We start from the raw sequence: 67,278 nt of genomic DNA, 5'->3' as shown, positions 1-67,278 counted from the left end.
ATTCCTAATAAGTGAATTAGTGCACTTGGATGGGTCACTCAGGTGGGTGCACCCACCTGTCCTACCCACCTGAGGGCCAAAGCTCGGGATTTTGACCGGGTTCGGACCTCGGCGCGAACCCCACCCCAAGCATATGATGTAGCATACGTATATACCTTAAAATACGGATATAATACCTGTTTTATCCGTACATAGCCTTATGGTAGGTGCACGTACATGGTTTGGGCACTCCCGTCTCTTCTGGCACTGGCTCGGACTTGTCGGGCCAGCCGGTGTTTAAGGTCACCCGTGCCATCATAGCCCATAAGGAACCTGCTCTAATTTCCTCTGGCTCGGTTCCTGCATGGTTAAACCGGTTCAACCGCTTAATCAGACCGGGTTTAAAAAAGTAGGGTATTACACACGTAGTCCATACTCAACTGTGATATGTATGCTAGATTAGGTAAACAGTCTTAGGTTTTACTTTGTGGCCAAGGTCTCGCTAGTATCGTGTACCCGGGACTGTATTTGAAGATAAATGCACTTTATGGCCGAGGTCTTACCGGTATCGTGTAATTCATACTAACTGTATCACTATGAAGGTATGTAGCATATATGTGGTTAGGTATCATTTCCTATGCTACAAACCCTTGACAACAGGGGTTAAGGTGTTGGATAACCCATTGTGGTATGTTCGATGTGCTTTTCCGAAATGCCATACCCGCGGTATGATGCAATTGTTTCCAGAGGTGGGAACCTATCCGAAGTGATTGATGATGTACCAGTGTCGTGACTGCCACGAGGGATTTATCAGGGGTTTTCTAGGTTACCCACGGATGCATACAAGGATCGACAAGCTTCTAACCATAGCTACGGTTTGTATCCTTGCATAGTCGATGGTGGTTCCGAGACTAATGATACAGCCTAATGCACCATAGTAGCATTTACCAGACTTAGTTTGTATTGTTAGGTGGATAATAAATTAATGAACTGCATCATGAGCATCATGGACTATGTGTAATTTCCACAATCATGCATTATAAATTATTATTGCTATTGTCTTTCTTGGATGTTCTCGACCCCACCCCTCACTGAGCGAGTTGGAAAGCTCACCTCACGTATACACCCCTTTTTAGATGATGATGCAGGTACTATGGTGCCAATGGTGGGTGACCCAGTATCTTCTGGGTCAGATTATGGTGTGAGCGACTGGTGGATGCCAGAAGCAAAGGAGCATGATCAAGACTGTGCTTGCGACCACTATACTTACGCCGCACCATGAGATTGTACATCATACCTTGGTACTTTTGGATATAACTGTGGATTGTATATTTTGTTGAGGTTATATTATATGCCATGGATGAATGTAATAGAATAACTCGGTTAGTACTACTATATTATCATTAGATGTTTCCCCATTTTATTTATGATTCCGCTACTATACTTTGATTCTGCTGTTTATGTTGGTTTGTGATGTGAGATTGTGAAAATGTTAAGGTACTACTATCAGAGATCTTGATAGATTTGTAAGATAGGTACGTGTCTTATGCACACCGCCGGTATTCTTAATGGTAAGTTGGGTCTACTGGAATTGGGGTGTGATAGATACCCACTGATCCGATCCGATCCAAATCTGTATCGACAGATACCAATACCGTCCCCTAAATCTATGGTTGAACATAGCCCCTGTTGATCATCTGATCATTGTGGCCTTGGAAGTGGAGTCCAGATCACATTTTTGTACAAGAATAGGATGTTAGTAGGGGATACGATTTCTTGTATTCCTTCTTTTACAATTGTGGGTTGACTTCAAAAAGCCATTAAAAGGTCGTTTGGCCTGAGGCTCGGAGGAATTGGCTCACCTTGTGCATTATATAGCTTTGTTACTAGGGTCTCGATGAACTAACGAGTCCATGACAAAAGTTTGGTTGGAGTAGTCCCCATGGAAATTTCTTTTATACCACATGGATAGTTCGCTTCTCTGTAATCTGAAAGAGGCATGAGGACGAGTGGTTGTAACCTTATTCTCTATAATTTTTTGGATAAGTAAACCCTATCCTACTTCAATAGTGAAGTAAATAGCATTTCACCGAGGCCCTAGGTTATATTATCGAACCACGTATATCATTTGTGTTGTGTGATTATTTGTTAGTTATTTTAATTATTTTTCTCATATGTTGAACATAGCCCCTGTTGATCTATATTGAAGCTCTCCATGTCTTTGAATGACATAAGTCTAGATTATAACTCAGCAGTAGAATTAATAAAAACCGTTTAACTAGAATCTTTTACAAACCATCTAAATAGAATAGTTAATTTGTCAGTTGGTTCTGATTTGAAATATTAGAACCGTTTAATAAATGGTTTTTGTTTTTGTTTATTTATTTATTTTTTTTTGTAAAGAAATGGTTGGTTATGGTTTTTGGTTTCTTTGTCATTTCAACCAATAGTCCAGTACCACTATCGACTGTCACTCTCCTATATTTACTCAAGCTCCCCTATCTTAATTTTTTTTATACTTTTACATCTCCTTCTCCCTTTTTCTTTTTAAATACCCAATTGTTATAATAATGATAAAATAGCACAGTGTTAGACTTATCTGTAATGAAACGATAAATAATGTACAAACCTTGAGATGTAGTCTTTGTATATTGTAGAGATCAGCTACAATAGTTGAAGTAGTAGAAGATTTCGTATACAGGTAAGGTGAAGTCGTATGTATATACTCTCATTAAGGTGTTAAAGAGCCCCTAATTTGTGCATACAGGGTTGACCTGCTCTTTTACCTCCAAGATAAAATCACCCTCTAATCACAAAGGTTGCACTCCTAAGTGTGATTAAGAAAGGGAGTTTGTAAGCTATACTAAGAACTCAAAGAAAGGAAGTTTGACCCACCAGTGTTGAGGAGATGAGTGTAGGTAGGGTTTCCTCGCAGGAAGCACTTACGGCAACCAAGGATCATGATCAGCGTGGCTTAGGTGGGAATGATGATCAATTTCAGAGGACTTTCGATCTTTTTTTTCTTGTGGGAGCACATCTGATCCCTTCTTCTGAAGGTTATACTATTGCAGTAGGGTCAGAAAATCCTCCCATGAGACTGTTATCATATGCAGCAATGGTAGGAGGGATAGCAACGACTGGAGGCGCCTTTAGTGCTGTGGAAGGATCTGTGGAGAGCTCCTCTCTCCCAATGGTTGACAATCTTCCTTCTCCAACAAAAGTAGGTAACCTGACCAGCATAAGAATTCCACAAGGAGCATACTTATGGCAACTTACTAAGCACAAGTTTGCACTTTTTGGGAGGGTGAATTTCAGGCCTATTACCATGGATTCCCTTCGAGTGATGGTAAGTTCTTCTTGGTCATTAAAGGAAGATGTTACTCTTAAAGCACTTGGAAAAGGGTTTGTTCTCTTTTGTTTTGAGAGAGGATCATTGTTTGGGATTTTAAAATGTAATTGCAAGCATACGAATCAGTGTAGCTACAGGTCGAACACAGGGAGAGCAGCCACTTTATTTTTTTGCTTCTTTTAATAATGCTTAGGTGAACCGATTAACGATTGTGATCTAATTCTAATTACCGTCCTAAACATATGTATCTAAATAACGTCCTAACCATTCATCATCTAAGAATTTAAACACGCAAGCCACGTAATTAAAATTAAATAAATAAATAGCTGAAAATAAACAAGCCACGTAATTAAAAAAAATCAATAAAGGAAAAAATGTTGAAATAAAAATAAAGTAAAAGAAATGGCATAAAGCTAGAGAGAGACTCACAAGTAGGTTACTCTACTTAGCCCGAGGGATGCATCATAATATGAGCTTCTCTACTTGACCAGAGAGTCACTCTTACAAGGGTTACTCTACCTGGCTTTAGGGAAAGGGAGACAATTAAAATAAAAGCAATAAATTGATGGTTCTAAGACTAGGAGGGGCAAAGCCAACACATACACTAGCCATAAACCTTGAGAGAAAGGGATAGCAATAATGTAACGACTGAAATTAAAATCCTAAATTAAGAAAGAAAGGATAGTCAGAAGAGGGAATGAGAGGGGGGAGAGAAGACTACTGAAGGAGCTTACTTACTTGAACTTTAACCCTTGAACTGAAACTTGATCGATTTGAGATACTACCAGTAATAAAAACCAGATCTGGAATAAACTAAATCTGAAATTTCTAGTACTAGAGAAAGCAAATCTGAAGAAAAAATAAATTGAACCTGAAAGACTAGCTTGTTCTTGTCACCTATAACTAAGCCAAGAACTTGAAAATTACAACTTGAATTGCTTAAACAACAAAAATAAAAGACTGGATCAAAAGCAAAAGTACTTGCATTAATTGAATAAAAAGAACTTTCAAAAGTATTTAAAGCATAAACCTAGAACTAGAGCTAGAGAAAGAGAGAAAGAGATAAAGCAACTAAAAAAAAACCCTAGAAGAAGAATGAATTGCCTCCTCCCCTTGTGTTAATTCTATTATATAGAGAATGGGGGAGGGAAGTTAAAGATTTTAGCTTCTAAAAAAAAAGATTTTTCTTTTATCTTGTTGATGAGGTGGAGGAGAGAGAAGATAGAGAATTGTAGGAAGTAGGGAATCTCCAACGATTTTGTTTCCTTTTTCCTTCTTTTTTTTCTCTCTCTTCTTCAAATGTGGGCAGCATCTTGGATGATTTTTTTAATTATTTTTTTCTTTTACGTCCGAACTTGAGACCTCCTAATAAGCAAGGGATTTTGCATACCACAACTCACCAACTACGCTAGGTAGTTGTTATCAAAAACAAATCTTTAATCACTTAAGGATGTGGTCCATCGATCCTTGTTGGCATTTAGAATATTCACTTATACCCTTGGAACAACTGCAGATGGGCTGGTTCTGCATCTCGATTTAGTTATGATCCATTATTCTTTTTCTGACCTGAAAAGAATAATCACTAGTACGGTTGACCAAACGAATGTGTACATGCAATTGAACACGTTCATCTGACCCATAATTTCTTCCTCTTCGTAACCATGAAAAGAAATAGGACCTCTTTATGTGTAAAATTGGAGATATAGCACTCGATAGTCCTTAAAGCCTTGAAAATATAAAACCTGCAAAAAGAGAGTAAAACCCTAGGTAGCTCCATTCTAAATATGTAAAATGCATGTTTTACTACCCTAGATTTCACACATAAATGTGCTCATTAGAATTCCCCCACACTTAGACTTTGCTACTCCTCGAGCAAAATAAAATGAAAATAAACAAAAACAAAAAACCTAACTCACTTTCATAGGAATCACGGTTGCACTTAGCATGTGCAACAAGCCTTTAAACCCCTAAGTCATCCCTAGTGGACGAGTTGTGTCTCTTGGGTGTTTGTAGTGAATATACATTCAAAATTCAGAATAAATAAATCCCAACCTTGGCTAAAGGTAAGGCCCATACCGATCCGGAGCGAAGATAATTTTTCTTACAAGGGACCCCCATACTTGAAATTTTATTACCCTTTATCAATTCCAGGCACTAGCATATTTCTTAATTTGGAACTCACTTCGTCTCTTCCAAAACATCCTTATCTTAAGGTAAAACCACTTGTGAAGAAATAGGGAACCAATGACTAAGGCGTTGGAGTGTTTTTGACCAAAATATATTACCAAACATTAATGACATTTTCACATTTTTCCCCTTTTTTCGCTTAATAAACTCTATTCTACTCCACTACTTTTGGCCTGAATGACATGGTGGAGCAAACACCAGACACCCAAGTTACTATGTAGCTTTGTTTTTTGCATATGCCCACAAAGACAATGATGCTAGAGTTCTTTCAGAAGTTTCTCCCTAGGAATTTCGATCAAGACACCACGCTTCCTGAGGCGCAATGACTCTTATTCTTCTTTATACCACATTTCACATTTCATTTAAAATTGTGCATTTATCAACTCATGCCAAATTAAAAAGAATGTCTCAACTCCAAATCAAAAGTACAAGAAACCCACAGACTTATATCTGGTCCAACACCATAAAACAAGGGTCTCTTATTTTTCAAAAGAAAGTCCCATCTCAAGACACATACTTATTTCTTTCTTCTCAACAGGGTTTTTATACGTTCAAAATGGGTACCTTAGTCAAAACTTTTATTTTCATACATCAAGCAACCGAATGGTATGATCATTAGTCAAAAGCCAAAGTAGGACTTCATCCTTTAACACGCTCAAAAAAATAAAAAGAAAAACAAATAAAACAAAGTGAAAAAAGCAGAAACCGGTTTCCCTCCCCCACACTTAAGTCATGCAATGTCCTCAATGCATGGAAAGAATTCAAAATGAAGACAATGCAAGGGGGGTCATACCTGATTAAAAGTTAATCATCAGTGTAAAGAGGTTCATGGAGATCTATGACCTCTTCACTACCAGTAGTAGGAAACTCGAGGAATGGTTTCAAACGCTGACCATTAACCTTTGAAATTACCCCTGTTCCTGGATTTAAAATCTCCACAGCCCCATGGGGATATACATTATGGACAATAAACAGGTCATCCCATCGAGATCTAAGCTTACCAGGGAAAAGAAACAATCGAGAGTTGTACAATAAGACCTTATCACCAATTGTAAAAGATTTGCACAGAATGTGCGTATCATGGAAAGCTTTGGTCTTTTCCTTGTAAATCCTAGAACTTTCATAGGAATCATTCCTAAGTTCATCCAACTCAGATAGTTAGAGCCTACAATGAATTCCCGCATCAGACAAATCAAAGTTAAGCTTCTTGATGGCCCAAAAGGCCTTATGCTCCAACTCAATTGGTAAATGACAGGCTTTTCCATACACCAAACGGTAGGGAGACTAGCCAAGGTCAGTCTTAAATGCAGTTCGATGGGCCCACAAGGCTTCAATGAGCCTAAGACACCAGTCCATATGATTGGGATTAACAGTTTTCTCCAAGATTCGTTTGATCTGCCTATTAGACACCTCCACTTGGCCACTAGTTTGGGGGTGATAAGGGGTAGATAACTTATGGGTGATCCCATAATTTTTCATTAGGGCCATAAAAGGACGATTACAAAAATGAGTACCCCTATCACTAATTATTGCACGTAGTGGACCAAAGCGGGAAAAAATGTTCGTTTTTAGAAACTGGACCACCACTTTATGGTCATTAGATTTACAAGGTATGGCCTCTATCCATTTAGAAACATAATCAATGGCCAAAAGTATGTACAAATTTCCAAAGGAATTCGGGAATGGTCCCATAAAATCAATGCCCCATCTATCAAAGATCTCAACTACCAAAATGGGTTGAGGGGCATCATGTTCCTCTCATTGATAAGGCCAAAAGACTAGCAGACGGGATAAACCTTGCAAAAATCAAAAGCATCTCTAAAAAGAGTGGGCCAATAAAATCCGCATTGGAGAACCTTTGCGACAGTCTTCTTAGGTCCAAAGTGTCCACCACATATATGATCATGACAAAAAGAGAGAATAGAATGTTGCTCATGATCAGGAACATATCATCAGATAATCTGATCTGGACATATCTTAAACAAATAAGGATCATCCCAGAAAAAGTGCTTAACTTGGGAATGAAATCTATACTTCTCTTGGGTGGACCAGTGATCCGGAGTTACACTTGAAACTAAGAAGTCGACAATGTCAGCAAACCATGGTTCACTAGACATTGCAAATAATTGTTCATCTGGAAAGTTCTCGTTGACTGGAAAATCGACAGTCAAGGAATTGAGAAGCCGGGATAAATGGTCTGCAACTAGGTTTTCAACTCCTTTTTTATCCCTAATTTCTAAATCAAACTCTTGCGAAAGTAAAACCCACCCAATGAGATGGGCTTTGGCATCCTTCTTTTGAATTAGGTATTTGAGAGCAGAATGATCAGTATACACCACCACATGTGAATGAACTAAGTAAGACTGAAACTTTTCTAATGCAAACACAACAACTAAAAATTCTTTTTCAGTGGTTGTATAATTGATATTTGTATCATTTAAGGTCCTACTAGCATAGTAAATGACAGTGGGCAACTTATTAATCCTTTAACCCAAAATCGCTACTATGGCAAACTCCAAAACATCACACATCAGTTCAAAAGATTCAGTCCAAACAGGTGGTTGAACAATGGGTGCATTGGTCAAATCCTTCTTAAGTTGTTTGAAAGATTCTAGGCACTCTTTAGAAAACTCAAAACTTTGATCTTTGACAAGTAATAAAGTGAGAGGTCGAGCTAACTGACTAAAGTTCTTAATAAACCTTCTGTAGAAGCCTGCATGGCCTAGAAAAGACCGGACGTCCTTAACATATTGAGGAGGTGGTAAATTATCAATTAAATCCACTTTCACTTTATCTACCTCAATTCCCTACTTAGATATTACATGGCCTAAAAAAATACCAGATTTAACAATGAAATGACATTTATCCCAATTCAAAACCAAATTCTTAGTGATGCACCCTTTCAAAACTAGAGAAAGATGATGAAGACATTCAGAATAGGAATTCCTATGAATTGAAAAGTCATCCATAAATACTTCTAAGAATTTTTTGACCATGTCAGAAAAGATTCTCATCATACATCGTTGGAACGTAGCAGGGGCATTGCAAAGCCCAAAGGGCATACGCCTATAAGCAAATGTTCCATATGGACATGTAAAAGTGGTCTTATGTTGGTCCTCTAAAGTAATTGGAATCTAATTATAGCCAGAATATCCATCAAGAAAACAATAGTATTCTTGTTTAGCTAACCTCTCTAACATCTGGTCAATGAATGGCAATGGGAAGTGGTCCTTTCAGGTTACCACATTAAGTTTCCTGTAGTCTATGCACACTCTCCGCCCTGATTGGACACGGGTTGGAATTAGTTCATTATTGGCATTAAGAACTACAGTCACACCAGACTTCTAAGGCACTACGTGAACTGGGCTAACCCATTGGCTGTCACAAATATGATAAATTATTCCATGATCCAAGCACTTTAGGATCTCTTTCTTAATAGCTTCCATCATCACTAGGGTAACTCTTCTTTGGGGTTCCGTGGATGATTTGGAATCCTCCATAAGATGTATATGATGCTGCACAATAGAAGGGTTTATACCCTTGATATCAGTCATGGTCCAACCTAGGGCTTCTTTATTATCTTTTAACACTTTAAGTAACTCCTCTTCCTGGCTAGAAGTCAAATTTGAAGAAATTATTACATGAAGAGTCTGGTCAGGCCCTAAGAAAGTATACCTCAAATTAGATGGAAACTCCTTAAGATCTAGCTTAAGGGGCTCAACTATGGAAGGTTTGGGAATGGAATTGGAAAGGGGTCCTAAGGGCTCCATAGGTGTGTGAAGAATCAAGACTTTAGAAAAGAAATTTTCACTATCATCATCCAACTCATCTATACACTCTTGGAATTCTGAATCAAAATCAATATCAAAGTTGGTAACTAAATCATTAGAAAAATCCAAAAAATCCTCTAGCATATTGATCTCTTCTTCCATATGTGGTGGCTTGCCTATCCTAAACATGTTAAATTCAACGGTTTGTTTACTAAAAGATAATCTTAGGAAACCATTTCAGCAGTTGATTAATGCATTACTGGTAGGCAAGAATGGTCTTCCTAGAATTATTGGGATTTCATCCTTGGTTGAGAAGGGCTTGGTATCTAACACAATGAAATCAACAAGGAAAATAAATTCTCCCACCTTTAGTAAGACATCCTCAACCATCCCTTTAGGAATCTTAACAGACCTATCTGCCAACTGAAGAGTAGTTTCATTGGCTTTCAATTCTCCCAATCTAAGTTGCTTGTACACATGGTAACGTAAAAGATTCACACTTGCGCCAAGGTTAAGTAAGGCATGCTCAATGTAGGTGTTACTTATGACACAAGATATGGTAGGGCTCCTTGGATCCTTACACTTGGCTGCTATAGGCTAAGTAATTATGGAACTAATGTTACCTGCCAAGAATGCCTTTTTAGGCACACTAGTGATACGTTTGTGAGTACACAAATCTTTCAGTACCTTTGCAAAGGCAAGGATCTGCGATATGGCATCCAAAATAGGGATGTTCACTTATAACTTTTTGAAGACTTCTAAAATTTTATCCATGGAAGCAGTCTTCTTTTTGTGTACCAAGCGATTAGGAAATGGGATAGGATGAACATAAGGACTGTTAGGGATTTACCTTTTTTAGAAGAATCATTTTTGGTTTCCTCAACCAAATCATCTTTAGTTTCAGAAGAATCTTTAGGTTCATCAGACGAACCTGGAACAAGAGGCACACTTGTGTCCTCAACTAAAGGAGAGTTAACAGGAGTAATAGATGGAGAAGATTTAGGAACGCTCTGTTGGTACTCTCTACCACTCATAAGGGCATAAACAATATTACATTGGTTAGAGGGCCCTTGTTGGGTCTGACCTTATACTATATTCTATGGTGCATTAGTTGGTGTTTGTGAACTAATAGGCTGATGATGCCTAGGATTAGGCTCTGGTTGACTGGGTAAAGTTCCTTTTTCCCTCTCACACATAATTGAGACAACTTGGGTGATTTCTCTTGTAAGATTTTGATGGCTTGTCATGAGGAGGGCCGTATTTTTTTTTAAGTCACTTATTCTACTTGCCTCTCCAGTGTTGATAAACTTAAGGGGTTACTGATAAGATGATAGGAGAGGGGCCCTAGGAAAACTAGGAAAAGTATTTTGGGAAAAAGATTATTGTGCAAAGGGAGGCCTTTGGGGTCCAGGTTGACATTGATTATGAAATTTGGAAGGCCCTGCTTGGTTATCCTGATTCTAGGAGAAATATTTCTCCATCCTAGATTGTAGGTGTTACTATATCGATTATTCTAGTATAAGGCATTAACACTATCATTAGAAGTGCCCCCAGAGGCGTTGGGGCATTCTTCTATGAATGTCCAGGGGACTGGCACCATAACTAAATTGACTGATGATGGCTCTCTAGGAACAATAGCCTCAATCCTCTTGATTAGGCTATCCAAATGGGCTTCCTTGGCTACTATCCTATCCACAAAATATCCTTTCCCTCCTATGGTTCTTCCACTCTCTTGGGTTGATTCCCACTCACGGGTTTTTTCAGCTGAGTCAAGTAAGAATTTTCATGCCTTTCCTTTATCTGTAAAAAGGATGTGAATCCTTCAAGGCACATAGACTTTATCATTTGTTTAGTTGGGTAATCAATACCCTCATAAATTATTTGACATAAATGCCATAAGTCTAGGCCATGGTGAGGGCATTTGGAGTAGATCCTTGAATCACTCCATAAGTTTGAAAAATGACTCACTAGGCTTTTGCCTAAACTGAAGGATATCACTTCTAAGCTTATTGGTCTTGTGGGTTGGGAAAAACTTCTTAAGGAAGACAACCATGAACTGTTCCCATGAGGTTATGGAATTTGTGGGTAACCCATACAACCACTTCTTAGTTTGGTCTTTTAATGCAAAAGTGATAAACCTAAGCTTAACAGCATCATCAAAAAGTTGTTGGATCTTAATTTGAACACATGACTCTTCAATATCCCTTAGAAATATGTATGCATTCTCAGAGGTCAACCCATGGCAGTGGGACAACATAGTGATGTATTGAGATTTGAGTTCAAAATTATTGCCCTAGGCTTATGGTAGAACTATGCAAGAAGGTTAGGTTGTTCTAGCAGGGTAGAACCTATCTTTTAGAGATTTAGGTGAAGGGTTTTGGTGTTGGTCTCCCAAATTGAAAGGTTTTAAAGAGAGCAAACGTATAGGGTCACTACTTGTTGGATCTCTTCTTTCTAACCGATTCTTAGTATTACGTACCCACCTAACACTCATACAACAGAAAACTACCCACAATTAGAGTAAGACAAGCACAAAAGAATGGATAGCAAAACCTTTTGATTTTTTTTTTTTTTTTGGGCTTTTTGGGAGCTTACCGGCAGGGATCCAGGGTTGCTCAGGTCAATTCCTGAGGTATTGCTACAGGGCGAAACCTGTCTTTATCATACTGTGAGGCATGGCGACCTCCATTGATATAACTATTATTGCAAGTTGATCTTCTCAAGAATTCAATAAAAGAAAAGAAAAAAAAAAACAAAAAAAAGCAAACAAAGCACTCCGATTTACTAAAAGAAACTGAAAAATAACATGGAACTGTCTCCCCGGTAACGGCACCAAAAACTTGTTTGAGATTTTAAAATGTAACTACAAGCGTACGGATCAGTATAGATACGGGTCAAAAACAGGGAGAGTAGCCACTTTATTTTTTTGCTTCTTTTAATAATGCGAAAGTGAACTGATTAATGGTTGTGATCTAATTCTAATTACCATCCTAAACATATGTATCTAAAATAACGTCCTCACCATTCGTCATCTAAGAATTTAAAGACGCAAGCCACGCAATTAAAATTAAATAAATAAATAATTGAAAATAAATAACCCACGTAATTAAAAAAATAATAATAAAAAAAATGCTGAAATAAAAATAAAGTAAAAGAAAGGGGATAAAGCTAGAGAGAGACTCACAAGTAGGTTTTTCTACTTAGCCCGAGGGATGCATCATAATATTAGCTTCCCTACTTGACTAGAGAGTCACTCTTATAAGATTTACTCTACTTGGCTTTAGGGAAAGGGAGACAATTAAAATAAAAGCAATAAATTAATGGTTCTATGGCAAGGAGGGGCAAAGCCAACATATATACTAGCTATGAACCTTGAGAAAAAGGGATAGCAATAATGTAACGACTGAAATTAAAATCCTAAATTAAGAAAGAAAGGGTAGATAGAAGAGGGAATGAGAGGGGGGAGAGAAGATTACTGAAGGAGCCTACTTACTTGAATCAATGCTTGAACTTGAAAGCTTGGGTGATTTGAGATACTGCTAGTACTAAAAACCAGATCTCGAATAAACCAAATCTGAAATTTCTAGTACTAGAGAAAACAAATCTTGAAAAAAAAAAAATTGAACTTGAAAAAAAAAATGCTCCACCGCTCGTGATCATGTCACCTAGATCTAAGCCCAGAACTATAACTTTAAAAATTACAACTCAATTGCATAAATCATAAACATAAAATGCTAAATAAGAATAAAGAGTGCTTGCATTAATTGACATAAAAAGCTATTACAAAAGTGATTAAAGGATAAACCTAGAACTAGAGCTCGAGAAAGAGAAAACTAGAAAAAGAGATAGAGCAACTAAAAAAAAACCCTAGAAGAAGAAAATATTGCCTCCTCCCATTGTGTTAATTCTATTATATAGAGAATGGGGGAGAGAAGCTAAAGATTTTAGATTCTAAAAACAAAGATTTTTCTTTTTTATCTTGTTCATGAGGTGGAGGAGAGAGAAGATAGAGAATTATAGGAAGTAGGGAATCTCCAACGATTTTGCTTCATTTTTCTTTTCGTTTTTCTTCTTTTTTTAATTATTTTTTTTCTTTTTTTTTTTCCTTTCCTTTTTTTCTATTTTTCTCTTTATTTCCTTATTTCTCTCTCCTCTTGCGTAAGAAACCCTTTGGCCGACCTCCTTTACGTAATGAGTAGTGTTTGAGATTTAAAATGTAACCGCAAGCGTACGGATCAGTGTAGCTACGGGTCGAACACAGAGAGAGCAGCCACTTTATTTTTTTATTTCTTTTAATAATGCGAAAGTGAACTGATTAATGGTTGTGATCTAATTCTAATTACCGTCCTAAAAATAACGTCCTAACCATTCGTCATCTAAGAATTTAAAGACGCAAGCCACACAATTAAAATTAAATAAATAAATAACTAAAAATAAACAAACCACGCAATTAAAAAAAATAATAATAAAGGAAAAAAATGCTGAAATAAAAATAAAGTAAAAGAAAGGGGATAAAGCTAGAGAGAGACTCACAAGTAGGTTTCTCTACTTAGCCCGAGGGATGCATCATAATATGAGCTTCCCTACTTGACCAGAGAGTCACTCTTACAAGGGTTACTCTACTTGACTTTAGGGAAAGGGAGACAATTAAAATAAAAACAATAAATTGATGGTTCTATGGCTAGGAGGGGCAAAGCCAACACATACACTAGCCATGAACCTTAGGGGAAAGGAATAGCAATAATGTAACGACTGAAAATAAAAATCCTAAATTAAGAAAGAAAGGGTAGTCAGAAGAGGGAATGAGAGGGGGGAGAGAAGACTACTGAAGGAGCCTACTTACTTGAATCAATGCTTGAACTTGAAAAAAAATTGCTCCACGGCTCGTGATCTTGTCACCTAGATCTAAGCCTAGAACTATAACTTAAAAAATTACAACTCAATTGCATAAATCATAAACATAAAAAGAACTGAATAAAAATAAAAGAGTGCTTGCATTAATTGACATAAAAAAAAATTACAAAAGTGATTAAAGCAAAAATAGAGAAGAACTAAAACCAAAGAGAGAAAGAGGAAGAGAGAGAGCAACTAAAGAAAACTAGAAGAAGAATGAATTGTGTCTCCTCCTCTTACATGAGTTGTATTTATAGGGAATGGAAAGGTAGGGTAACAATTTTCTCTTTCCTAAAAGAGAGAAACCCACAATTGATTGTGAGATCTTTTGAGTCCAAAAGTGCAAAGATGGAGGAGAGAGAAGAGAGAAATAAATTTTGAGAAATTTCCTATAATTTTTTGCTTATTTTCTTTCCTTTTTTTTTTCTAATTTATTTTTCTTCTTTTTTTCTCTCTTCTAGGGACGATTTTTTTCTTCTTTTGTGTGATTTGGACAATCTTTGGTGATGATGTGGAGGAGAGAGAAGATTTGGACAATCTCTATTTCTCCCCTTTTTTTCTTTCCTTTTTTTTTTCTTCTCTTCTTGCTTCCACGATTTTCCTTTCCTTTTTTTTTTCTTCTCTTGTGCAAGAACCCTTCCACGATTTTGCTTGCTTCTAATTTGATGTGGAAATCCCCTCCATGCCCTTAGTGCTTTAAGTGAGTGAAAAGTAGGAAATCTTCAAAAAATTCTCTAAAAAAAACAACTATGAGATTCGAACTTGAAACCTCTTGGTGAGCAAGGGAATTTTGTACACCATAGCTCACCAACTAAGCTAGGTAGTTGTTGTTACCAAAAACAAATCTTTAATCACTTAAGGATGTGGTCCATCAATCCTTGTTGGTATTTGGAATATTCCTTGTACCTCTGGGACAATTGCAAACGGGTCGGTTCTGCATCTCGGTTCAGTTCTGATCCATTATTCTTTTTCTGACCCGAAAAAGAATAATCATTTGTACGGGTGACCAAACGAATGTGTACTTTTAATCGAACACGTCCATCTTGCTCAGAATTTCATCCTCTTCGCAACCATGGAAAGAAATAGGACCTCTTTACGTGTAAAATTGAAGATATAGCGCCCGATAGTCCTTAAGGCCTTGAAAATATAAAACCTGCAAAAAGAGAGTAAAACCCAAGGTAGCTCCATTCTAAATATGTAAAATGCATGTTTTACTACCCTAGATTTCACACATAAATGTGCTCATCAGAATTCCCCCACACTTAGACTTTGCTAGTCCTCGAGCAAAACAAAAAGAAAAAGAATAAAGATAAAAAAAAAACCTAACTCACTTTCGTAGGAATCACGGTTGCACTTAGCATGTGCAACAAGCCTTTAAACCCCTAGGTCACCCCTAGTGGACGAGTTGTGTCTCGTGGGTATTTGCAGTGAATATACACCCAAAATTCAGAATAAACAAATCCCAACTTTGGCTAAAGGTAAGGCTCATACCGATCCGTAGCAAAGATAATTTCTCTTACAAGGGACCCCCACACTTGAACTTTTATTACCCTTTATCAATTCCAGGCACTAGCATATTTCTTAATTTGGGAACTCACCTCGTCTCTTCCAAAACATCCTTATCTTAGGGCAAAACCACTTGTGAAGAAATAGGGAACCAATGACTAAGGCGTTGGAGTGTTTTTGACCAAACATGTTACCAAGCAATAATGACATTTGCACATTTTTTTTTTTAATAATAATAAACTCTATTCTACTCCACTACTTTTGGCCTGAATGACATGGTGGAGCAAACACCAGACACCCAAGTTACTATGTAGCTTCGCTTTTTGCATATGCCCACAAAGGCAGTGATGCTAGAGTTACTTCAGAAGTTTCCTCCCAAGGAATTTCGATCAAGACACCACGCTTCCTGAGGCGCAATGCCCTGTCTAGTTCCAAAGGAATCAACTCTTATTCTTCTTTATACCACATTTCTCATTTCATTTAAAATTGTGCATTTGTCAACCCATGCCAAATTAAAAAGAAGGTCTCAACTCCAAATCAAAAGTACAAGGAACCCACAGACTTCCATATGGTCCATCACCATAAAACAGGGGTCTTATATTTTTCAAAAGAAAGTCCCATCTCAAGACACATGCTTGTTTCTTTCTTCTCAACAGGGTTTTTATACTTTCAAAATGGGTACCTTAATCAAAAATTTTATTTTCATACATCAAGCAACCGAATGGTATGATCATTAGCCAAAAGCCAGAGTAGGACTTCATCCTTAGCAAGCTCATAAATAAAAAGAAAAACAAACAAAACAAAGTAAAAGAAAAAAAACAAAAACTGGTTTCCCTCCCCCACACTTAAGTCATGCAATGTCCTCAATGCATGGAAAAAATTAAAAGCAAAGACAATGCAAGGGGGTCATACCCGATTAACAGTTAATCATCAGTGTAAAGAGGTTCATGGAGATCCATGACCTCTTCACTACTAGTAGTGGGAAACTCGAGGAACGGTTTCAAACGCTAACCATTAACCTTCGAAATTACCCCTGTTCCTGGATTCAAAATCTCCACAGCCCCATGAGGATATACAGTATGGACAATAAATGGGCCATCCCATCGGGATCTAAGTTTACCAGGAAAAAGATGCAATCGAGAGTTGTACGATAAGACCTTATCACCAATTGCAAAAGATTTATGCAGAATGTGTTTATCATGGAAAGCTTTGGTCTTTTCCTTGTAAATTCTAGAACTTTCATAGGCTTCATTCCTAAGTTCCTCCAACTCAGAGAGTTGGAGCCTACGATGAATTCCCGCATCAGACAAATCAAAGTTAAGCTTCTTAATGGCCCAAAAGGCCTTATGCTCCAACTCAACTGGTAAGTGACAAGCTTTCCCATACACCAAACGGTAGGGAGACTGGCCAAGGTCAGTCTTGAATGCAGTCTGATGGGCCCACAAGCCATCAATGAGCCTAAGGGACCAATCCTTACGGTTGGGATTAACAGTTTTCTCCAAGATTTGTTTGATCTGCCTATTAGACACCTCCACTTGGCCACTAGTTTGGGGGTGATAAGGGGTAGATAACTTATGGGTGATCCCATACTTTTTCATTAGGGTCTCAAAAGGCCGATTACAAAAATGAGTACCCCTATCACTAATTATTGCACGTGGTGCACCAAAGCGGAAAAAAATGTTTTCTTTGAGAAACTAGACCACCACTTTGTGATCATTAGATTTACAAGGTATGGCCTCTATCCATTTAGAAACATAATCAACGGCCAAAAGTATGTACAAATTCCCAAAGGAATTAGGGAATGGTCCCATAAAATCGATGCCCCATACATCAAAGATCTCAACTACCAAAATAGGGTTGAGGGGCATCATGTTCCTTTTATTGATACGGCCAAAAGACTGGCAGGCAGGGCAAGCCTTGCAAAAATCAAAAGCATCTCTAAAAAGAGTGGGCCAATAAAATCCGCATTGGAGAACCTTTGCGGCAGTCTTCTTAGGTCCAAAGTGTCCACCACATGCATGATCATGACAAAAAGAGATAATAGAATGTTGCTCATGATCAGGAACACATCGTCGGATAATCTGATCTGGACATATCTTAAACAAATAAGGATCATCCCAGAAAAAGTGCTTAACTTGGGAATGAAACCTATACTTATCTTGGGTGGACCAGTGATCCGGAGTCACACCTGAAACTAAGAAGTTGACAATGTCAGAAAACCATGGTTCACTAGACATTGCAAATAATTGTTCATCTGGAAAGTTCTCGTTGACTGGAGAATCAACAGTCAGGGAATTGGGAAGCCGGGATAAATGGTCTGCAACTAGGTTTTCAACTCCTTTCTTATCTCTAATTTCTAAATCAAACTCTTGCAAAAGTAAAATCCACCTAATGAGACGGGCTTTGGCATCCTTCTTCTGAACTAGGTATCTGAGGGCAGAATGATCAGTATACACCACCACATGTGAGCCAACTAAGTAAGACCGAAACTTTTCTAATGCAAACACAACAGCTAAAAATTCTTTTTCAGTGGTTGTATAATTGAGTTGTGCATCATTTAAGGTCCTACTAGCATAGTAAATGACAGTGGGTAACTTATTAATCCTTTGACCTAAAACTGCTCCTATGGTAAAATCTGAAGCATCACACATCAATTCAAAAGGTTCAGTCCAAACAGGTGGTTGAACAATGGGTGCATTGGTCAACTCCTTCTTAAGTTGCTTGAAGGATTCTAGGCACTCTTTGGAAAACTCAAAAGTCTGATCTTTGACAAGTAATGAGGTGAGAGGTCGGGCTAACTGACTAAAGTTCTTAATAAACCTTCTGTAGAAGCCTGCATGCCCTAGAAAAGACCGAACATCCTTAACAGATTGAGGAGGTGGTAAATTATCAATTAAATTCACTTTGGCTCTATCTACCTTAATTCCCTCCTTGGATATTACATGGCCTAAAACAATACCAGATTTAACCATAAAATGGCATTTCTCCCAATTCAAAACCAAATTCTTAGATATGCACCTTTTCAAAACTAGGGAAAGATGATGAAGACATTCAGAATAGGAATTCCCATGAATTGAAAAGTCATCCATAAATACTTCTAAGAATTTTTCAACCATGTCAGAAAAAATGCTCATCATACATCGTTGGAACGTAGCAGGGGCATTGCAAAGCCCAAAGGGCATGCGCCTATAAGCAAATGTTCCATATGGGTATGTAAAAGTGGTCTTATGTTGGTCCTCTAAAGCAATTGGGATTTGGTTATAGCCGGAATATCCATCAAGAAAGCAATAATATTCATGTCCAGCTAACCTCTCTAACATCTGGTCAATGAATGGCAATGGGAAGTGGTCCTTCCAGGTTACCGCATTTAACTTCCTGTAGTCTATGCACACTCGCCATCCTGTTTGAACACGGGTAGGGATCAACTCATTATTGGCATTAGGAACTACATTCACACCAGACTTCTTAGGCACTACGTGAACTGGGCTTACCCATTGGCTGTCAGAAATAGGATAAATTATTCCATGATCCAAGCACTTTAGGATCTCTTTCTTAATAGCTTCCATCATCACTGGGTTAGCTCTTCTTTGGGGTTCCGTGGATGGTTTGGAATCCTCCATAAGATGTATATGATGTTGCAAAATGGAAGGGCTTATACCTTTGATATCAGCCATGGTCCAACCTAGGGCTTCCTTATTATCTTTTAACACTTTAAGTAACTCCTCTTCCTGATTAGAAGTCAAATTTGAAGAAATTATTACAGGAAGAGTCTGGTCAGGCCCTAGGAAAGCATATCTCAAATTAGATGGCAACTCCTTAAGATCTAGCTTAGGGGGCTCAACTATGGAAGGTTTGGGAATGGAATTGGAAAGGGGTCCTAAGGGCTCCACAAGTGTGTGAAGACTCAAGACTTCAGAAAAGAAATTTTCACTATCATCATCCAACTCATCCATACACTCTTGGAATTCTGAATCAAAATCAATATCAAAGTTGGTAACTAAATCATCAGAAAAATCCGAAAAATCCTCAAGCATATTGATCTCTTCTTCCATATGTGGTTGCTTGCCAATCCTAAACATGTTAAACTCAACAGTTTGGTTACCAAAAGATAATCTTAGGAAACCATTCCGGCAATTGATTAATGCATTACTGGTAGCCAAGAAAGGTCTTCCTAGAATTATTGGGATCTCATCCTTGGTTGAGAAGGGCTTAGTATCTAACACAATGAAATCAACAGGGAAAATAAATTCCCCCACCTTTAGTAAGACATCCTCAACCATCCCTTTAGGAATCTTAACAGACCTATCTGCCAACTGAAGAGTAGTTCCAGTTGCTTTCAATTCTCCCAATCCTAGTTGCTTGTACACATGGTAAGGTAAAAGATTCACACTTGCGCCAAGGTCAAGTAGGGCATGCTCAATATAGGTGTTGCCTATGACACAAGATATGGTAGGGCTCCCTGGATCCTTATACTTGACTGCTATGGGCTGAGTAATTATGGAACTAATGTTACCTGCCAAGAACGCCTTTTTGGGCACACTAGTGATATGTTTGTGAGTACACAAATCTTTCAGTACCTTTGCATAGGCGGGGATCTGGGATATGGCATCCAAAAGAGGGATGTTTACTTCTACCTTTTTTAAGACTTCTAAAATTTTATCTATGGAAGCAGTCTTCTTTTTGTTTACCAAGCGATTAGGAAATGGGACAGGATGAACATAAGGACTGTTAGGGATTTGCCCCTGTTCAGAAGAATCATTTTTGGTTTCCTCAACCAAATCATCTTTAGTTTCAGAAAAATCTTTAGGTTCATCAGACGAACCTGGAACAAGAGGCACATTTGTGTTCTCAACTGAAGAAGAGTTAACAGGAGTAATAGATGGGGAAGATTTAGGAACGCTCTGTAGGTACTCTCTACCACTCCTAAGGACATAAACAACATTGCATTGGTTAGAGGGCCCTTGTTGAGTTTGACCTTGTACTATATTCAGTGGTGCATTAGTTGGTCCTTGTGAACTAACAGGCTGATGATGCCTAGGGTTAGGCTTGGGTTGACTGGGTAAAGTTCCATTCTCCCTCTCACGCATAATTGAGACAACTTGGGTAAGTTCTCTCGTAAGATTTTGATGGCTTGTCATGAGGAGGGCCATATTTTTTTCCAAGTCACTTATTCTACTTGCCTCTCCAGTGTTGGTAAACCCAGGGGGTTGCTGATAAGATGATAGAAGAGGGGCCCTAGGAAAACTCGTCTGAGGTCCTACATTTTACCTAAGAAACGTATTTTGAGAAAAATATTGTTGTGCAAAGGGAGGCCTTTGGGGTCCAGGTTGACCTTGATTATAGAAATTGGAAGGTCCTGCTTGGTTGCCCTGATTCCAAGAGAAATTTGGGTGATTTCTCCATCCTAGATTGTATGTGTTACTATATGGATTATTCTGGTATAAGGCATTAACACTATCATTAGAAGTGCCCCCAGAGGTGTTAGGGCATTCTTCTATGACATGTCCAGGGGATTGGCACCAAGCACAAATCTTAACTAAATTGACTGATGATGGCTCTCTAGGAACAATAGCCTCAATCCTCTTGATTAGGCTATCCAAATGGGCTTCCTTGGCTACTATCCCATCCACAAAATATCCTTTTCCTCCTATGGTTCTTTCACTCTCTTGGGTTGATTCCCACTCACGGGTTTTGTCAGCTAAGTCAAGTAAGAATTCCCATGCCTTTCCTTCATCTGTAAAGGATGTGAATCCCTCAGGGCACATAGACTCTATCATTTGTTTAGTTGGGTAATCAATACCCTCAGAAATTATTTGACATAAATGCCATAGGTCTAGGCCATGGTGAGGGCATTCTTGGAGTAGATCCTTGAATCTCTCCATAAGTTTGGAAAATGACTCACTAGGCTTTTGCCTAAACTGAAGGATATCACTTCTAAGCTTATTGGTCTTGTGAGTTGGGAAAAACTTCTTAAGGAAGACAACTGTGAACTGTTCCCATGAGGTTATGGAATTTGTGGGTAATCCATACAACCACTTCTTAGCTTGGTCTTCCAATGCAAAAGTGATAAACCTAAGCTTAACAGCATCATCAGAAAGCTGTTGGATCTTAATTAGAACACATACCTCTTCAAATTCCCTTAGAAATAGGTATGCATCCTCAGAGGTCAACCCATGGAAGTGGGGCAACATAGTGATGTATTGAGATTTGAGTTCAAAATTATTGCCCTGGGCTTGTGGTAGAACTATGCAGGAAGGTTGGGCTGTTCTAGCAGGGTAGAACCTATCTTTCAGAGATTTAGGTGAAGGGTTTTGCTGTTGGTCTCCCATATTGAAGGGTTTTAAAGAGAGCAAACGTATAGGGTCACTACTTGTTGGATCTCTTCTTTCTAACCGATTCTTAGTATTACGTACCCACTTAACACTCATGCAACAGAAAAACTACCCACAACTAAAGTAAGACAAGCACAAAAGAATGGATCGCAAATTTTATTATTTTTTTTTTATTTTTTTATTTTTAATTTTTTTTGCTTTTTGGGAGCTTACCGGCAGGGATCCGGGGTTGCTCAGGTCAATTCCTGAGGTACTGCTACAGGGCGAACCCTGTCTTTATCATACTGTGAGGCATGGCGACCTCCACTGATACAACTATTATTGCAAGTTGTTCTTCTCAGGAATTCAATAAAAGAAAAGGAAAAATATAAAACAAAGCAAACAAAGCACTCCGATTTACCAAAAGAAAGTGAAAAATAACATGGAACTGTCTCCCCGGCAACGGCGCCAAAAACTTGTTTGAGATTTAAAATGTAACCGCAAGCGTACGGATCAGTGTAGCTACGGGTCGAACACAGGGAGAGCAGCCACATTATTTTTTATTTCTTTTAATAATGCGAAAGTGAACTGATTAATGGTTGTGATCTAATTCTAATTACCGTCCTAAAAATAACGTCCTAACCATTCGTCATCTAAGAATTTAAAGACGCAAGCCACGCAATTAAAATTAAATAAATAAATAACTGAAAATAAACAACCCACGCAATTAAAAAAATAAATAAATAAATAAGGAAAAAAATGCTGAAATAAAAATAAAGTAAAAGAAAGGGGATAAAGCTAGAGAGAGACTCACAAGTAGGTTTCTCTACTTAGCCCGAGGGATGCATCATAATATGAGCTTCCCTACTTGACCAGAGAGTCACTCTTACAAGGGTTACTCTACTTGGCTTTAGGGAAAGGGAGACAATTAAAATAAAAGCAATAAATTGATGGTTCTATGGCTAGGAGGGGCAAAGCCAACACATACACTAGCCATGAACCTTAGGGGAAAGGAATAGCAATAATGTAACGACTGAAAATAAAAATCCTAAATTAAGAAAGAAAGGGTAGTCAGAAGAGGGAATGAGAGGGGGGAGAGAAGACTACTGAAGGAGCCTACTTACTTGAATCAATGCTTGAACTTGAAAAAAAAATTGCTCCACGGCTCGTGATCTTGTCACCTAGATCTAAGCCTAGAACTATAACTTAAAAAATTACAACTCAATTGCATAAATCATAAACATAAAAAAGAACTGAATAAAAATAAAAGAGTGCTTGCATTAATTGACATAAAAAAAACTATTACAAAAGTGATTAAAGCAAAAATAGAGAAGAACTAAAACCAAAGAGAGAAAGAGGAAGAGAGAGAGCAACTAAAGAAAACTAGAAGAAGAATGAATTTTGTCTCCTCCTCTTACATGAGTTGTATTTATAGGGAATGGAGAGGTAGGGTAATAATTTTCTCTTTCCTAAAAGAGAGAAACCCACAATTGATTGTGAGATCTTTTGAGTCCAAAAGTGCTAAGATGGAGGAGAGAGAAGAGAGAAATAAATTTTGAGAAATTTCCTATAATTTTTTGCTTATTTTCTTTCCTTTTTTTTCTAATTTATTTTTCTTCTTTTTTTCTCTCTCCTAGGGACGATTTTTTTTCTTCCTTTGTGTGATTTGGACAATCTTTGGTGATGATGTGGAGGAGAGAGAAGATTTGGACAATCTCTATTTCTCCCTTTTTTTTTCTTCTCTTCTTGCTTCCACGATTTTCCTTTCCTTTTTTTTTTTCTTCTCTTGTGCAAGAACCCTTCCACGATTTTGCTTGCTTCTAATTTGATGTGGAAATCCCCTCCATGCCCTTAGTGCTTTAAGTGAGTGAAAAGCAGGAAATCTTCAACAAATTCTCTAAAAAAAACAACCATGAGATTTGAACTTGAGACCTCTTGGTGAGCAAGGGAATTTTGTACACCATAGCTCACCAACTAAGCTAGGTAGTTGTTGTTACCAAAAACAAATCTTTAATCACTTAAGGATGTGGTCCATCGATCTTTGTTGGCATTTAGAGTATTCCTTGTACCTCTGGGACAATTGCAAACGGGCTGGTTCTGCATCTCGGTTCAGTTCTGATCCATTATTCTTTTTCTGACCCGAAAAAGAATAATCATTTGTACGGGTGACCAAACGAATATGTACTTTTAATTGAACACATCCATCTTGCTCAGAATTTCGTCCTCTTCACAACCATGGAAAGAAATAGGACCTCTTTACGTGTAAAATTGAAGATATAGCGCCCGATAGTCCTTAAGGCCTTGAAAATATAAAACCTGCAAAAAGAGAGTAAAACCCAAGGTAGCTCCATTCTAAATATGTAAAATGCATGTTTTACTATCCTAGATTTCACACATAAATGTGCTCATCAAGTAGGAAAGAGAAAATATTCTAACATAAAAACCTCAACAAAATGGCAGTTAATAGGTTCAAACTTGAGACCTCCTAATAAGCAAAGGATTTTGCACACCATAACTCACCAACTATGCTAGGTAGTTGTTGTTACCAAAAATGAATCTTCAATCGGTTAAAGATGTGGTCCATCGATCCCTGTTGCCATTTAGAATATTCCTTATACCCTTGGAACAATTGTAGATGGGCTGGTTCTCCAACTCGGTTCAGTTTTGATCCATTATTCTTTTTCTGACCCGAAAAGAATAATCACTTGTACGGTTGACCAAACGAATATGTACTTGCAATTGAACACGTCCATCTTACTCAGAATTTCATCCTCTTCGCAACCATGAAAAGAAATAGGACCTCTTTACGTATAAAATTGGAGGTATAGCGTCCGATAGTCCTAAAAGCCTTGAAAATATAAAACCTGTAAAAAGAGAGTAAAACCCAAGGTAGCTCCGTTCTAAATATGTAAAATGCATGTTTTACTACCCTAGATTTCACACATAAATGTGCTCATCAATCATCTGCTCGTATGAGCAGTTTAAAACATCTGCTCGTACGGTAAATAAGTGCCATGTGTCCAACCTCCTTACGAAGGTAACCTTCAGTTATTTTTGTTATTCAAATTTTAAATCTTTTTTTATTTTCCCTATTTTTTAGGAATTTGAAATTATTCAATTTTATTAACCTTTTTTATCTCTTCTATTTGGGGAGTTCAAATCGTGAATACTCACGTCTCTCTCTCTCTCTCTCTCTCTCTCTCTCTCTCTCTCTCTCTCTCTCTCTCTCTCTCTTTGAGATTCTTGATCATCACTTTGTTGATCATATGTGAGTACATGTATGGCTGAAAACCATTACAAGCATGGGTATCGTAAATTCCCCTAATAAATCCCTTCTAAATATTTTCTTCCTTCTTGATTTTATTGGATTTATTCTGCAAGTTCAATTTTAAGTTTCTAGATTGAGTGATCTAATTCCTCTTCAAAAGGATTTTGTGTACCTTTAGCTAATTCTTCTCTCAAATTTCTTATGCTTCATTGTAGATGATCTTCACCCACAGAGACGGTGATCAACACACAAAAAGACACACATGACTCGCATTTGAAATTTCTGGTTACTAACAGGATTGAAATTGAAGAAAACAAGAAAACGAAATTGGAGAAAAACAAAGAGAGAGAGTGAGAGACATGGAGGATACTACTCATTATATATAAAACTAATGAAAATTGTAATAGTTTATCTTAAGAGATTGTTTTTATATCCACGATTTGAAACTGCCCACAAATAGAGGAGATAAAAAAGGTTAATAAAATCTGAATAATTTCAAATTCCACAAAAATAGGAAAAATAAAAATGAATTAAAAATTTGAATAAAAAAATTAACAAAAGGTTACCTCCATAACTAAGTTGGACACATGGCACCTATTTACCGTACTAGCAGTTTGAATCATGTATGAGCAGATGATTCTCTCTTTCGTTTCAATTCTGAGACAAACATGATGAGTATCTGGAAAAGAGGTCCAATTAAAGTGGAGGGTCATTTGCTTTGTCTTCAACGATGGAGACCAGAGTTCAAAGTCGAAGATGAAAACATCACTCATCCTCTTGTTTGGGTTAGATTTCCAAATCTTCCCCAGGAGTATTGGGATGAAGAAATCCTACTTACGATGGCGAAGACTGTGGGTAGGCCGATTGCAATTGATAGGAGAACGAAGGATTCCCATTATGGGCACTTTGCCAGGATATGTATTGACTTAGATGAGACTCAGCCTCGAGTAGAAGAAATCTACGTCGAAAGAGAGCACATTAATTCAAAGGAATTGTTCATCTTTAAGCAGATGGTCGAGTATGAAAACCCGCCGTCTAGTTGCTCAAGCTGCCATCGCATTGGTCATCGTTCTGATCTCTGTCCGACCAAGGATTGCAACAAAGATGATCATGGTGGGAGCATTCCTGGTGCCAACTATATGGACCAGCGACCAGTCAGGCATAAGAGAGAATGGCGTCCCCAGAATGTGCAACCGGCGGTAGCTGCCGTTCCTAGCTCGGGCTCTGATGAAGGTGGGGCCAGATTTGGTAATCCATCCGAGGATAGTTTCCTATTCTGGCTATATTTCCTCCCATAAATGAAGGAAAGGATCACCCCAATGCTGATTCAGCGCTGGATCATTTGGAAACTAACTCTCCTATCACACAAATAGAAGGAATATTCCCTTTTTCAAATTTTGAGACCAAAGCAACGTTGGATACTGAATCAGATGGGCTTTTGGATGCTGGTTCGGATCACTCCTTGGATCGGTGCTTGGATGTGGATCATTCTGATTCTTCTGAAGATGATGGTCAATTGGAGGTGGTCCTTCCTTTGCACAATGAAGAAAACCAGTATGCCTGCTCTGAAGTTGGACAGATCAACACAACCATGCTACATAATGGGAGAACATCCATTGTTCATCATGACTTATCTCTGCAGCAAGTTTCAGAAGGAGAACTTGAGCGCCCCTTCACTACAGTTACTAGAAGAAAATCTCTGATGAGAGAGGGGATACCAGTGGCTTCAAACCGTAGACGGGGAAAGAAAGGGTAAGAACTTCAGTTCGTTGATGGCTTGATTCATCAAAATGGAGGGGGTGCAGCTCGTCGCTCTACAAGGGTAACTAATAAATCTGTTCCTCAATGAATTGCATTTTTTTTAACATTAGAGGTGTTGGCAATTGCCGAGCCCGAGCGGCGTTGCGATTATTAGTTAATTCTCATAATCCCTTATTTTTATGTATTGTTGAACCTAAGATTGAGCCTAAAAATTGCCCAAATTTTTTTTTTAGCTCATTGGGTTTCAGCCAGGAATTTATTCCTAATCATAGAGATGCAGCTGCCCTAACATTTGGTATTTTTGGAAGGAGAGGGTTAAGCACGCTGTGGTAGTATTGAGTTTTGATCAACATATTTCCATATTTATAGAGTTAAATGGGATTAAATTTTTTCTATCCGTTATTCATGCAAATTGCTTCAGAGCAGCTAGAAGGCAGCTATGGTGTGATTTGTGTTGCATGGCTGGTTCTTCAATGCCTTGGCTTCTAGTTGGGGACTTCAACGCCTATATGTTTTATCATGAAAAAAGAGGTCCTGGAAAATGTAATCAAGGATCTTCAGACGAATTTACAACTTTGTAGGACTTAGCTTCTCTTTTTTCAATAACTTCTAGAGGGTTAAAATTTACCTGGTCCAACAATAGAAAGGTTGAAAATGTTAGTGTTTGCTAGAGTCCAACAATAGAAAGGTTGAAAATGTTAGTGTTTGCTAGATCGTTGCCTCTGCAATAGGGACTGGATGGATGTGTTTCCTGGAAGTTTTCAAAGGGTGCTTCCCCAAGATTACTCTGATCACTCCCCAATTGTGCTCAATTGTTTGGAGGTTCAACATCCAACAAATGGACCTTTTCGCATGCAGCGATTCTGGGCTGAACATGCAGATTTTGAAGAAGTAGTGTGATCCTCTTGGGAGGCTCCCGTGACTGGTACCCCAATGTATGTTGTTCTGGCCAAGTTGAAGCGGCTTAAGGCTCCAATGAGAACTTGGGCTAGATCAGCCTTTCCTCATCTAGATGAAGTTAGCAGGAATAAGGCTCTATTGGAAACAATTCAGCATTCCATTGAAGAGGTGGGTATTGATGATAGTCTTTACTATCAAGAGCAACATGCTAAAGAGGAATATAGTAAAATTGTTCAATGGCAAGAAAATCTTTGGAAGGAAAAATTAAGATTAAAATGGCTAAAGGAGGGTGATCGATGCTCTAAGTTTTTCCATCTCTTAACCAAGGTTAGGAAAGAAAAAAATACAATCAGAGAAATTCAAGATGAGAATGGCTATATGTTGACAGGTGGGAGCTATTGGTCAGCGCCTGGTTGATCAATTTGAATTTTTTGGCAAGAGTGGGATGTATTAAGAATGACGCTTTGCTTTCAGTCATCCCTAAGATCCTTACTGAAGAAGATAATGCTTTCATCACAGTAGTTCCATTACTTGAGGAGATCAGAATTGCTGCTTTTGATCTAGACCCATCCAATGCTCCTGGTCCGGATGGATTCTTGGGTACTTTTTATAGATCTTGTTGGGAAATTGTTGGTGATGATGTTTGCTATGGGATCCAAAATATTTTCATGGAAGGCACTATCACGAAGGGTGCAAACATCAATTTCATTACTTTGATCCCTAAAGTGGTTAATGCCAATAAGGTAGGGCAATTTAGACCCATTTGCCTTGGTAATTTTTTTCTTGATGTTGATTCCTAAGATCCTGGCTACTCAATTGAGCTCTCTTCTCCCTCGCCTGATATCTAAAGAACAGGGGGCTTTTTAGAAAGGAAAGGTATTCTTCTCAGGTATTGGGGTTGCATTTGAATTAGCAAATATGATTTCAAGAAAAAAAAATTTGGGGCCTAGATTGGTATGAAGCTGGACATCCAAAAATCTTTTGATACTCTGGAATGGAGTTTTCTGTTTGATGTCTTAAAGTCCTTTAGATTTTCCCATACTTGGATAAGTTGGATTGAACAAATTTTACTATCAACTAGATTATCAATTCTGGTTAATGGGAGTCCCATGGGTTTTTTGGAGTGGAGAGAGGCCTTCACCAGGGTGACCCTCTTTCCCTAATGTTGTTCATTCTTGTAGAGAAAGTCTTGTGACGTGGGCTTCGAGATCTTAGGAACAAGGGTTATGTCATACCGATTTCTGGCCCAAGGAATGTCTACACCCCCTCACATCTTTTATATGCTGATGACCTCTTAATTTTTATTAGTGCAGATTTGAAAGGAATTCGAAGTGTCAAGAGTTTCTTGGACTCATACCAAATTTTCTCTGGGCAGAAAATAAATTTGGAGAAGAGAAGAATATTTTTTGTTTCTATTCTTGCAGCTCGAAAGCGCAAAATCAAGGATACTTTGGACATTCCAAACTGCAACTTTCCTACTCGATACCTTGGGGTGGAGATCTTTAAAGGGCGAGTCAAGAAAGACTTTATGTTTCCTCTCATTGACAAGTTCAAAGCTTGGCTAGCAAGCTGGAAAGGTAAACTCTTATCTCTTTCCAATCGTGTGGAATTAGTGAAGACAGTTATGGGAAGCATCCCCCTTCACAATTTCTCAATCTATTATTGGCCGACCTCGTCGATTATTCAGATGGAGAGGTGGCAAAAATATTTTATCTAGACTGTTGATGCCTAGTCTACTAGAGCCATTACAATCAAATGGTGTGATGTATGCAAACCAAAAAGGGAAGGAGGGCTTGGGATTCGCCGTCTCAGAGAATTTAACTTGGCACTGCTTGCTAAGCTTTGTTAGCATATTCGGTCTGACTCATTAGAATTTGCTTCCTTCTTAAGAGGTCGTTTCGTAACTGAAGATGGTAGTCTCAAGCAGACTGCCTCATCCTCGGTTCTTGCTAGTCTTAGAAAGGTCTGGAGCTTTGTCCGATACTCAGAAAGCCGGATCATTGGTAATGGCAACTCAATAAATTTCTAGCATGATCGTTGGTTGGGCAACTCTTCTCTTTATGAAGAAATTTTGTTTGATTATCCTCTAGATCTCAGGTTATCAACCACAGTCGCAGATTACATTACTGATGGCAAATGGGATCTTCCATCTATGAACTCCAACACTCTTCAATCTTATTGTAATAGAATTGCACAAATTCCTCTTCCATCAGTTCCTACTCTAGACAAGAGGATATGGACTTTAACTGAGTAAGGAAATTTCTCTGTTTCTTCAGCCTGGAATAAAATCAGAAGCAGGAGCCCGATTAAGGGTTGGTGGCGTCTTGTTTGGAAAAAAGGAATCCACCCTAGGTTCTCCATTTTAGCTGACGATTGATCCAAGGAAACTTCCCAACCGATGAGATGGTCTCAAAAAAATCCATCCCCATGGTGTTAAGATGTAGTTTATGCTACAAAAGTTATGAGTCTTTCAAGCACCTCTTCTTAGAATGTGAGTATTCTATCCAGCTCTGCTCTTCTGTTTTAAGGATCTTTGATCAAAGATGGAGTGGCTTCCCATCGATCGAAAATCTTTTCTCATGGTGGAAGAGAAAGAAAAATGGTGTGCAATGTAACAAGCTATGGAATCCTCTCCTTCTCTTAACCACTTTTAATATTTGGGCTGAGAGAAATAGAAGGATTTTTTATGAATCTACCAAACCGGTTAGTTATGTGGAAATGCTAATCTTGAATGATCTATGCGAGTTTTCAAGTCTGTATCCAGTTCAGGTTAACTCGGTTGCTGATCTTATTCTAGCCAAGAAGTTAAAGGTGTCTACTTCCTCTCCTTGAGCTAATATCATTCAAGAATTATTTTGGATAGCCCCTGCTAATGGATAGCTGAAATTAAATATTGATGGATGCTCCCTGGGGATCAGGTCACTCAGGCGCGGGAGGAATTTTTAGAGAAGAAAAAGGATATTGCCATGGATGTTTTGCAATGTATGAAGGTATTCAGACCGGCTTCATGGCAAAGTTTGCTGCTTTCTTTCATGGCCTCAAGTATGCTGCAAAAAAAGGGATAGAAAAATTATGGATTGAGTGTGACTCTCAATTAGTGGTAACCTACATAAAAAATCATAATATTCCTTAATGTTTCCAACAAAAGTGGCTATTTTATAAGTAACTTCATTTGGAGTGGGGATATCTCTTCTCATAAGGCTATTACAGCTAAATGGAAGAATGTCTACAAGCCAAAGAAGGAAGGAGGTTTGGGTATTCGTCATCTTAGAGACGTCAATTTTGCTCTTCTTGCCAAACTGTGTTGGTTCATTAAATCTAATCAATCAGATTTTGCTTCTTTTCTAAGAGGTCATTTTATGTCTACTAATGGTAACCTTAAAAGGTATGCTCCTTCTTCTATTTTTCTTGGAATAAGGAAGGTATGGGATTTTGTTTTTGAATCAGAAAGATGGATAGTGGGAAATGGATCTTCCATAAAGTTTTGGTATGACCGGTGGATTGGGAATAATAGAATTATTGATGCTATTGATAATATTAATCTGGCTCGTCATGATCTATCTGCCTTGGTTTTGGAATTCATTGTTGATGGTAAATGGGAGTTGCCTCATGTTGCTTCTCCTTTAATGCAAAACATCTGTGATCAGATTTCTTCTATCAACCTTCTATCATTTTTGGTTGAAGATAGGAGAATTTGGACTTTAACTGAATCAGGTAAATATTGATGGGAGAAGTTAAGAGACAAAAACCCTGTTAAGGGATGGTGGCAACAGGTCTGGCTGAAGGGTTTTCATCCGAGGTACTCTATTTTTAGTTGGTGGTTTATTTATAGATGCTTGCCAACTAATGATATGATTTCCAAGAGATCTATTCCTATGGCTTCAAGATGCAACCTTTGTCACAAGCATGAAGAATCTCTCATACATCTCTTCCTATAATGTGAGTATTCTATGAAACTGTGGTCTTCATTCTTGGTTGTTTTTGACCTGCGCTGGGAGGGCTTTCCTACTATCAAAAATCTATTTTCATGGTGGAAAAGGAAAGAGAATGTTGTCCATTGTGGCAAGATCTGAATGCCTCTTCTCACAATTATTCCATTCCATATATGGGCTGAGAGAAACAGAAGAAGGTTTGATAATCCGAGTTTGCTGACAAGCTATGTGGTGCATTATATTATGAAAGACATTAAGGATCTCTCCTTCCTTGTTCTTGTTCATATCAAGTCAATGGCTGGTCTCCTCATTTTAAAGAAGCTTGATATTCATAGCACCACAAGGGTAGCTTCAAATCACATCTTGGAATTAACTTGGGAGGAGCCTCCAAGGGGTGTCTGGAAACTGAATATAGATGGATGCTCTATAGGGAATCCGGACAGCTCAGGCGCAAGTGGTATTCTTCGCAATGCATCTTCTCAGATGGGTTGTTATGCGATCTATGAGGGAATTGGGACTAACGTCATGGCTGAATTTGTTGTTTTCCTCCATGGAATACACCAAGCATCTTTGAAAGAAATCAGAAATTTATGGATAAAATGTGATTCTCAGGCTATTGTTTCTTGCATCAAAAGACAAAATATTCCATAGTGCTTTTTACAAAGATGGTGGTACTACAAAGGTTATTTGGACGACATAACTTGGACTATATCTCATTGCTATTGGGAAATAAATACAATAGTGGACAAGCTAGCCAAGCATGCTGCTACTACTTGTAGTTCAAAGATTTGGGATGCTTCTCCATCTTTTATAACTTATGAGCTTGATTGGGACCTTCAACATAGGTCTAGATTTTGATTTATGTAATTTACTTTGTCTTCTTTGCTTTGAGTCTCTTTTCTGCTGATGGCCAGGTTGAAGGTGGAATAGAGGCTTGAAGGGCATTTGTAACTTCACATTTGTTAATTATTAATATACTTTTGCTGACCTTTAGCAAAAAAAAAAAAAAAAAAAGGGCTATTTTATAAGAAGTACTTGGAGAACACCACATGGATGATGACAAATTATTACGAAGAGGTAAACAATATAGCAGATACACTAGCGAAACTCGCTGCAGTCACTCGTTCTTCTTCATATTGGGATGGTGCTCCAAACTCTATTTTATTTGATCATAATTGGGATTGTCTGAACAGACCCAGATATCGTTTCTTGTAATTTCCTTGTTTTGAGATTTTCGCTGCTGATGGCCATGCAAGAGGTGGTGTAAGATCTCAAAGAGTTTCTCTTTTATAACCCTCATTCTTTGTTTAATATACTCTTTTGCTGACCTTTAGCAAAAAAAAGAACCCAAAGAAAGAGGAGAGAAGAGAAATGGACTGAATACAGTACATAAACAAATTTGGTATGACAGTGTACAAGACAGACATCACTCTTTGGATTTGTTATGATTTTCTTGCCTGTAGGCACTAGATATTTATAGGCCTAAACATATTTGTATAGGTGTACCTGTACGTCTGCAGGTAGTTGTATGTACATGTATGTGTCCTTTCATACATATGATGTATTTATTCTCTATAGTGTATAAACAAAAGTATAGGTGTCAGCATATGTATGTATCCATACGTATGGGTGTGTCCCTTGTATAATATACATGTACTAGTAAATAAGTACATGTATGGGCGTGTCCCTTGTATATCATACATGTACTGATAAGTAAGTGGAATTTGATTTTTGGTTCCAAAATTTCAAATTGAAATTTCGAATTTTGGAGCCAAAAAACATTTGGCATGTGCGTGATTGATTGAAAAAGCAATCTAGCAACCTCCACACATGAGAGAGTGGAGAGACCTCTCCAAAGAACCCTATGTCCCTTAAAGACTAATTTCTAGATATATATATATATATATACCCAAAGAAACTTTTCCAAGTTTCCAATGTGGGACAAAACTTTAGCTCACATGCTTCACTAGTAACAAAGAACTTGAACAAAAGAAAAGAGTTGTTGATTTGAAACTTAAAATCCAACAAATTTATCCCTTCTTTCCACCTATAATCTATTAAATTTTTTTTTTTCAAAGTGACAAATTTAATAAGAGTTATTTTGTTGTACAACTTATACCCAATGTTCAATAGCAATACAACTTTTTTTTTTTGCTAAAAAGTCATTGTATTAATAGAAAAGAATAAAAAGAATATACAAAAATATTATCACATTTGGAATGTAGGAGATTCTACTCCACCTTTGGCATTGCCTTTAGCAGAGAAGAACCCACAACAGAAACCAAATCACAAAAACTGGAAATAACCAGAATACATTGAAAGAAACGGTAACTAGGTCGAGATTGGCAATCAACTTCCAGCTACATAGCAATCAGCGCCGGCCAAGATTGAATAGGAGAAGATACTTCAAATTTTGCAGCTGCTTTTGCCAAAAAATCAGCCACAGGATCGCATTGCAATACAACTTAATCTTTCCTTTGTCTTGAAATTTTACATTGCAATACACAAATCCTTCAGAATTACTAGCTCCAATAATATAAGATATAGGAATCAATGCAAGGCAACCAAGACCCCTAGATGACAATCAAATAGAAAGTGAAAAAGAAAAAAAGGGATCAATATTCAATAGTTCAACTTAGTGTCATAATTAGCATAGAATTCAACCCTAGCTAAAATGGAAAAAGAGGATCAATATTCAATAGTTCAACTTTAGGTGTTCCTTAAATGTTTTGAGCAGACCCATAGTTGTAGAATCCCCACGAGATCAAAGTGAATTGAATCATGAAGTTAAATGTTTCCACTTTTGTTACACAAGGGATTCAAGATGACTTTTCTGGGACTCCATCTATAGAGTTACATAATATTTTGTAAGGCTGCATTATAAAGTCGTTCTAGTATTCTGTTTTTCCTTTGTTTTGGGCTGGTTTTTAGCTCTCTTTATCGGTTATGTATGGCCTTGATATGGTCTTGGGCTATGTCCCCCACCCCCCCCCCCCCCAAAAAAAAAAAAAAAAAAAACCGCAATTGTATTCTTTCTTTTCTCCTGATTTTTAATAAGATATAAGGGTCCAGACAGTACCCAATTAAGTTCTTGGTTTATTTAAAAAAAAAAAAATCATGTTATCAAAACTGTTCTTCAAAATAACAGAGAAGCTTAAAAATAGAAATAAAAAAAGAACTAATCATCATTAAATCAATATCTCAATGAAGATTCAAAAATCATACATCTACTCCGACACAGTTCAAGATAAAAATAAGACATAATATTAAGACAATTTAATACATATTTTAACTATTTCAGTTTATTTGTTTTTACCAATGTATCTTCTTGTTCATCTTCTCTTTTAAAATAATTTCTTCTTCTTTTACTATTTATGTTCCTCTTCTTTCCCTTAGTTGAGTAGTTTTCTATTTTTTATTTATTTAAAACCAATAGAATATTGGCCCTTTTATAAATAAAATATTTGTCTAAATTATTCTTTAAATTAATTTATTCATTTCCTTGGAGTGTTGGGCCTAATTACCAATGTTACGACACTCATGCATTTGCATGTGTGTTTTAACTAGATGTTACTATCAAAGGTTTTCCCTAGATTAGATAGTACCTATGAAAGAAACTATTGATGAAACATTGCTAAGTAGGATCTACTAAACTTTTGGAAGCCAAGGTGGTCATAGATATTTTCTAAGAAGAAAAGACTATATGCCAATGGAAATCGTTTAAAAAATTTACGAATAAAAATTTATCCACACAAACACACTCCAAGAAAAATATTTTGCTATACTTGCAAATGCACATGCATATTTGAGAGTATATATATATATATATATCTTTTTTTTAATAACAATAAATTGATGCGAAATTTATAGGTTGCATTACCTAGAGAGACTTCTTTTTGGTATGTCAAATTATGATATAACTTTGTTGACAAGTAGATCTCCTGTGTCCTCTGCTCTAATGTTAAATTTTGACTAGGTCATTGTCCAAGTGGCAATATAAAAGATTAAAAATTTCATTACTACAGTGGACAAGATAACATTGGCAACTAACACATCTAAAGATGCATGAACATACTTGGTGGTATGTAATTGAGTTTGAGCATAAAACTTTGGTGGTATGTAATTGAATTTGAGCATAAAACTTAAGACACATGTCTGGCAAAAATAGATGGACCACCTAAATAACTCAATAACCTTTCCAAAAGAGAACAAATGGGGTAAATTGTTGTCTAGGGGGATACAACTACACCAACGCATGGAATCTTCAGTATGCGTTGTCAACTTCAAAAAGACACTAATTTCTATGAAACATATGCTGTGGGGCTCAAGGATACAACATCAAAAACTTTCTAGCTGGAAATTTCAATGGCTTTGACCCCTGGTTTCTTCACTTCTCCTTTAGGAACAGTAACAGTGAGCACTCCATTCTCCATAGCAGCCTTCACTTAATCCATTTGGCATTCTCAGGTAACCTGAACCTTCTCGAGCACTTGCCGCTGTTACGCTCGATTCGGTGCCACTGGTTGTTCTTCTCTTCCTTCTCTTTCTCTTTGCTCCTCTCTCCACTGATCTAAACTACTCAGCCCTTTTGCACTTCCACTTTCACTTCTTCCTTCTCCAGCCCAGGAAAATCAGCTTTAAAGATGTGAGCTTCGGGGGTCTCTTTCCAATCAATTCGGCCATTGACGAATGCAACATTCTTGTTGGTGAAATTGAACATATCCCAGGTATCCATTGCGAAGGGATTGTGACCACCAAATAACATTGGAATGATTGACATTGTCGCTGGGGTTTTTTCTTTGTATTGCCCTTGGGGATATTTTTTTCAACGTTGCAGAGAAAGGACATTGTTTGAGATTTTAAAATATAACCGCAAGCGTACAAATCAGTGTAGCTACGGGTCGAACACAGGAAGAGCAGCCACTTTATTTTTTTTGTTTCTTTTAAAAATGCGAAAGTGAACCGATTAATGGTTGTGATCTAATTCTAATTACCATCCTAAACATATGTATCTAAATAACGTCATAACCATTCGTCATCTAAGAATTTAAAGACGCAAGCCACGCAATTAAAATTAAATAAATAAATAACTGAAAATAAACAACCCACGCAATTAAAAAAAACAATAAAGGAAAAAAAATGTTGAAATTAAAATAAAGCAAAAGAAAGAGGATAAAGCTAGAGAGAGACTCACAAGTAGTTTTCTCTACTTAACCCGAGGGATGCATCATAATATGAGCTTCCCTACTTGACCAAAGAGTCACTCTTACAAGGGTTACTCTACTTGGCTTTAGGGAAAGGGAGACAATTAAAATAAAACTAATAAATTGATGGTTCTATGGCTAGGAGGGGTAAAGCCAACACATACACTAGCCATGAACCTTGGGGGAAAGGGATAGCAATAATGTAACGATTAAAATTAAAATCCTTAATTAAGAAAGAAAGGGTAGTCAGAAGAGGGAATGAGAGGGGGGAGAGAAGACTACTGAAGGAGCCTACTTACTTGAACTTCAACCCTTGAACTGAAAACTTGATCAATTTAAGATACTACCAGTAATAAAAACCAGATCTGGAATAAACCAAATTCAAAATTTCTAGTACTAGAGAAAACAAATCTGAAGAAAAAAATTGAACTTGAAAGACATGCTTCATGGCTTGTTCTTGTCGCCTAGAACTAAGCCTAGAACTAGAACTTGAAAATTACAACTTCAATTGTTTAAACAATAAAAATAAAAGACCGAATCAAAAACAAAAGTGCTTGTATTAATTGAATAATAATAACTTATAAAAGTGTTTAACGCATAAACCTAGAATTAGAGCTAGAGAAAGAGATAGAGCAACTAAGAAAAAATCCTAGAAGAAGAATGAAGTGCATCCTCCCCTTGTGTTAATTCTATTATATAGAGAATGGGGGAGGGAAGCTAAAGATTTTAGCTTCTAAAAAAAAACTTTTATCTTATTGATGAGGTGGGGGAGAGAAAAGATAGAGAATTGTAGGAAGTAGGGAATCTCCAACGATTTTGCTTCGTTTTTCCTTCTTTTTTTCTTTTTTTTTCTCTCTCTCCTTCAAACGTGGGCAACATCTTATACGATTTTTTTTAATTATTTTTTTCCTTTTTTTTTCCTTTCCTATTTTTCTCCCTTTTTTTCTATTTTTCTCTTTATTTCCTTATTTCTCTCTCCTCTTGCATAAGAAACCCTTTGGTCGACCTCCTTTGAGTGATGAGTAGGAGAGAGAAAATATTATAAAATAAAAACCTCAACAAAATGGCAGCTAAGAGGTTCAAACTTGAGACCTCCTAATAAGCAAGGGATTTTGCACGCCACAACTCACTAACTATGCTAGATAGTTGTTGTTACCAAAAACGAATCTTCAATCACTTAACGATGTGGTCAATCGATCATTGTTGGCATTTGAAATATTCCTTATACCTCTGGGATAACTGCAAACGGGCTGGTTTTGCATCTTGGTTCGGTTCTGATCCATTATTCTTTTTTTGGCTTGAAAAGAATAATCACTTGTACGGTTGACCAAACGAATGTGTACTTGCAATTGAACATGTCCATCTTGCTTAGAATTCTGTCCTCTTTGCAACCATGAAAAGAAATTGGACCTCTTTATGTGTAAAATTAGAGTTATAGCACCCGATAGTCCTTAAGGTCTTGAAAATATAAAACCTGCAAAAGTAGAATAAAACCCAAGGTAGCTCCATTCTAAATATGTAAATTGCATGTTTTACTACACTAGATTTCACACATAAATGTGCTCATCAGAATTCCCCCACACTTAGACTTTGCTAGTCCTCGAGCAAAACAAAAAGAAAAAGAATAAAAACAAAAAAAACCTAACTCACTTTCATAGGAATCGCGGTTGCACTTAGCATGTGCAACAAGCCTTTAAACCCCTAAGTCACCCCTAGTGGACGAGTTGTGTCTTGTGGGTGTTTGCAGTGAATATACACCCAAAATTCAGAATAAACAAATCTTAATCTTGGCTAATGGTAAGATCCATACCGATCCGAAGCAATGATAATTTCTGTTACAAGGGACCCCCACACTTGAACTTTTATTACCCTCTATCAATTCCAGGCACTAGCATATTTCTTAATTTGGAACTCACTTCGTCTCTTCCAAAACATCTTTTACCTTAAGGCAAAACCACTTGGGAAATAGGGAACCAGTCATTAAAGCATTGGAGTGTTTTTGACCAAACATGTTACTTGGAACTCACTTCATCTCTTCCAAAACATCTTTACCTTAAGGCAAAACCACTTGGGAAATAGGGAACCAGTGACTAAAGCGTTGGAGTGTTTTTGACCGAATATGTTACCTAGAATTAATGAATTTTGCACATTTTTTTTCTCATTTTTTTGCTTAATAAACTTTATTTTACTCCACTACTTTTGGCCTAAATGACATGGTGGAGCAAACACCAGACACCTAAGTTACTATGTAGCTTCGCTTTTTTCATATGCCCATAAAGACAGTGATGCTAGAGTTCTTTCAGAAATTTCCTCCATAGGAATTTCGATCAAGACACCATGCTTTCTGAGGCACAATGCCCTGTCAAGTTCCAAGGGAATCAACTCTTATTCTTCTTTATACCGCATTTCACACTTCATTTAAAATTGTGCATTTGTCAACTCTTGCCAAATTAAAAAGAATGTCTCAACTCCAAATCAAAAGTACAAGGAACCCACAGACTTACATCTGGTCCAACACCATAAAACATGGGTCTCTTATTTTTCAAAAGAAAGTCCCATCTCAAAATACAAGCTTGTTTCTTTCTTCTCAACAGGGTTTTATACATTCAAAATGGGTACCTTAATCAAAACTTTTATTTTCATACATCAAGCAACTGAATGGTATGATCATTAGCCAAAAGCCAAAATAGGACTTCATCCTTAGCAAGCTCAAAAATAAAAAGAAAAACAAACAAAACAAAGTGGAAAAAGCAGAAACTGGTTTTCCTCCCCCACACTTAAGTTATGCAATGTCCTCAATGCATGGAAATAATTAAAAGTGAAGACAATGCAAGGGGGTCATACTTGATTAAAAGTTAATCATCAGTGTAAAGAGGTTCATGGAGATCCATGACCTCTTCACTGTCAGTAGTAGGAAACTTGAGGAATGGTTTCAAACGTTGACCATTAACCTTCGAAATTACTCCTGTTCCTGGATTCAAAATCTCCACAGCCCGATGTGGATATACATTATGGATAATAAATGGGCCATCCCATCAGGATCTAAACTTACCAAGGAAAAGATGCAATCAAGAGTTGTACAATAAGACCTTATCACCAATTACAAAAGATTTGCGCAGAATATGCTTATCATGGAAAGCTTTGGTCTTTTCCTTGTAAATCCTAGAACTTTCATATGCATCATTCCTAAGTTCCTCCAACTCAGATAATTGGAGCCTACGATGAATTCCCGCATCAGACAAATCAAAGTTCAGCTTCTTGATGGCCCAAAAAGCCTTATGCTCTAACTCAACTGGTAAGTGACAAGCTTTCTCATGCACCAAACAGTAGGGAGACTGACCACAGTCAGTCTTGAATGCAATCTGATGGGCCCACAGGGCATCAATGAGCCTAAGGGACCAATCCTTACGGTTGGGATTAACAATTTTCTCCAATATTTGTTTGATCTGCCTATTATACACCTCCACTTGGCCACTAGTTTGGGAGTGATAAGGGGTAGATAACTTATGGGTGATCCCATACTTTTTCATTAAAGCCTCCAAAGGCCGATTACAAAAATGAGTACCCCATCACTAATCATTACACGTGGTGCACCAAAGCAGGAAAAAATGTTCCCTTTAAGAAACTAGACCACCACTTTGTGGTCATTAGATTTACAAGGTATGGCTTCTATCCATTTAGAAACATAATCAAAGGTCAAAAGTATGTACAATTTCCTAAAGAAATTAGGGAATGGTCCATGAAATCGATGCCACATGCATCAAAGATCTCAACTACCAAAACAGGGTTGAGGGGCATCATGTTCCTCTTATTGATATGGCCAAAAAACTAGCAAGTGGGGCAAGCCTTGCAAAAATCAAAAGTATCTCTAAAAAGAGTGGGCCAATAAAATCCACATTGGAGAACCTTTGCGGGAGTCTTCTTAGGTCTAAAGTGTCCACCACATACATGATTATAACAAAAAGAGAGAATAGAATGTTGCTCATGATCAGGAACACATCGTCGGATAATCTGATCCGGACATATCTTAAACAAATAAGGATCATCCCAGAAAAAGTGCTTAACTTGAGAATGAAATCTATACTTATCTTGGGCTGACCAGTGATCCGGAGTCACACCTGAAACTAAGAAGTTGACAATGTCAGCAAACCATGGTTCACTGGACACTACAAATAACTGTTCATCTGGAAAGTTCTCGTTGACTAGAGAATCAACAGTCAAGGAATTGGGAAGCTGGGATAAATGATTTACAACTAAGTTTTCAACTCCTTTCTTATCCCTAATTTCTAAATCAAACTCTTGTAAAAGTAAAACCCACTTAATGAGACGGGCTTTGGCATCGTTCTTCTAAACTAGGTATCTAAGAGTAGAATGATTAGTACACACTACTACATGTGAACCAACTAAGTAAGACCGAAACTTTTCTAATGCAAATGCAACAGCTAAAAATTCTTTTTCAATGGTTGTATAATTGAGTCATGCATCATTTAAGGTCATACTAGCATAGTAAATGACAGTGGGCAACTTATTAATCCTTTGACCCAAAACTGCTCCTATGGCAAAATCCGAAGCATAATAAATCAGTTCAAAAGGTTCAGTCCAAACAAGTGGTTGAACAATGGGTGCATTGGTCAACTCCTTCTTAAGTTGTTTGAAGGAATCTAGGCACTCTTTAGCAAACTCAAAAGTTTGATCTTTGGCAAGTAATGAAGTGAGAGGTTAGGCTAACTGACTAAAGTTCTGAATAAACCTTCTGTAGAAGCCCGTATTCCCTATAAAAGATCAGACGTCCTTAATAGATTGAGGAGGTGGTAAATTATCAATTAAATCCACTTTGGCTCTATCTACCTTAATTCCCTACTTGGATATTACATGGCCTAAAACAATACCAGATATAACCATAAAATGGCATTTCTACTAATTCAAAACCAAATTCTTAGATATACACCTTTTCAAAACTAGAGAAAGATGATGAAGACATTCAGAATAGGAATTCCCATGAATTGAAAACTCATCCATAAATACTTCTAAGAATTTTTTGACCATGTCAGAAAAGATGCTCATCATGCATCGTTGGAATGTAGCAGGGACATTGCAAAGCCCAAAGGGCATACGCCTGTAAGCAAATGTTCCATATGGGCATGTAAAAGTAGTCTTATGTTGGTCCTCTAAAGCAATTGGGATATGGTTATAGCCAGAATATCCATCAAGAAAATAATAGTATTCATATCCAGCTAACCTCTCTAACATCTAGTCAATGAATGACAATGGGAAGTAGTCCTTCCAGGTTGCCACATTAAGTTTCCTGTAATCTATGCACACTCTCCACCCAGATTGGTTGGAATTAGTTCATTATTGACATTAGGAACTACAGTTACACCAGACTTCTTAGGCACTACGTGAACTAAGCTTACCCATTGGCTGTCAAAAATAGGATAAATTATTTCATGATCCAAGCACTTTAGGATCTCTTTCTTAATGGCTTCCATCTTATTTTGTTAGCTATTCTTTAAGGTTTTGTGGCTGATTTGGAATCCTCCATAAGATGTATATGATGTTACACAATAGAAGGACTTATACCCTTGATATCAACCATGGTCCAACCTAGGGCTTCCTTATTATCTTTTAACACTTTAAGTAACTCCTCTTCCTGGCTAGAAGTCAAATTTGAAGAAATTATTATAGGAAGAGTCTGGTCAGGCCCTAGGAAAGTATACCTCAAATTATATGGCAACTCCTTAAGATCTAGCTTAGGGGGCTCAACTATGGAAGGTTTGGGAATGGAATTGGAAAGGGGTCCTAAGGGCTCCACAGGTGTGTGAAGACTCAAGACTTTAGAAAAGAAATTTTCACTATCATCATCCAACTTATCCATACACTCTTGGAATTCTGAATCAAAATCAATATCAAAGTTTGTAACTAAATCATCAGAAAAATCCAAAAAATCCTCAAGTATATTGATCTCTTCTTCCATATGTGGTTGCTTGCCTATCCTAAACATGTTAAACTCAACAGTTTGGTTACCAAAAGATAATCTTAGGAAACCATTCCAGCAGTTGATTAATGCATTACTAGTAGCCAAGAATGTTCTTCTTAGAATTATTGGAATCTCATCCTTGGTTGAGAAGGGCTTAGTATCTAACACAATGAAATCAACAGGAAAAATAAATTCCCCCACCTTTAGTAAGACATCCTCAACCATCCCTTTAGGAATCTTAACAGACCTATCTGCCAACTGAAGAGTAGTTCCAGTGGCTTTCAATTCTCTCAATCCTAGTTGCTTGTACACATGGTAAGGGAAAAGATTCACACTTGCGCCAAGGTCAAGTAAGGCATGCTCAATGTAGGTGTTGCCTATGACACAAGATATGGTAGGACTCCCTGGATCCTTATACTTGGCTGTTATAGGCTGAGTAATTATGGAAGTAATGTTACCTGCCAAGAACGCCTTTTTGGGCACACTAGTGATACGTTTGTGAGTACACAAATCTTTCAGTACCTTTGCATAGGCAGGGATCTAGGATATGGCATCCAAAAGGGGGATGTTCACTTCTACCTTTTTGAAGACTTCTAAAATTTTATCCATGGATGCAGTCTTCCTTTTGTTTACCAAGCGATTAGGAAATGGGACAGGATAAACATAAGGACTGTTAGGGATTTGCCCCTGTTCAGAAGAATCATTTTTGGTTTCCTCAACCAAATCATCTTTAGTTTCAGAAAAATCTTTAGGTTCATCAGACCAACCTAAAACAAGAGGCACACTTGTGTCCTCAACTGAAGGAGAGTTAACAGGAGTAATAGATGGGAAAGATTTAGGAACGCTCTGTTGGTACTCTCTACCACTCCTAAGGGTATAAACAACATTACATTGGTTAGAGGCATAGTTAGCAAACCTTGGAATTATTCAGAGGAGAATTAGTCGATAATTGTGAACTAACAGGCTGATGATGCCTAGGGTTAGGCTCTGGTTGACTCGGTAAAGTTCCTTTCTCCCTCTCACGCATAATTGAGACAACTTGAGTGAGTTCTCTCGTAAGATTTTGATGGCTTGTCATGAGGAGGGCCATATTTTTTTCCAAGTCACTTATTCTACTTGCCTCTCTAGTATTGGTAAACCCAGGGGGTTGCTGATAAGATGATAGGAGAGGGGCCCTAGGAAAACTAGCCTGAGGTCCTACATTTGACCTAGGAAAAGTATTTTGAGAAAAAGATTGTTGTGCAAAGGGAGGCCTTTGGAGTCCAGGTTGACCTTGATTATGGAAATTGGAAGGCCCTGCTTGGTTGCCCTGATTCCAAGAGAAATTTAGGTGATTTCTCCATCCTGGATTGTAGGTGTTACTATATGGATTATTCTGGTATAAGGCATTAACACTATCATTAGAAGTGCCCCCAGAGGTGTTGGGGCATTCTTCTATGATATGTCTAGGGGACTGGCACCAAGCACAAATCTTAACCAAATTGACTGATGATGGCTCTCTAGGAACAATAGCCTCAATTCTCTTGATTAGGCTATCCAAATGGGCTTCCTTGGCTACTATTCCATCCACAAAATATCCTTTTCCTCCTATGGTTCTTTCACTCTCTTGGGTTGATTCCCACTCATGAGTTTTGTCAACTAAGTCAAGTAAGAATTCTCATGTCTTTCCTTCATCTGTAAAGGATGTGAATCCCTCAGGGCACATAGACTCTATCATTTGTTTAGTTGAGTAATCAAAACCCTTATAAATTATTTTACATAAATGCCATAAGTCTAGGCCATGGTGAGGGCATTCTTGGAGTAGATCCTTGAATCTCTCCATAAGTTTGGAAAATGACTCACTAGGCTTTTGCCTAAACTGAAGGATATCACTTCTAAGCTTATTGGTCTTGTGAGTTGGGAAAAACTTCTTAAGGAAGACAACTGTGAATTGTTCCCATGAGGTTATGTAATTTGTGGGTAACCCATACAACCACTTCTTAGCCTGGTCTTTCAATGTAAAAGTGATAAACCTAAGCTTAACAGCATCATCAGAAAGCTATTGGATCTTAATTAGAACACAAACCTCTTTAAATTCCCTTAGAAATAGGTATGCATCCTCAGAGGTCAACCCATGGAAGTGGGGCAACATAGTGATGTATTGAGATTTGAGTTCAAAATTATTACCCTGGGCTTGTGGTAGAACTATGTAGGAAGGTTGGGTTGTTCTAGCAGGGTAGAACCTATCTTTCAGAGATTTAGGTGAAGGGTTTTGCTGTTGGTCTCCCATATTGAAGGGTTTTAAAGAGAGCAAACGTATAGGGTCACTACTTGTTGGATCTCTTCTTTCTAACTGATTCTTAGTATTACGTACCCACCTAGGACTCATGCAACAGAAAACTACCCACAACTAGAGTAAGACAAGTACAAAAGAATGGATAGCAAATTTTTTTTTATGATTTTTTAATGATTTTTTTATTTTTTTAATTTTTTTTTTGGCTTTTTGAGAGCTTACTGGCAAGGATCCGGGGTTGCTCAGGTCAATTCCTGAGGTACTGCTACAGGGCGAAACCTGTCTTTATCATACTGTGAGGTATGGCAACCTCCACCGATACAACTATTATTGCAAGTTGTTCTTCTCAGAAATTCAATAAAAGAAAAAGAAAAAACAAAACAAAGCAAACAAAGCACTCCGATTTACCAAAAGAAAGCGAAAAATAACATGAAACTATCTCCCTGGCAACAACGTCAAAAAATTGTTTGAGATTTTAAATATAATCGCAAGCGTACGGATCAGTGTAGCTATGGGTCGAACACTGGGAGAGCAGTCACTTTATTTTTTTTATTTCTTTTAATAATGCGAAAGTGAACCGATTAATAGTTGTGATCTAATTCTAATTATCGTCCTAAACATATGTATCTAAAATAACGTCATAACCATTCATCATCTAAGAATTTAAAGACACAAGCCACGAAATTAAAATTAAATAAATAAATAAATGAAAATAAACAACCCACGTAATTTAAAAAATAATAATAATAATAAATGAAGAAAAAAATGCTGAAATAAAAATAAAGTAAAAGAAAGGGGGAAAAGCTAGAGAGAGAGACTCACAAGTAGGTTTCTCTACTTAGCCCTGCGGGATGCATCATAATATGAGCTTCCCTACTTGACCAGAGAGTCACTCTTATAAGGGGTACTCTACTTGGCTTTAGGGAAAGGGAGACAATTAAGATAAAAGCAATAAATTGATGGTTCTATGGCTAAGAGGGGCAAAGCCAACACATACACTAGCCATGAACCTTGGGGGAAAGGGATAGCAATAATGTAATGACTGAAAATAAAATCTTAAATTAAGAAAGAAAGGGTAGTCAGAAGAGGGAATGAGAGGGGGGAGAGAAGACTACTGAGGGAGTCTACTTATATGAACTTCAACCCTTGAATTGAAAACTTGATCGATTTGAGACACTACCAGTACTAAAAACCAGATCTAGAATAAATCAAATCTGAAATTTCTAGTACTAGAGAAGATAAATCTGAAGAAAAAAAATTGAACTTTAAAGACATGCTTCATAGCTTGTTCTTGTCACTTAGAACTAAGCCTAGAACTAGAACTTGAAAATTACAACTTCAATTACTTAAATAATAAAAATAAAAGACTGAATCAAAAATAAAAGTGATTGCATTAATTGAATAAAAAAACTTACAAAAGTGTTTAAAGTATAAACCTAGAACTAGAGATAGAGAAAGAGAAAACTAGAGAAAGAGATAGAGCAAAAAAGAAAAAAACCCCTAGAAGAAGAATGAATTAGAGAGGAAGAGAGGGACAATTTTTTAGAGTTTTGTGGACTCCCTTTTTATAGGGAATAGGAGAGAGAGAAGGACGTCCAAGGGTGGAACCCCTTGGACGATTTTGTGGTGAGGTGGAGGAGAGAGAAGAGAGAAAATGTGTGGAGAGATCTCCATGATTTTCTTTCCATCCATGCCCTTATCTTTTCTTTTCTTTTTTTTCTTCTTTCCTATTTTTTGTCTTTATTTTCTCTCACTTCTTCAAACTTGCGTACAACTAGCTTGCCCGACCTCCTTTGAGTGATGAGTAGGAGAGAGAAAATATTCAAAAAAAAACCTCAACAAAATAGCAGCTAAGAGGTTCGAACTTGAGACCTCCTAATAAGGAAGAGATTTTACACACCACAACTCACCAACTACGCTAGGTAGTTGTTGTTACCAAAAACGAATCTTCAATCACTTAAGGATGTTGTCCATTGATCCTTGTTGGCATTTGAAATATTCCTTATACCCTTGGGACAACTGCAGATGGGCTGGTTCTGCATCTCGGTTCAGTTCTGATCCATTATTCTTTTTTTTACCCGAAAAGAATAATCAATTGTACGGTTTACCATACGAATGTGTACTTTTAATTGAACACATTCATCTTACTTAGAATTTCATCATCTTCGCAACCATGAAAAGAAATAGGACCTCTTTACGTGTAAAATTGGAGATATAGCGTCTGATAGTCCTTAAGGCATTGAAAGTATAAAACCTGCAAAAAGAGAGTAAAACCTAAGGTAGCTTCATTCTAAATATGTAAAATGCATGATTTACTACCCTAGATTTCACACATAAATGTGCTCATCATCTTCCTTATTTCTAACTTGGTATCAGAGCTTGTACAAGGGTTTGAGAGTCGATCAAGCATCCCGGTTTCATTCTTAAAGTCTCTCTTGGAACCTTGGAAGCAAAGGGGTCCATTAGAGGCTATAATATATAAAAAAAAAGTAAACAAGAAGACCTAGTGGAGTACTAAAATTATATTTGAAGACACTTGGAAGGAGTTTGAAGCCTAAGAAGACCATTTGAAGCCCAAACCGAGAATGGAAGAGCTTCCCTGGATTACCGCCAACTTTGGAGTCCTCTTCTTGGTTCTCTCTCCTCAAAGCTAGGCTAGGGAGATGGCTGGACTTGAAAGAATCACCCAAGGGTCCTCTATTATCCCTCCAAGTGCTGGCTTGTGATTTGGTGTGGTGTTAGAACACAATCCAAATCTCTACTTGCTACTATGTATTGACAACTTCTCTATTTTTGGTTGTTGGGTCTGAAAATGGCTAGTAGTGGTGTCATTAGTTATTTTTTATGAATGTGCTACCTCATATGATGCTTGCATATGCTATTGGGATGAAGCTCTATAGTTAGAAGTATTTGTTAGTGGCTTTCTCTCAAAATTTCATGGTTTAATTGCTTACTGGAATTTTTTTTTTTTTTTTTTTGGTTCTAAGAAGACAATATTTGGGACTTGTGTATCCCCTTTGGTTTGGATCTTCATTGGTGTTGTTTGAGGAGTATCCTTACTTTATGTCTGATCTCACAGAACCTCTGGACTCTACATCGGGTGGGTTGAGTAGTACCAACCCTGATTCGATTGTCTTTGACAATCCTAACACTCAGATTTCTATTGTGAAGTTGGATACTACCAACTACTTGGATTGGTCACACTCTGTGAAGCTGTCCCTACAGAGTAGAGGGAAGCTAGGGTATATCATTGGGGCTATCAAGGCTCCCGTTGTTGTAGACCCAGGGTACCAGAAATGGGAAACTACAAACTCCAATGTTATAACTTGGCTACTTTTCTCCATGAAACCTGAGATAGGTAGGAGATCTATAAGGAAGGAAACTGTCAAGGATATTTGGGATAGTGTCTCTAGGAACTATGATAGGGTAGGTGACTCTGTGAAGGTCTACCAGCTTCTTCAGCAGGTGCTCTCCATGAAGCAATGGACTAAGTCTATTTCTGATTACTATAATACTATTATAGAACTTTGGGAGGAGTATGATCATTACAGAGATCTCCATTTGACCAATCCTAATGCTGAAGCCAAGGTCTATAGATCTCTTGAAAAAGAGTGTGTTCTGATTCTTCTAGGTGGGTTGAATGCAGAATATGAAAAATTTGTATCTGAATTTTGGGCCGGTCACCCCTACTTACACTTAATGAGGTGTGTAGCTACCTCCTGAGTGAGGAGACCAGGAGAGGTGCCATGGATTCTACACCTTCACTTGAGCGCTCTGCTCTTTCTTCCATTACCCACAGAGATTGGTGTGGAGGCGGCCGAGGTCAAGGGCCTTCCTGTGGAGATGATAGAGATAGAGGATAGTGTGATCATTATGGGAAACCTGAAAATACTTGAGAGAGGTTCTGAGTTCTTTATGATCGTCCTAGTACACGTGGTGGATCTACTGACTAGAAAATGTGGTGGCCGCAGAGGAGGGGCTATAGCCCATGCTGCTATGATAGAGACTGATACTAGAGACTCCTCATAGGCAGATACCAACTCCTTTAGGGATCATATTGCAGTGCTTCGCCGGTTCATGTCTCAGCTTGATTGCCCATCTACCTTATAAGATGCCTCAGCTTTCGCTATGCATGTCACCACCACTGTACCTTCCACAACTTCGTCATGGGTCATTGACTCTGGTGCCACTGACCACATGACTGGTATGTCCCATTACTATGACTCCTACTCTATTTGTTCTGGTAAGGATAAGATCTGGTAGTTGATGGTACCTTCTCCTCTATCTCTAGTAAAGGTAATATCCCTGTTACCTCTTCCATTTCACTTGCTTCTGCCCTTCATGTTGCTAACCTTACCCTGAATCTATTGTCTTTGAGCACTTTAACTAAAACCTCGAATTATTGTATCATATTTTTTCGCTCTCATTGTCTCTTTTAGGATTTGGTGACGAAGAGGATTATTGGCAGTGGACGTGAGGAGGGTAGCTTATATCATCTTGAGCCGTTGCCTTTTTTTACTACACCACAATCCTATGCATGTGGCCGTAGCGATGCGAGTTCTATAGACTGTGATACTTTGGCATCAGCTTTTAGGACATCCCTCTTTTGTTATTATGACTTATGAAGAAACAGTTACCTCACTTGTTTATATTTTTTTCTTCTTCTCATGTATTTCATTGTGAACCATGTACTTTTGCTAAACATTGTTATTCATCTTATCTTTATCATGGTAATAGATCTGTTGTTTCTTTTACATTGTGGATATTGATGTTTGGGGACCTTGTCCCATTACCTCCCTCTTTGGCCATCATTATTTTATCAATTTTGTTGATGATTTTTCTTGTTGCACTTGGAGCATTCTTATGAAGCATAAGAGTGATGTTTATAATGCCTTCAAAAACTTCTATAAAATGATCCATACTCAGTTTAAAACTAGGATCAAAATTGTCCGGTCTGATAAAGGGGGGGAGTACATGTATGGTGGTCTACAAGATTTTTTTACTAACAATAGTTATCCATCAGCTTGCCTGTATTGATACATCCCAACTAAATGGGGTAGCTGAGAGAAAAAATTGCTATTTTTTAGAAGTTGGTTGAAGTTTTTTATTTGGTATGCATATGCCTAAACTTTTTTGTCTAAAGCTGTTCTTGCTGCAGTTTTCCTCATTAATCGCATGCCTATCAAAATTCTTGCTTCTCAAAACCCAATTTCACTCTTTTCTTCTCAGTCTCTTGCTTTATCTTGGTTTCACTCTTCCTCCAAAGGTGTTTGGTTGTGTTTGTTATGTGCATGTTAATAAATTTTTTCACACCAAACTCGATCCCAAGGCTCTAAAATGCCTCTTCCTTTGGTATTCTTCCACCACCAAAGGCTACAAGTGTTATCACCCATCATCTTATAAGAGATTTCTTTCCAAAGATGTCACCTTTCTAGAGTCTGTCCCTTACTTCACATCTCATCAACATAACTTTAAGGGGAGAATGAAAATAAAAGTGAGAAGGTTGTTGATGCCATTCCATTTCTTACCCCATTGCCTATTACTCCTTTTTCCTTTGATATTGATAAACACAAAGAGGTGGATGATGTTGCTACTGTGGATGAACCTTGTACAGAAAAGGCATATGTTATTGTGTACACAAGAAAGACAAAGAAGACCTGCCAAGAGTCCTGTTTGGATCCACACCCTAAGCTTCCCATTCCTTAGTCAAGTAACATCTCCTCTCCTCATTTGGAATTGGATCTTCCTGTTGTTGTTCGTAAGGGTAAGAGAGCTTCTACCAATCCTATAGCTCAGTTTGTTTCCTATGATCATCTCTCCCCTATAAGTGTTACTTTTACAGTTGCTCTTTCTTCTGCTTCAATCCCCAAAATTGTTACTGAGGCTATGTCAGATCCTAAGTGGAAACAAGCCATGTTAGAGAAAATGATAGCTCTTGAGAATACCTGTACTTGGAAAATGGTTGACCTTCCCAGGGGGAGAATCCTAGTTGGATGCAGATGGATCTACATGATCAAGTATCGATCAAATGGTGCTATTGAGAGGTACAAGGAGAGACTGATGGCCAAAGTGTATAGTTAGGTGTATGGAATTGACTATCAGGAGACCTTTGCTTCTGTGGCCAAACATAACTCTATAAGAGTTCTTTTATCTATAGCAGCAAACAGAGATTGGCCCTTATATTAGTTGGATGTGAAGAATGCCTTTCTCCATAGAGTTGGCTTGAGAGGTTTAGACTGACCATTCTGAAAAATGGATATTCCCAGAGTCGAGCAGACCACACATTATTTACTTGGAGAGGTAATTGCATCATCAAAGCATTGATTGTATATGTTGATGACGTTGTGGTAATTGGAGATGACAGTGAGGAGATATCTAGAATGAAAGCTTATCTAGACAAACAGTTTGAGATCAAGGATCTAGGACACTTGAAATATTTCTTAGGTATTAAAGTGTCAAGGTCTAAGAAGGGAATCAATGTGTGCCAAAGAAAATTTTTTCTAGATCTATTGAAGGAAACAGGATGCTAGGTTGTAAATTGGTAAGTTCTCCTATTGAACAGAATCATAAGCTAGGAGAAGATTGTGGCCCTTCCCTTGTTGATGCAGGGAAATACCAGAGGCTAGTGTGGAAGCTAATTTATCTATCTCTGACTCGCCCAGACATTTCTTGTGTAGTTGGAGTGGTGAGCTAGTTTATGCATACACCCAAGACTGGGCACTTGCATGCTATGTACTGTATCCTCAAATACTTGAAGTCCTCACCAGAAAAAGGAATTTTGTATGCCAGGAACAATCACTTGAGGATAGAAGGCTATTTCGATGCTGATTGGGCTAGGTCCATTTCTGATAGGAGATTTACATCTAGTCACTGCACATTTATGGGTAGCAACTTGGTCACATAGAAAAGTAAGAAATAGCCAGTTGTAGCTAGATCTAGTGCAGAGGCTGAGTATAGAGCAATGGCTGATGCAGTTTGTGAACGCACGTGGCTGCGTCGGTTGGTTCTCAAGTTGGGATATGACACTGAAGGATCGACAAGATTTTATTGTGACAACAAAGCAACTATAAGCATTGCTTACAACATAGTGCAATATGATAGAATAAATCACATTGAAGTAGACCGATATTTCATCAAAGAGAAGATTGATTTCAACAATATCTGCACACCTTTTGTGAGGATAGGTGATCAATTAGTGGACATCTTTACCAAAGGACTTATTCCTTATCAGTTCAGTATCCTCTTATACAAGCTGGGAAGGTATGACATTTATTCTCTAACTTGAGGGGGAGTGTTAGAATGTATGTAATAGAGGTACTTTAGGAATTGTCTTATGTTAAGTTATCCTTTTATGTATTTTCTTTTATTTTCCTTTTACCTTCCTTAGGGAGGTCTATGTAATATTCCCAAGAGTTGTTTGAACTTAATATATATGGGAAAGGGCAAGAAGCCTCCCAACATTTTGCTCTCATTTCCTTTTCCTTCTCTCAACTTCTCTCCTTCTTCTTCCTTCCTCTCTTCTCTCTTCTTCCCTCATATCTAATCCTAGTCTTCCTTATTTCTAACTAATTTTCCATATGAGCTTCAGGATGCCTATGGAGTTGGTGTCATTTATAGATCTTAGGCCAAGGCCACCTTCAGCCTTGGGGGAGCAGACTTTAGACCAACTATTGGGGTGAAGGAATTTGGAGAAATCAACTCCTTTCTAGAGGAAGGAGCAAATAAGGGAATTAATGGCTTTGGATGTGGAAGAGGGGAGGGAGAAAATGCTTGACTAGTAAAGGTACACGGATTGAAGGACTAATTTGATGAGGACAAGACGACCATCATATATTTCTAAAGCTGAAACTCTTTCCTGATCGAGACATGGATGGGAGCACAATGGTGAGGGAGGTGAGCAGAGAGCTTAGAGGAGATGAGGGGAAGGCCCAGGAAATTGACTAGAAGGGAGCCTAGGGAGAACCTCGAGATGGCAAGGAGATGGGTGTGATGGGAATCGGACACTCCAGAAGGAAGATGGTGGATTTAAGGAGGTTATTACGAAGGCCAAAAAGGGATTCGACGAGGCGGAGAGTAGACATAATAGAAGAGATGGATCAGGGAACAAATTTGAAAAAGATAACGAGGTCATCAGCGAAAGCAAGGTGGGCGAGCATCAGAGCTTTGCATTTGGGGATGGGGGAAATGAGGTAGAGGTCAATAGAGGATTGGATAGAGTGGAAAAGGACCTCAAGGGCAATAGAGAAGAGGAAAGGGGAGAGGGGGCATCTTTCTCTGATGCCAATAGAGAAAGGGAAATAGCCAGTGGAGCTACCATTGATGAGAATGGAAAACCTAGGAGTGGAGATCCAGGAGAGGATCCAGCAGATGAAAGAGGGGGGGAAAGACATCTGGAGGACTTTGGAAATGAAGTCCCAGCGGATGGAATCAAAGGGTTTATAAATGTCGATCTTAAGGAGGGTCGTAGGAGAGTAGGACTTGCGGTCAAAGCCCTAACAACCTCATGATAGAGGATGATATTTTTAGTAATACTTCTACCTGTAATAAAAGCTGATTGGTTGGGATTGACAAGGGAATCTATAACCACCTGAATCAAAGTAGCCAGAATTTGGCTATGAATTTGTTGAGGAGGTTACAGAGGGATACAAGCCTAAAGTCAACCATAGAAAGGGCACCCTCTTTCTTAGGGATGAGGTAGAGGAAGGTGTGGTTGATGGCATAGATTTTGTGGGGGTTGAGGAAGAAACTTCTGATGGCAAAGATGAGGTTATTGTGAATAATGTACCAGTAGGATGAGAAGAATTCTATACTAAAACCATTGGGGCCTGGGGCTTTATTGGACTTGTGGGTGAGGAAAAGGATAGCCGTCAAAATCTCGTCGTCAGATGGGATGGTAAGGAGAGAAGGGAGTAGATGGTTAAGGACAAATTTGTTCAGGAGGTTAGGGGTAAGGGGGAGAGGGGACAAGGGAGGTAGGGTGAAAGATGTTGTCAAAGTAGGAGACAGCTTCAGACTTCATCTCATAGGGTGAGGTCAAGTCGACCCAGAGGAGGAGATGAGCTTGGGAATGAAGTTGGAATTGGTGTGGGCTTTGAGAGAATGGTGGAAGTAGGTAGATTTTGAGTCCCCAAGCTCAAGCCATTTGATTCGGAACTTTTGGCAGAGAAAACCTTCTTCTTGGGAGAGAAGAGGTGATAGCTGAAAAGCTATCTGCCTTTCCTCATCAGCAAGGGAGGCATTGAGGAGGTCATGCTGCAACCTAGATTGGATGCAGGCAAGCCTCCCCTTACAGTCTTTGACTCTTTTAGAGATGTTCCCAAAAGTGAAGTTCCAGGCTTTGAGGTCAACTTTAATATTTTTAAGCTTTTTGGTAAAGGAAATGAGAGGGGAGGAAGAGACAGGAATCAGGATTGCCCAAGAGTCTCTAATAATGGGGAGAAAATCCTCATGGAGGGTCCACATGTCAAAGAACAAGGGCTAGGGGCCAAAAGGAGATGTTGGGATGAACATAAAGAGAGATAGGGGAGTGATCCGAGATGCCAGGGAGGTCAAAGCAGGCATAAGAGGAGGGAAAAATATTGAGCTAGATCTCATTGATAAGCACCCTATCTAGCTTGCGAGCCGCTCGATCGAGGCCAGCACAACGATTATACCAGGTGAGCTTGGAGCCTGAACGACCTCAAATGGCATCAACATGAATGACCTCAGATGGATAGATTTCTCATGGGTAGTTCGAACCACATTGAAATCACCCCTAATGCTCCAAGGGACTAAGGAGGCAGTAGGGGCAAAAGAGCAAATGTTAGCCCAGAGAGCGAGCCTTTTGAAAGAGCTGTTGAGAGCATATACCACAGAGAAAAATGAGGGAGGGGACCCAACTGGAGAGGAGAAGGTGAAATGGATGACTTGGGGAGAGCAGATAATGGGAGAGATATGGAGGAGGAGAGGGTTCCAAATGCAACCATTAGGGGAATGGTCATAGTTAGAATAGAAGAACTAGGAGGGAGCTATCAAAGTAGCAATGCGGGAGGCATTAGGCTCAAGGGCTCTGGTTTCCAGGAGGTAGCATAGGATGGCTTTAAAGGACTTGAGGCTGGAGCAAATCACAGCATGCTCAGCAGAGGAATTGAGGCATTTAACATTCCAATTAATCCAGGGGATCATTTAGAATGGGGATAGGGTGCTTTGAGAGCTCAGCGGAGCTGGGAGGGGGACTTGGAGGGTAAAGTAAGGAATTTGGGCTTGGATTTAGAACTGCGATGGTATTCTCTAAGAGGGAAAGGCTGGTGGTTTTTCTGGGGTTCTACAATCCCTTTGGTCAGGGTGCAGGATTTAATAGGTTTGGTTTTCCTTTGGGAAGCTATAAAGGAATCAACATGCACAGGGGTGGGGGAATGCTGGGTTCTGATGTTGTTTAAGGCTGAAGACCGAGACAGAGGGGAGATAGGATTGGTGGAGGGATAGCCAAACACCTTGTAGGAGGCAGGGCATTCCTAAAGATAAGGGGAGAAGCATGGGGATCAAAGCACTTCTACCTATTAACTGCTAGGAGTACTTTGTTTTGAAGCTCTTTTGGGCTTATCAATTAATGGTTGAGTCTAAAATTACAATGATTTTCCCCTACATTTTATGTTTTATTTGTTTTATATTTTAATCATGAATACGTGTGATGATATCGGTAGAAAATGTGAGTAGTTTGATATAAAGGAGTAGTGGTGTTAGTGCTAGGGTCGGAGAGGCTAGTGTTGTTTTTAGCAAATATTAGCATTGTTCAATTACTATGAATCAAATTTCTTTGAAAGCCAAACTAGTAATTAAATTTTTAAGCTCATGAATTTACAAAATTAATTAATGTGATTTTTGCACTCTCGAATCATTTAGTCATCTTTATTACATGATTCTCTTTATTACATGATTCTGCAGTATAACTCATTTTTTTGGGAAATGGAAAGGAATTGGTTAGAGGAGCAGTCCTTAGTGGTTTATGTCCCTTTACCGAGTAGGAATACTCATGTTTCAGATGTATATATAGTTATTGATTTGGAAAACAATTGAATGGACCATAATACAATTGGGGAGAGTGATGAATTGATTGGTGGGAGGAAAATCATTGCACATCCAACGAAGAAGAAAATGATGTACATGATGAAAATTCTAGTCCCGAAGATGAAAAAAATAATTCTTTTCAAAGTGATGAAAATGGGAATAACAGCACATCTTCTGGGTCTACTGATGAGGAGGTTACCAAGGATCAAGCTGTCAATTTGGGCTTGGAAGTGATGACCAGATCCCACAATCAAGAACTTCCATTCATAATTTAGAACCAATTGTTGGCATGGAATTTGACACTAAGGATGATGCATATAACCACTATAACAACTATGCAAAGCATATGGGTTTTTCAGTACGAAAATATAGGGGAAGCGCTCAAAAGTTGATAATCGTGTCCTTGCTAGGTCATTTGTTTGTGCAAACCAAGGTGAAAAATGGTGTAATGATAAGCGGTGGAGGGGATTAAATTATACGCTTCGTGCAAAAAAGAAAACCAATTGTGAAGTTGTAATGATGATCAAGTCCATGAATGGGAAATGGGTGGTGGATCTTTGTGAAACGGAGCACAACCATCCAATAGTGAATCCAAATGATGCCTTTAGACTTCGGTCACAACAGAAAGTAACTAGAAGTACAATTCAACTAATGGAACACCTACAGAGGTGTGGGGTTAGACAGTCCCTAATAATAATAATTCTAATAGAATTAGCCAGAGGAGAGCGACATGTTGGTGTAACTAGAAGTACAATTCAACTAATGAAACACCTGTAGAGGTGTGGGGTTAGACAGTCCCTAATAATGGCAATTCTAACAGAATTAGCTGGTGGAGAGCAACATGTTGGTATAACAAATGACCGATTGGAGTATATTTAGGTCCAAGAGTAAAAAGTCTATAGGGTTGACTGTCAACAAGCCATCAATTATTTAGACAGAAAGTGGGCTTCAGATGAAGGGTTCTTTTATGCAATCCGTGTTAATGAAGAGAAATAGTTAACAGGGATTTTTTGGATAGATTGTCATGCACAAGAACAATATAAGAGGTTTAGTGATGTAATTGTGTTTGACACAACTTATAATAAAAATAAGTACAAGTTTCCATTTTCTCCATTTACAAAGGAATCATTTATATGGATTTTTTAGACGTGGCTTCAAGCAATGCACAACGTCCATCTAAAGGAAATTTTCATGGTCAAAGATCCAAGGATAATGAGAGCTATTCGGCATGTATTTCCATCTCCTGCACATCGGCTATGTGGATGTCATTTGGTGAAGCATAGAACCATTCACATAAGGCCTTTATTCAAGAAATATCCAAATCTGAAAGCAGTATATAAAAAATGTATTAATGATTCAAAATCACCATCTGAAATTGAGACAAGATGGCTTAGTTTTAGAGGTATAATTTAAAGAAGTATAAGTGGTTCAGAAGGCAGTAGTACAAGATACACAAGCATTGGGTGTCATATTATTATGTTGATATTTGTTTTTGCTGGTATGAGCATGACACAAAGAGCGGAGTCAATGAACGATATGAAGAGGCTATTAAGAAATGGGAAAAAGAAGCCAAGGTAAACGTCGGTTGTATCACCTCAACACCTTCTTGCCTTCATCCCATAAAATTGAGAAGCAAGCTACAAATGTTTATACGACAAAGGTGTTTAGGGTTTTCATAGAGGAGTGGTATGCATGCTTTGGTCTTGAGCGCAAATGGTGTGATATAGCAGCATTCCGATGTATCGACCCATACATGCCCTAGAATCAGGACCAAGACCCAGATCCAATTTGGGTTCCAAGATTAATAAAATACTCAATGATTTTATTTTATTTGAGAAAATTTGTTATCTTTTATTTTAGGTTATTTTGGGGTAGCCATTAGGTAAGTAGAAATATCTAATTTTAGTTTTATTGTATTTCTATTTTATTAGACTTTAATTTAGGAAGCAATTAGGATTTTCTATTTTAGTCTTAAGAGTTTTTATTTTGATTTAATATAAGTAAGGCATGTAACCCAAGGAATTAATTAGTTGATTAATGAAGAATGAATTGATTTGATTAGTGCCTGCGTGGCTGCCTCTCCCTCCCCCTCTGTCCCCTTCTCTTTCTCTCCTCCTCCTCTGCGAGAATCCCCTTCCCCCTTCTACTGTGTGATAACTCCCCGTGCCCCCCTTCTTCTCTTTCTTCCTCCTTTCCCTTCCTTCTTCATAGTTCTATTTCCTTTCCCTGTTTCTTGGCAGTAATAGCAGCCCTAATCGTTGAAGTCGACCTCTATTGATAGCCCTCATATGAGCCTGAGATTTAGGATGTGAGAACCTCTATCCTAGGCGGCCTGAACCCTAGTACTTCAGCTCCAAAGACCCTTCCTATGGTGAGGAGCAAAACCTGCAACTGGGTTCTAGCAAAATCTATAGCCAGCTTTAGTTTCAGTAGCTTCCCACATCATTCCAACCTGCTGATCTGAGCAGCTCCTTTGTGGCCTTGGTAGACCTTCTCCTTGAGATCCTTCACCTGAAATTTTAGGATCAATAGACAAACATTAAAGGAGATATCTTCACATAAGTCTGGCTGGTCTTTCCATCATGGGTTTGCGAAGCAAGGAAGAAGAAGACTCCTCTCCTCACTGTTCTTATAAGTTTTAAAGCCTTCCCTCTTATCATAATTATTTTATTGTTGATTTCCCCTATTGGCCATCTCTTTAATTCCCTTTTGTCTTATTTATCTCTTGGACTTGAGGTATTTTTGTCTTTGTTCCTTTGTCCTTTAGTGTTTTGTCTTTTGTGGTAGTCTCCTTTTCCACTCCAGATGAATACCCCTCCTTTACCTCTTTATTTACACCCTGACACTAAGTATTTGGCATCCCAAGATTACCCCCTCTCCTTTCATACGTTACTCTCCTCTTCTAAAGCCCTTCTTTTGTTTTACCTCCCATATTAATGACCCTCTTTTTCTCCTTTTATTACAACTTGCCATTGAGTCTCTCCCCTTCCTAGTTTAGACCTAATCAATAAATCTAAACCCTCTCATAACTTTGTCCCTTTAATTACCAAATTACCACTGTTTCTAGTCCTTGGCTCCTAAATATTTAATTGGGCACACATCCAATCGGTTGGTTCTCCTGGGGCCCACCGACCCCGGATTACGGTGTGATCGAAAAATCTCAGTTAAGAGGTACAAGTTGTTTTTGACGGATGGGGATCAAGAGAATAACGAGCACTATGTGCTGAACAACAATTGCTACTTTTGATGCAAGATGTTTGAGCAGAAAGACTTACTCTGCACACATATCGGGGATTTTTTGCTTCAAGCTCATCAACATGGCAGACCACAACCAGGCAGGAACCCTCAATTATGCTTGAAACTCATCCCCTTAATTTTTCTAATTGCACTACAAGCTCCGCGTTCTTTACGTCTTTTGGTTTGCCACTAGAACTTGGTTGAACCATCAAGATACATGGCAACCATATTCACCGACGTCCCCTCGGACGTTGTCAGACAAGCCACTCCATATCCCATTGTTCTCTAACGCCTTAGCATTTCGTTGGCGTGCTTAAAGTGTATGTGAAAACTGGTAGATTCCAGATTCCCCAACACTATATTTGCCTAGATGGTCAAAATCTGCCCTCTATGATAGCAGTGGGAGTGGACGCACTGAGGGCTCATGTAAAGAACAACCCCTACCCGTGTGGAAACTTCATGATATTGCTAACCAGATAGCCACTGAAAGATCTCTTTCCCAAGAGAGGTTTGATGTTGCACTTAAATTTTTGAGTGAAGGTGATGTAGATCCCCACTTTGGGCTGAGCTATTGCAGGAGGAAAGCCCAGCCTAAATAGGGCCATCGATTTCCGCTTAAGTTCACTTAACTGTTAATTTATTTCCTTAGTGAATAACGGCCCAATGGGTCCATCGATTTATGTAATAAGGCCCATTAGTGGATAATAGTTAGTGACTAATTATTTTCTTAAGTTTGACTAGATTTCTAATGTTAGTCCTAGTAGGAGTACAACTCCTAGTTATAATGTGACTGCTCTTATTATACTCAGAATTTCAGATTAGATTAAACAAAGAATTGCAATCAATTGCTTCTAAACAGCCAAGATAGCTGTGGGTGAGATGTCCGGGCCGAGATAGCCAATCCCACCCACATTCCTCTTGTCTGTCATCTTAATTTTTTGCTATTAATTTCTGTTTCTGTTCATTGTTTGCTGTGATCATCAACCAAAGAGAATTCAGACCTGTTTATGCCTTGAAGACTAGAATCAATCAGCAAGAAGTTCACATTCTTGAAGACCATCAATCTCCCATCTTGCCCAAGTCTGAGATCTGATCTGCAAGTCCTTTTAAGGGATTGTTCTGGGCAGTCAAAGGATCACTCGATCCTCTTCTAAAGACTATACAAGGGTTCCAGCTACGGTTCTTGAAGAATTCTCTCTCTTTCTTTCTCTAAGGTCAGAAATCAAGAGACTGAATATCTTTCAATTCAGCCATCACAAATCAACCATCTTTGGAGGTTTTGCTCTTCACACTAAGGTCTACATTTGACCTAAATTTGAGCCCCATTAGTGACTAAAGATCCAGCTGCATGTGTCCTCCCTTCCCGTAGCCGTAGGTCTTTTTCTCTCTCTTAGGGTTTTGCTACTGTTTTGTTCTTTATTCTTTGGGGGTTTATTTTTTGTCTTATTTCCCTTGTTTCCCTATTGTTACTTTTGATTTTTGTCAAGCTACTTCAAGAGTCATATCTGATTTGGGTTTGGGGCTGTAATACATTGGGGGTAGTTGCCTTGTGTAATCTACTCCTACATTAGAAGGTTTAGAGGGGGTGTTGAAATTGGAACCTGCTGTTGGCTCTTTTACTTTCAATTTGGGATCACATTGTGGCATTGGCATACCTTTGAATTGGGGCATTGGCTCTTTTACTTTCAATTTGGGATCACATTGTTAGATAATTATAGTAATTTTTCTACCATAATAAATAAATAAATATATATATATATATTTGTTAAATAAATCTATCAAAAAAAATTGTTAAATAATTATAGTAATTTTTCAATTTCTTATTTGTCAATAACATTGAAAAAAAAAGTCTCCTCTAAATCTGTTAGATAAATGCAAATACTGTGGATGCAAATACCCAATTGCTCAGTCAACCAATGCAAAATGATTTAAATAGTAATACTTTGTTTTTGCCCTACTTTTTTTTTTGTCTAATTATATTGATATGCCATACCTTAGTATCATAACAAGTCGTCGATTCTTTTGTAGATCCTCTCAGTACTGAATGGTACCACTCGAGTCCATCTGCATAGACCATTTACTAAGGTAATGCTCATAATGTTGTTTTCTTGTTCTTTTATCTCATTAATAGCCGACTCTAAAGCTGTTTCATTTACACTGTTCTGGTCTGCTTAAAAGATGGCAGAAACAACAAAATCTTGTTGCAGTTCTAGTGGTGGTGATGATGATGGGGGTAGTACTTATTGATCCGGTGATGTGGCGATTGGATGGTGAGTGACATTATTAATTCCCTTATTCTTGATGTGGGTGTTCCAATGATTCTTTATCTCATTATCAATTCTATAAGGGAAATGAGCATTTATCTTGGACCATCTGCAAAACAAGAAAAACAAAGAGAGAGGTCCTCGAGTTCAGAGTATTAACATTGATGGAAAACAGATTTCGTCCATTGACTACAGTCGAGTTAAAATCTTAATTGTTGCATCTTTATCGTCAAATCTGTTTTCAATTTCTCTCTGACTTACCCTTTACTTGATTCAAGCCCTTCAGAAAGAAATAAATGCAACCTTCTTAGTCCTTGTTTCAGTTTGAATGTCTTCGTAATTCACATTTATTGCTCCTTGTTTCCTTGTTTCCTGCAGTCTGACCTTCTTTTCATGCCTTTTGTCAAGTTAAATCTTAGAACCAAAAGTCATGTATTATGATTTAGTGGTGGTTTCATGATGGTTGGATAGGAGATGCGAAGAAGACAACGCATTAGCATCTGATAGTGTTATAAAATGGATTTCCACTTACTAAACAAAGTTACTATGCTCCTTGCAACTATTCAGGTTAATTTTAGTTATAAATGTCTGTATTGCCTTCTGTTGTTCTGCTTGCCTGTCACCCCCCAACTCACCCATCCTTTTCTAGGTTCCTCCTCCCCCTCTGCCTTGTATCGAGCTAATTCATGCATGCTTATTCCATTCTTTCGGACAGTAGGACTACCAAGTGTCCTGATATTTGTAGTTGATTTGCTTTTTCTTCACGGCACAAAACTTCTAGCAAATTTCTTGGATAATTTCTATTGATGGGACATAATGTTACATCCAACAATTTTATTTTCTTGTTTCTCCTTTGACATTATTAGATAGAAAAAGAGAAGGAATGCTTTCATTTAGCATTACTTTAGAATTTTAGTTGACTTGTGACTAAATTGACTTGTATACTTCATATTTTTCCTTGTATGAGGGCCAAAAGGCTTAATTATTTTCTCCTTTGGGGGATCCTTCTTCGTGCTTCAATCAACTAAAAAGAACTGGTAGAAAAAATATATGTAAGGGAGAAAAAGATAGTGAGAAAAAGATAGTGGAATGTTATGTCTTTCTTAGTTTTTCTGGTATATATGTCTTTTGACCCATGAAAGAAAATGCCTACTGTTTTGGTACTTGTTTCCCCTCTTTTAATATTCTTATTTTCATGTGTTAATACTTGCATTTACTTTCTATGCACCACTTTTTCATGTACTTTCCTTGGCATACAAAATTGGACTGATTCAATTTATTGACCTTCTTTGGAGATCAACACGTGCAGATTCATCTCTATTGCCACTGTTTCTAGTCCAATCTATGGTTTTTTCTCTTTTTTTTTTCCCCCTTTGGACTAACTCATTGAGGGATGGATAAGCTTTTCCAATCATAATCAACTTTTGGTATTATTTCTCCTAGGGAAGCCCATCCATGAATAATTTCAGATTCACTAAAATGTGCACCACTTCCTAAGATGAAAAATTTAAGGTTATTTTCAGAAAAGGGAAAGATTTGTTTATCCTTGTTATATGGATTGCAACCATTTTTCAATCCTATAAAATCCAAACTGGCCATATCCTTGTTACATGCGTTACATCGACCTTCACTCCAGTTATTTTGACTTTGGAGAGATAAGAATGCATTGAATCGTAAAAATTAAGTGCTAAAGGAGTGACAGTGCTCTCTGAAGTTCCCAATAATGTCTCTTTGAGGAGTTTTTCTTCTGTCTGTCAGTCTTCTGATGCTCTTCCCATTCTATTCCAGAGGGTTCAGTCCATATCATACATGGGTGGGTTTCTTAGGTTCAGCAAAGAAGAACCATCTGATAGGTTAGTGAACTCCTTCGGCAGATTCAGCAATTGAAATTTCTTGAGCATTTTCAGATTCAAGACCTGGTGGTCTACCATGTGGGTTGGGTATAGTGGATCAGATATACAAATGGAGACCCAGTGGGTGCTCTTGGATGTCCCTGAACTAAGGTCCTATGTCCTGATCCTGCTCTTAATTGAAGGGAAATTCAGGTCTGCTCTTCATCCTGGTGTTGATGGGCATGTCATGCTCTGTACTGAGAGTGGTTCAACTCAAGTGGAAGCTTGTTGTTTCACTGCAATTAGTTATGTTCACATATCTGACAACCTTTACAACTTGAAAGAGGCCCATAGTGCTCTTAGGGTCCATCTCAACACATTTAGGCTCCTAGAAGAAAAGTTAGTCCAACCTCTAGTGGACAAGTTTGGTTGGTGCACTTGGGATGCATTCTACTTAAATGTAGATCCCGTTGGTGTATGGCATGGCTGGCAGAGTATCAACTTAGATGGGGAGAACCCACATGAGGATGCAAAGAACGTTGGGTGGTGTACACAGATGACTTCCAGGCTTGCAAATTTGAGGAGTGCGAAAAGTTTAGGAGGTATAAGGGTGGGACAATGTTGGCCCCTGAGGCCCTGTAATTTGATCACAAGAAACCAAAGATGCTGATCTCCATAGAAATTGAGATCGAGCATTTAGACAAGGCCCCAGACAGGCAGATTCAATCTGGGGTCACTGACTTGTCGGAGTTTGAATCAAAGATCAAAGCATTGAAACATGAACTAGAGATGTTAGGTGGTGAACAAGAGAGCGGTAATATTTCAGGTGGAGGCTGTGGGAGCTGTTCCTGTAAAGCAGGAGAATATGGGATGAAGGCTTTCACTGGGGACTTGAGAACAAAATTTAAAGGTCTGGATGATGTGTATGTCTGGCAAGCTCTCTGTGGTGCTTGGGAGGTATTAAGCGTGGTGCAACCCATCTCAATTCAAAGTTAGTCCCTGTTATTGTCTCTCCCAGACTCAATGGGACGATGACTGATCTTGCTGTGGTGAAGATTGTTGAAGGTGGCATTGGGCTTGTTCATCCTGACCAAGCAGTTAATTTTTACGAGTCAATGCATTCTTATCTCTCCAAAGTTGGAATAATTGGAGAAGGTTGATGTAATGCATGTAAGCCTTACAGCTCATATGATTGAACCTAGTTTTCTTTGTCATCCTTTTACTGCATATAATGATGCATACACATCTGAATGTTTGCAAGTTGATATCTATTTATATAGCTAAAACCTAAGAATGGTTCTATTGGCATGCAGTCACTAGAGTTTCGTCTGTGATGAATATGAAGGCTGGGTCGAGCTTGCAAAGGCTTATTACAAAGGGCTGTCGGAGTCCCTTGTGAAGAACTTCAATGGCACAGGTCTGATTTCCAGCATGCAGGCTGCAGCATGGCAATGATTCCTTCTTTCTTGGCACTTGGCAGATATCACTAGGAAGAGTTGGTGAGAATTTCCTACTTCTGTGATTTGAATAATTTTTTGTTCTGTATTGAAATGAAACCATCTAAATTTGATAGCATTCTTTGAACAATTAACCCACTAGGGATTAATTTTGATTGTTATTCTACAGGTGATGACTTCTGGTTTCAAGATCCCAATGGAGATCCAATGTGTGTCTACTATATGATCCATTGTGCTCACAACCGCATGTGGATGGGTCAGATCATACATCCTGATTGGGATTTGTTTCAATCTGACCACCAATGTGCAAAGTTTCTTGCTGGTCATTGGGCTATTTGTGAGGGACTTGTTTATGTGGGTGGCCATGATTTTGATCTTATAAAGAAGATTGTATTACCTGGTGGAACCATTCCCAAGTGCCAGCATTTTGCGCTACCTGCAGGAGACTGCCTCTTCATGTATCCTCTGTTTGACAGCAAAACCATTCTCAAGACTTGGAATTTAAACAAGGTATCCCCCTTTCAGTACAACCCTTGCTTACATTTTACTTGGAATTTTTCAGCGGTTGAATCTACTTATTAATATGTTTCCGAAACACCAAGTTATATAGTTTAATGACTAAATTGTCAAAGAGGGGAATTTCAAGTTTTGGTTGAGTCTGAACTTTGTTTACAAAGACTGAATCAGCATCATTTTTTGGTTCTTTTTCTTTCTTAGATGGTTCTACTTCTATGTTACTGAATGGTTTAGGCAGAGTTCATCAACCTTCACATTTACTGAGTTAACAGATAAAAAATTCATAGTTTTTCTGTCTTTGTGTGTCTTATCATAGTACTTGGATTGAATGCTTATGGAAGTATCTCTTTTTGCAGTTCGAAGGTGTGATCGGGGCATTCAACTGCCAAGGAACCGGTTGGGAGCTGAAGGAGCAAAGGATTAGAGGATACCCAGTGTTACAAGCCAAATTCTGGCTTGGTGCATGCTGATTGTGTTGAATGGGACCAAAGGGGAGAAGAAGCTGAGATGGGTGGAGCTGAAGAGTATGCTATCTACCTAACCAGGTTGAGGAACTACTCTTGACCCCTAAATCAGATGCCATCCACATGACCATGCAACCATCATCATTTGAGATTTTCCGCTTTGTTCCAATCAAGAAGCTTGGTTTCACTACTAAATTTGCTTCAATTGGATTGGCAAATATGTTTCACAGTGAAGGAACCATTCAAGAATTGGACTGCTGTGAATGTCCAGTGGGGAATAGTGTGAAGTTTAAGGTTAAAGGTGGAGGGAAGTTCTTGGCTTACTCAAGTGGGTTCCCTAAGAAGTTCTGCTTGAATGATAATGAAGTGGGTTGTGAGTGGTCCGTCGATGGTAAGCTGAACCTGGACCTTCCTTGCAAAGAGGAATGTCAAGGCATATCAAATATTAGGGTCTTTATGCAGTAAACAAATTCCAAATCTAAACTTGATGCAGTATATTAAAAAGAAGCTACTGCTTTTATGTTTCTAGAGATGACAATTCATAATGTATAGGGAAAAAGAAATACATGATTTGTTGAATATTCTATGTGTAACATTAAAAAGTCCAAACTAACATATCAACAAGCTTAGGTTTTTTCTACAAAAATGTGAAACAGGTAAATAGTTTCTATTATGTCTTCATATTCAGATCCAATGACCTTTAGAATATTGATTGGCTTCCAATAATACTAGGTGATATTGGCTTCCATTATTTCCTACTGTAATTTACATCACTTTTAGAAATTTCGATGCTAAATCAGGTTGGTGACAATATCACAGATATCACCCTTTTGTAAGCTTTTGTATCACAGATATTTGTTTTATCTGTTTTAACTGGTGTTTGGTTTTCTGTCATTTCATGAAATTTCATTCAAGATTTTCAAAATTTCCCTAACAGTACTAGCAGTAATTCTTAAAAATTTTGATGAACTTCACATCCACCACCAGTACCAACGAATAAGAAGACTGCAAATTTGGAGTTTCTGACAGATGGCATTCAAATAGTAAATCCCAAAGAAATAGCATGAATAGTTCCCCCGCAGATATGGTTTGGGGGAAAGGATCCCCATCAAAATTTAGTTCATTGCATGCACAGATGCTCTAGATTAGGTCC

The 67,278-nt window shown here is 38.1% G+C and overlaps 3 non-coding genes and 1 pseudogene across 3 annotated transcripts; all 4 read left to right on the top strand.

Annotated features, from left to right (window-relative positions):
• Nucleotides 1-11,188: 11,188 nt before the first annotated feature.
• LOC122077604 lies at nucleotides 11,189-11,293 on the top strand. The gene has a single exon (XR_006139851.1). It is a non-coding gene; the product is annotated as a small nucleolar RNA R71 (small nucleolar RNA).
• Nucleotides 11,294-21,519: 10,226 nt separating this feature from the next.
• LOC122077700 lies at nucleotides 21,520-21,626 on the top strand. The gene has a single exon (XR_006139938.1). It is a non-coding gene; the product is annotated as a small nucleolar RNA R71 (small nucleolar RNA).
• Nucleotides 21,627-44,812: 23,186 nt separating this feature from the next.
• LOC122077699 lies at nucleotides 44,813-44,919 on the top strand. Its single transcript, XR_006139937.1, has one exon. It is a non-coding gene; the product is annotated as a small nucleolar RNA R71 (small nucleolar RNA).
• An 18,620-nt stretch (nucleotides 44,920-63,539) lies between these two features.
• On the top strand, nucleotides 63,540-66,876 carry LOC122075150 (annotated as a pseudogene).
• Nucleotides 66,877-67,278: the final 402 nt, after the last annotated feature.

Source organism: Macadamia integrifolia, chromosome 4 (genome assembly GCF_013358625.1).
Source record: "Macadamia integrifolia cultivar HAES 741 chromosome 4, SCU_Mint_v3, whole genome shotgun sequence".
In the NCBI taxonomy this organism is placed as follows: Eukaryota; Viridiplantae; Streptophyta; class Magnoliopsida; order Proteales; family Proteaceae; genus Macadamia; species Macadamia integrifolia.
Note: the sequence above shows the minus strand (reverse complement) of the source record. Positions and strands in the feature narration are given on the sequence as shown.